The 70,279-nt window shown below is 57.1% G+C and overlaps 1 protein-coding gene across 1 annotated transcript; it reads left to right on the top strand.

The window, feature by feature from the left end:
- The first annotated feature begins 27,099 nt into the window (after positions 1-27,099).
- Positions 27,100-29,263, top strand: ADRA2C (adrenoceptor alpha 2C). The gene has a single exon (XM_004265160.4). It carries the CDS (start codon positions 27,351-27,353, stop codon positions 28,725-28,727), a length of 1,377 nt encoding a protein of 458 aa, XP_004265208.2. The 5' UTR covers positions 27,100-27,350; the 3' UTR covers positions 28,728-29,263.
- Positions 29,264-70,279: the final 41,016 nt, after the last annotated feature.

Here is a 70,279-nt window from a genome sequence, read left to right as displayed (position 1 = left end):
CGTCACCCCAGCTCAGCAGCACCGTGGCTCTGGAAAGATGCCCTGGGAAGATTCGGTTGACTACACTCAGGGCAATCACCTTGGGGGGCGGGGAGTAAAATCCAGGCCACATGACCACCCAGAGACCTTGGGGCCGTGGGGATCAGCCATCTCCCAAACTAGGAAAACAGAGGTGGATGACCAGAAAAGAGAGCAAAGCCCACAAACAAGGTGTCCACTCAAGGCTCCCCCAGTGGCAACGGGGGCCCCTCCTGGCGGCTCAACCATGTTGGGGGATTCAAAACTTCACCCCGTTCTAGACTAGAGGTGTGGGGATTTCACCCAGTTGTCTTCATAAAACTTGGCTCGAAAACTGGACCCCAATTCCCCTCAATTAAGGCAAAGTGTAGGGCTTGGAAAGACGATGTCACCAGGTTCTCGGGGGACAAACCCAACTTACTAGAAACTAACGGGTTGGCCGATGGCTTCTGAGTACTGCCCTGAGCTCTTAGAAGCCACGAGTCCGGTCTGGTGCCCTTGGGGAGCCCCCAGTCCCCCTAGAGGAGAAGGTCCAGTCATGGGCAGACGGCAAAGGTGAGGCAGTTGGGAGGGGGATCAGGGGAGGCTCACGAGGGGAGGTGTGAGGTGCACCTGAAGCAGGGGGCCCAGCGGTGGGCTTTGGCCTTGGGTTTGACTTGGCATCTGGCCTTGCGGTTGTGACTAGCTCCCCCCAGGTGACCCAGTGGCCGTTGTGCTTGTCCTGTCCTGTCACCCATGAATCGCAGCCTAGCACCCATCTGGCCCCAGACTCTGTATGAGGGCCCAGGCAAGAGGGAACCAGGGCTCCTCAATGGGGCTTGTGCTCCAGTGGAGAGACAGACAGAAGCCCAAAGACAAGAGGACACGATGAACAAAATCACTAAACTGGTGTCCCTGTTCCCTGTGCCCATCTGTCAGCAGCATTATTTATTTTTATGTTGTCAAAGCAGTTGACATTCACACCCAACCTGTGACCACACCTGACCCTAGGTTGGCTTGGAAATGTGAAAATCAGTGAAGAACTTTTAGATTGTTCTGATGGTGTCAACACTCTTTGGAGCTGGCCTGGGCCAGTGCTGAGATGACGTCCCCTTTCCACAGGTCCCTTGTCACAGGCCCTGAATTTCCAAGACTTCCCATGATCCCAGGCCAAATGCATTCTTTCTATTCATAATCCACAATTGCTCAAGGTCACGTCTCTTAATTGTTCCCCAGCCCTCTAGTACAGCTTTCTTGTTTTCCTGGAGTTTTCAATGGCATTTATTTTTAGATATGTGCTTTATTTTATTTTTTTATTTTTTGCGGTACGCGGGCCTCTCACTGCTGTGGCCTCTCCCGTTGTGGAGCACAGGCTCCGGACGCGCAGGCTCAGTGGCCATGGCTCACGGGCCCAGCCGCTCCGCGGCATGTGGGATCCTCCCGGACCAGGGCACGAACCCGTGTCCCCTGCATCGGCAGGCGGACTCTCAACCACTGTGCCACCAGGGAAGCCCTAGATATGTGCTTTATTATATCATCATTTCCTCCTTCAAAATGGTTGCTTCTGCATTATAACATCCATTCTGCAAGTCGCCTTTTCCAGAGACTTCCGTCTCTGCTCCAGTGTGGACCAATGGCTGGCCAAGCCCGTTCCCGGTGCTGCCCTGGGCCTTCCCTCACCTCCGCACAGAGCCGGGCTCGCTGATTCTCGGTTTCCCCATCTCCCTCCATCTTGGTCTTACTCCCTGCTTTCGCTGGAGTACGTCTCTGAGAAACGTCCTCACACCAGATGCATGAAAACTAGGCAGTGTGCTCTTGCAATTCTGAAAATGTTTTGGGCTCCTTCAATAGTCTGTTTCCCTGGGGTCAGTTTTTCCTCTGTAGGCAGCTGGTCCACCTGCCTGCGGATCCCGGCAACGCCTTCCTGTTTAGGAGTGAGCACCTGAGGGGTTGCTGTCAGGTTCCTCTGCCGGTGTCTCAGTAGCTGTTTCTCCTCTGGGTCAGAAAAGCCAAGTCCTCTGGAAGCTTGGCTTTAGCAGAATGACAAGAAACCACTTTCAGGACTGGTGGTCCCAAGAGCTGGAGTGTGAAAGGCTTTTGGGGGACCACTTGTGTCTACTGAAGGCTCATTTTTGTTGATAGATCATCTCCCCCAGGTAGCATTTTATCATCTGGGCGTGCAAGCAGCCTGATGCCCTCTCAGGGAGGAAATGGCTGGGGCTGGGGGCAGTGGTCCTCTCCCACCTCTCCCTGCTGGGGGCTCTGAGCCCAGGGCCGTCGCGCACTCCTGTCGGGCAGGTGGGCTTCCCCCTCCTCTGCGGCTCCTCCTGGAGATTTTAGGCTCTAGATCTCCCTTCTGTATCATCCATCAACCTACTCGCATCCTTTTCATGGTCCAGACGTTTATTGCAACTTCCCATGGTTGGCGACCTACGTCCCTCCTAAGCTCTTTCCTCCTGAGAGCTTGTTATTGTCCCTGTAGTTCTGTGGGGTCCCGGGGGAGATGGGCGGCAAGCACAGGCCCTGGTCAGCCATCTGGAGCAGGACGTCTCCTGGGGTTTGACAAGCAGGGGAGGGCGTGATGAAGTTCGCATTTTAGGGGGGAGCAAAGGCCCTTGGAGGGCCCTCAGACAATGGTCTGGATAAGGGGACACGCAGTGGGAGGAGGGCAGGGGGGCTACCCAAGTGTCCAGGGACACGAGGGTGAAGCTGACCATGGGCTTGAGAGGGGATCTCAACACGTCGGGTACTAAGGATGGATCATCCCCTCTTTCCCCGTGTCTGGGGCGAGGCTGGGCACAGGCAGGCAAAGACGTGAAGGAAGAGGGGGAAGGGGTCCCCAGGTGGGGGCTCCAGGTGGACCCTCTGCAGAAAGGAGGGTGAGAGCCGGGGGCAGGGTAGGGGGCCCACAGCAGCAGGTGAAGTCAAAGGAAACTAGCCGTGGACAGAGAAGGCCCTGGGGCTGGCAGTAGGGGAGCCAGGATCACCCAGGCCTGAAGAACCCAGGAAGGAGTGTGGCCAGACCCCAGAGGGAGCGCTGTGGCTGAGAGACAGGGCTGACCCGGAAAAGCTGCTGCCTTGGCTACGCGGCCTGGCGGGCAGAGAGCCAGGGAGTAAACCCCAGTCTCTCACATCCCATCCTGTTCTCTCCGTGGGCTTCCTACTGGCCAAACACAGAGAGAAGCTGGAGGCAAGGGGCCTCTTGAAGTGGCCACACCAGTCAGAGGGCAGGGGCGGGAGGGGAAGGGGGTCCAGGCGGGGAGCCAGCAGCTCGCAGCTGAAGCCCTGTTCCTTGACCCACAGCAGTCAGCTCAACAAGAAATGTGCACAGCCCACGTGAAAGAACCCATAAAACACTCTTGTGAGACACGAAGAAGACCCAGCATAGAAAGATTAGGACATCCCGACATCATCAAGATGTCAGTTCTCCCTAATTTAGGGCATAAATTTAATGGACTCCTAATAAAAATTCCAAGGAGCATTTTTTCACGAAGCTAAGGTTGCTATTAACATTCGTCTGGAAAAATAAACAGGCAAGAATAGCTGAGAGAGCGGCGAAGAGGAAGGAGTGAGGGGCGGCCGTTACGACACGCTGGGCAGACGTCTCCCGAAGGCAATGCGGTGATGACACAGGCGCAGACCCACAAGCCACGGAGGCCGACTGCGGCAGGGGAGTCTGGCACGTGATGAAGGATGTCTTTCAATTCCCCACAAGTAAAACGGTGCTAGGACGAGCAGATCCTTGTTTGGGAAAAGATAACCTTAGATCCTTTTCTCCCACCAGGCAGACACACTCACAAGATCAGAGCTCTAGAGGTACGAAGCTTCGATATACAAATACCAGAAGCAAACACGGGTGGATCCTTCTGCGAGCAAAGTGGAGAGAAAGGCTTTCTAGCTGTGCGTGAAAACCCAGCTCCAATAAAGAAACTAGTGATAAATTTATCTGCCCTAAAAACCACTTTTGCATGAAAAAATAAGCAAATTAAAAGACAAACTAGGAGAAAACATCTGCAACTTCATAGATAAAAGGTGAATGGCTCTAATATACAAAGAACTTTTAAAAGTTGAGAGACAGAAGCACAAAAATCATGCAGAAAAAAGAGCAAACGACAAGAAAAACAGTTCCCCCCAAAAGGGATTAAAAAAATGGCCCTTGGAGAAACAAAAAGGCATTCAACTTCTCCATATAAGAGGGGTACAGACTGAAGCCAGCCGAGGTGCAATTTCTCATCCATCCAGTTGGCAAGAACGCAGAAGTTTGACAACACGCCCTGCTGGTGAAGCTGCTGGGAAACAGGCAGGTTCAGACACTGTTGGTGACAAGCAAACTGGTGTCCCCTTTGTGGGTGGACAAGATCTCACAGATCTACGTGGGCTTTACTCTTTGACCCGGCAACCCCACTTCTAGGAGTTCACCCTGAAGATATGCCTCTGACAACACAAAATACAGAGGCATGAGGTATTCATTACAGCAGTATTCACCACTGCAAACCAGTGACAGCTACAGGCGCAAGGCGGGGACAGGGGACCGAGCGCCACACACTCATAGCGGGGCGGGGCTAGGACACCAGTGAAAGTGGTCTCCTCCAAGCGCTTTGGAGTGGTTTCTAGGATGTATTATTAAGTGATAAACATCTAAGTGCAAAACTGCACAGAAGTGTGCTACCTTGTGTGTCATAAAGAAAGGGAACAGGATAAATGTACGCAGACTGCCTGTCTTTACAGGAAGACACTCAGGGCAAACAAACAAGGCAACGATGAGATTTGTTCCCTGCCAGGGGAGGGGGTCGGGGGCCACTCTTCTGACGACAACTTCTGTGCAGTTTGCCTTTGGAAGCAGGTTCATGTTTGACACACTCAACTCAATTCAGTTAACGAGGAGGAGAAAGGGGAAGATAAAATTGAATGCAAACTGGTAAAAACCAAACTCCATTGTATTTCACATAAAGAACAGAGGCACCCTGAAACCCAAAAAGGAAATAAAAACAAATCCAGGTGACTTTTGAACACAGTGCTGGTCTAGACGCCCTGCTAAATCTAGGGGGAGGTTTTGATAAGAAGCAGATTACTTCCACGGTCTTAAAGTGTCTCCTTCCCAGACTGTGTATTAGTTGCAAGGAGATACAGAGTATTTATACAGCAGGTAAATCAGACAATTCCTTGACCAGCGCATCAAAACACCACCGGTGAGAGGCAGGAATCTGGGAAGACACATCATCTATGTGGTACTGCGGCGAGAATCTAATCATGAGGAAACATCAGACAAACCCCAAGGAGCACCGTTCTATTTAAAACAGAACTGGAGTCTTCAAAAGTGTCAGTGACATAAAAGACAAAGAAGGATTATGGAAATGTACCAGATGAAAGGGAACTAAAGAGACAGACAAATAAATGCAATTCCTGATCCTTGAGTGATCCCGGGCTAGGGACAGAGGGCGAGAAAGGACTTTATTGGGTCAATTGGCAAACTGGGGATCTGAGTGGCAGATTAGATAAAGGTATCAGAGCAGTGTTGATAATTTCACTGACGTTATACAAGAGAACATCTGCTCTCGAAGGGTGAAGGGCTGTGATGCCTGCAGCTAGGTCTCAAACAGTTAAAGAAAAATCACACATTCTCATGGGGAGCGAGAAGCGGGGGGAGAAAAAAGGAGGAGCGGGGAGGAGGAAACAACAGATGAAATCAATGGGTAACACATTAGCAATAATGGAACCCAGGTCAGTGGTAGGTGGGGCTCTGTGTTACTTTTATTCTCATAACTTTTCTGCAGTTTGAGATTATTTCCAAATGAAATAATAATTAAAAAAGCAACAAACTGCTCTCTACCAGTATCTAAGTGAGGTGTCGAGATACTGCTTACGTGTAAATCTCTGCTGTTTGCAGCCAACCATGCTCCCACCCAGCAGCCCCTTCTAGGAACTCTTCAGATAAACGATGCCAGAACGCCCCGCCATAATAATAGTACAACGTGTCTAGTAAAAACAGTAATAATCTACTCTAATAAGAAACCCGTCTGTGTGTACAGCACTTAACAGTTTATAAAGCACTTACCAGACCCTATATGATCTTCACAGCAGTTCTGAGATACACTTACAATAGCTAAGATTTGTGTTATATAAATTATGCTTCAAAAAAGTTGTTGTAGAACAATTTTTAAAAGGGAGGGTTCATAACATTTATTTTGCTGGGCTGTGGTAAAGGTGAAGTGGAATCACACAACTGGAAGCCTTGGGAATTCTAAAGCAGTTTCTCCAGCTGTGGACCCAGTCCACTTGCGATCAGCCAGGGAACTCGTGAAATGCAGATTCCCGGGTGCCATCCTTGGATCTCAGGACTGGGGACTGGGGTCTCCACGTTAGCAGGCTTCCCAGAGAAAGCTGGTTCAGAGCAGAGTTGTGGGAACGACAGCGAACGGGTGCCCCTCCTTCCCCAATTGGAGCCTGACCAGTCCCCTGGCTGCCTGGGCTGGAGCTCGGAGCACAGCCCAGGAGCAGGGCTACACGCCCTGCATTCCACTCCTGCCAGCTCAGCGGGGCCCAGCTGCAGGGGCTACCCCCAGAGCCTAGGACCCCTGGCAGCCCTGGTGGAGGCCGGCTGTCAGAGAGGGCGCTCATGCCACTTCTCACCTGAGACGCAGGGGGTCTTTCCCTTGTACTTTTTTTTTTTTTTGCGGTACGCGGGCCTCTCACTGTCGTGGCCTCTCCCGTTGCGGAGCTCAGGCTCCGGACACGCAGGCTCAGCGGCCATGGCTCACGGGCCCAACTGCTCCGCGGCATGTGGGATCCTCCCGGACCGGGGCACGAACCCGCGTCCCCTGCATTGGCAGGCGGACTCTCAACCACTGCGCCACCAGGGAAGCTCCCCTTTCCCTTGTATTTTATTTTAAATTTTTGATTGCGGTAAAACACGCATAACATAAAATGGACCATTTAAGCCCATTTTTAAGCGTAAGGGTCGCCTTGCTTTGCATCATCTCCAGAACTTTGCCCTCTTCCCAGTGTTTGGGGGTCTGTTTTGGCGGCCCCAGCAAGCTGCCATAGTCTTATAGGCAGCAGGGTCCCTCCGCACAGACGAGGAAGCGCGGGGTCGCCAAGCCAGCGGTGTGGCTGGGGAGTGAGAGAGGCAGGGGAGGAAGACGGGAGGCAGACGGGAGGGAGGGTGTGATCAGGCTGGGCTCGCGCACCATCGAGGAGGTGGAGACACACCAGCCACACGAGAGAAATGGCGCCTGTGAGATGTGGTGGCCGGGACAGAACAGGGAGAAGAGTACAGAGTCACTGGTGCCTCATTAGAGAGAGCGGACCCGACCTTTTGGAGAGAAAACTCTTCCTCGGTCCCGAATTCTTCTGCGTCCTCCTTACGCCAAAATCACGGACCCGGACCGGTGGGCGTGCGCGTCCAGGGCGTCCCCCGTCCCACCTCATCCTTCAGCTCTTCTGCTCGGCATTGATGGAGTTATTTTAAAATCGAAGTACAGCTGATTTACAACGTTGCGTTAGTTCTAAGCGTACAGCCGGGTGATTCAGTTACACGTGTACACATCACAACCCGTTCTCGTTCCATGGCCGCAGTGCCTCCTCCCAGCCTCCGGCAGCGTCTGTCTAACTCGGGAGGTCTATGCTGACTGTTCCGTAGCTCCGCTCTCGGCGCGGGGGGGGGGGGGGGGGGGGCGGGGTGTGTTAGCGCTACTTCATGGTCTTGCCTTCCTTCAAAAGCCTCCTGATCCTTGGCCCTGCTGCCCTCTGCCCTTGCCGTTCTAATTCCCACGGTGACGTCTAGCTCTGTCTTCACTGCCTGCTCCACGGAGGGCTGAGAGCCGGGGCCGTGGCTGCACATCTCAGAGTTTTGGTGAGACTGAGGAACAGACTGGGTACCCCAGTGCCCGGGGCTCCTGGGCAGAGGCTGGTCTTCTGAACGCGAGGGTTCCCTGTCTCTCCTCCGAGCCCCTCTTGGCCTCGGGCTCCGGACTCATGCCGCCCACCTGGAAGCGCGACCTGCCCTCACCGCTGCGTGGCCCCGGCGAGGAGGAGGGGAGACAGCCTGTCAGGGTGCCCGGCTGTTCCTGAAATGTCCCACGAGGCCAAGCACCTGGCTCCTGGCTTCCCACACCTGGCAGGACAAGGACTTCCTTTGTCCTTTGTGGCAAAACCCCCAGAAGTGCTGTGTGATGGGGCTCCCTCTCCAATCCAATCCCGTCGCCTTCCCCTCTCAGAGCATCTGGTCCTGGCTGCCAAGCGTGGAATGTGTTCACCTGGCTGATCCAGCTTTGCCATTGTCTGTGGGATTTGGAGCAGGAGGGAGCGGGGTGTATGCAGCCGGCATCTCGAAACAGAAGTCCCTGGATGCCAAAGGGACGGAGTCAGGGTAGAAGTACCTTTGTGTGGGTCATCCTGTTCCAGACCTGGCTTTCTTAGTTAAAAAAAACCCACAGGGCTTCCCTGGTGGCGCAGTGGTTGAGAGTCCGCCTGCCGATGCAGGGGACACGGGTTCGTGCCCCGGTCCGGGAAGATCCCGCATGCCGCGGAGCGGCTGGGCCCGTGAGCCATGGCCGCTGATCCTGCGCGTCCGGAGCCTGTGCTCCACAACGGGAGAGGCCACAGCAGTGAGAGGCCCACGTACCGCAAACAAAACAAAACAAAACAAAACAAAACCCCACAAAACAGATGTCCGCACAGCAGTCCTTAGAGGTCATTATTTTTATTCCTACTTGGCCCACCATGACACTGAGCGGGGAGAGCCTGTTACCACAGGGAAGAGCCAGGATTTGAACCTGGGTCTCACAGCACGACAGGGGTGTCATCTGAGCCCCAACACATGCTGCAGTCCGCGTGGCCTCGGGGGTCTGTTCTGGGGAGAGCCCTGGCCTGTCCCGTCCCTCCTCCCAGCCACCCCCATGGACGCAACTTCATTTCTTCACTGCCCGGTTCGATTCAGCCTTCTTCACCTTGACGAGCACGTCTCCTGGGCCCTCCTCGTGCCCCATCATTGAAGACAGGTGAACACCTCATCGGGAGTGGGGCATTCGCGGTTGGGTAGGAGGTTGGGCTCCGTGTCCTGGCGGCTCCTCCCAGGCCAGAGGGATGGGCCGAAGGCAAGTGGACGCGTGCCCGCCTCTGGGAAACATTGGAGCCTCCGTATTTCTCTGCTTCTCCTTTGGGGTCACCCCGATTCTACCCTTTTATGACCTGATTTGTCTTTCCTCAAACGGGTGGCTTTTGAACCAACCCTCGAAAGGGCAGCTCAGAACTGGGGTGCACAGGCGGTGCACAGACCCCAGAGGCAGGGAGAGAAGGCCCTGGCCGGACACACAGGAGTGTTCGCACGCGTCTCTCTAACTACATGCCTGTCCCCGTGATTCGCTTTTGTCCCAAACAACAACGCCGGTGGTGAAAGACCTGGAGGTGAGCAAATAATGAGACGCCAGAGATTTTGTTCCCAAGCTGAGCAGCCAGCCCTTCACAGAGGCTCAGAGCAGCTGCTGCCGGGGGGGGACCCGGCCAGGAAGAAGCTTGGGGTCTAGCTAGGAGCCACCCGCCTCTGGCGCTGCGGGCATAGCTCCCCGGGCACCCAGAGAGATGCAACCCATGCACACGTGCACGCACGCACACGGGAGGGACCCCTGCTCATGCGTTTGTATGAAATGAGGTGCGCCTGCACTGTGCTGGGGGTGTCCGGACACCCCCGTACAGTGAGGACATCGGGGCTTTGGGCGCTGAAGCAGCAGAGCCAGGACCCAGACTCTGCCCGGTGACCCCAAATTCTGCTCGGAGGGCCGCCAAGACCGCCTTCAAATAAATGAAGGGAACATGCCCAGGACTTAGCACCTTCTACCGCCAAAGATGGCTTCCCACAAGAGACCCCCAGTTCTGGAGGATTTTATGCACCAAACACCACTTGCCAGGTGGGAAGTAGCAACAGTTAAAACGAAAGTATTTTCCTTTTACAAAATGTAACCTCAGACCAAGGTCCAGTGCAGAGAGCCCCTGGTCGCCGGAAACGGGGCACAGCTGGAAAGGGGGCACCCCTCGCCTGTCACACAAGGTGTACCTGGGGGGAACCAGAAGCCAAACGACTGGTAGACTACCTGCTTCCTATGAAGGAGAACAGCTCCTGCACCAGGGCGGGCGACTGAGAGCCAGCCCTCGGGGGGCACAGGTACACACATACAGATATACACAGACACACACACGCACGCACACCCATGTACAGCACACCCACAGACATACATGCGCACACGCACGCACACACGTGCGTGCACGTGCACACGCCCACTCCAGCAGCATCTGAACAGCACCTGTGCAGCAGCGAGTTCCCCTGGGAGCACACCTGGCACTGGGCACAGCTCAGGCCTCCAGGGGGCCTCGCACTCTGGTAAAAGACGGAATTTTCAGAGAAGTTTCTGACAACCGGTCCCAGCCCCCTGACCCCCACCTGGGCCCCAGGCTGGGATCCCACAGGACATCCCGTTCAAAAATGCAGCCACAAATGCAGAATTGCCCGCAGACATAAAGTCCGGAAAGTGCGGACGGGGTGACACGTGCCCCTGGCCTTCACGTGCCGCTGGGAGGAGCATGTCCCGGGGCTGTAGCCGGGCTCCCCTGGGTCCTCATCTAGCACCAGCAGAACTCCTTCCACGTGCCAGGCTGTGCCAGGCCCTGGACATGCTCCGCCCCATTGCCCCCGCCACCAGCAGCTTGAGGAGGTCCGGCCATGGTCTTAATGCTTGTCCCCCAGAATTCACAGGTTGAAATCCTAGCCCCCAGTGTGATGGTATTTGTGGCGGGGCCTGGGAGGTGCTCTGATTCACTACTTGTGGATGGGATTAGTGTCCTTGTAGAAGAGGCCCACAGTGCCCCCCTCACTCCTTCCATCTCTCGAGGACTCAGTGAGAAGACGCCGGCTGTGACCCGGAAGAGGGTCCTCACCAGGACGTGACCTCATAGGCCGACACCTGGTCCCGGGCGTCCAGCCTAAGCCACCGGGTCTGTGGCATCTTGTTGCAGCTGCCTGGACAGACCAAGACAGGTGCTGTGAAGAGGCCCCATCAAGGATGACCCACAGGCCAGGCGCAGGTCACTCAGCTGCTCCAGGCCACTCGGCCACCGTGTCCAGGCTGTGCGAGTGGGTTTCCCTGCCCCCCATGGGATCCTCTGGGGTTCATGTTCAGCCCCTGGGCTTGTGGAGGAGGCCCCACTCCTCTGAACCTTCGTTTGTTCCATAAAACGGGGGTGACGGTGACTAGATCGTGTGGATGAAAGGCCCAGGCCTAGATGTGTCCTCCCCAGAGTGACTCAGTCCCCCAGGAGCCCCCGGGCTGGTCATGGCAGGAAGCCAAGGTCTCCCTAGCACCCTGCACCCCGCTAATTGAATAAATATTCATCTGTGTCGAGTACCCAAGTACAGTGGTTTCCATGGAGACCCGCTCCTAATGGCTTAATTAGACAAGGGCACTGGGTTTTCAAGGCCTGCACGAACACCAGCGCGGATGCGAGCGTCCCCATCCCACGGGGCGGTCCCTGCCGACTTCTGTCTAGAAACATCAGAGAGGGGAGGCGGGGGAGTCTGCGAGTCCTGGAGCGGAGATGAAACACAGAGAAATCGGTCCCCACCACATGTGGCCTTGGTAATGTTTCCGTTGAACCCGACCGCAGTGCCCTGAGTCACTGGGACCCAGCGCCTGTGCCTTCCTGGACGCTGTCTGTCCTGCCTCCCTTCCCCCTGCGGTTGGTTTCCACCATGAGCCCAGCATGTCACATGCTGGGAGCGGGGGGCCCAGAACCCAGGCCTCCTGCTGCCACTGCCCCAGCCGCCCCCAGAGCCATGGTGTTTGGGGGGGCTGGGTAGGACCTGCCCCCTCCAGGCCTCTGGGCGGTATCTGAGGGGTCAGCGCCCTGCACCGTCCAGTCCTGTTCTGACCTGCGTCCTTGGCCCACCCTGGCTTCTCATGCTGGCCAGTCTTGGATTCTCTCTGTCTGTCTCCCAGCTGACACCAGAACAAGTAGTGTGAATCTGATGATCAGTGTCAGGGGCTGCAGGAAAGCCCGGGTGCTGGCCGCCACTGGCATCACCAGGAAGGTGGAACCAAGGACGTGTCCGGTCCAAACAAACCTGAAAGCCTGCCCGCCTCTGCCCAGGGAGCACACCTGAGCCACGCCCCCTCCCTCCAGACCTCATCTGAGTACTTGCCCTCGGCAGGAGCCGATCAGAGACCAGCTGGGAAGGGTGTACGTCTGGGGAGTGGAGGGGAGAGAAGAAAGAATTTTGTGCTCAGGTGCCCACAGACCTTCTCACCCTTGACCCAGGATTGCCCTGGACCTCCGTTGGCCCCTCAGGAGATGAGGGGCGGGAGATGGAGGGTCCTGCCAGCGTGGACGGCCCCTGGGCCGAGTGGGTCTCTTTGTCTGTCGGGAGCAGGTGGGTTGCACTGGCCAGGAGCCTAGCTCAGCTGCCGGTGAGGCCTGCGTGCAGCTAGTGGGCCGGGCAGGTGTCACTGAGTCGGCGAGTGTAGACGCGGGGAGATAGCACCCCAATCCTTGACGTCTCCCCACGGGCCGGCCCCTGGCAGCGCTGGCTTCCTCATACACATTCAAGTGCATTTACTGTTTTCACTTAAACAGCGTGGGGCTCAAGCCAGGGTGGCCGGTGAGCAGGCCAGTCGTCCGGAAAGCGTCCTCCACCAGGGAAGCTTCCGCAGCAGAATTTACGTTAAACTAAAGCGACAATGGAGAGAGGTTGGTGCAGTCTCCGAATCCGAGCAGGACATTCGGGCGGCCGGGGGTTCACCTTGTGGACCTTGTCTGATCCTCACAGGAGCCTGCAAAACAGGCATCAGAGACTCAAGTTCACAGGTCAAGTGCAAGCCCCACGGGCGTGAGAGCCGGTGCCCTTGCGTCTCCAGGAAGCCTGGAAGGCCCTATCGGCCACATCATACGTGTTAGGGGTGGATTTAGCTAAATGGGCATTCCTAGCCCAGGCCAGCGTGGGTCAGCAAGCAGACAGCACACTCGGGGGCGGGGGGGGGGGGCGGTTCACAGGGACAGGGCGATTGTGCAGAGGGAGGGTCGGCGATGGTGGGGCGGCACCCAGCCTGGGCCGGGAGGGCTGGGTCTGGAGACACACACGTGGGTGGGCTTTTCCTGTGTTCCTCACCAGCTCGCTCACTCACGTATCCATGCAACGTCGTTCTGAAGGATTCCACCCTGTAGCGGACCCAGGATGCTGCAGGTGAAGCGCCCGGGTTCCTGCCCCCAGGAGCCCTGAGTGTACGAAGGGGCACCCAGGAGAGTGAGATAATGAGCTCTCATGATGGGACCTTGGCAGCCCTTGGGTGTCCTTAGGAGCCCCAGGAGGGCTTCCTGGAGGAGGTGGCTGAGCTAATTTTGATGGATGAGGAAGAGAGAGCTGTGAAGGCCATGTTGGGAAAGTTTCTCTGGGCGGGGGTGGGGGGGGTCCCACTCATGAAGGTGTGGAGGTGGGGAAGCATGGGGGCCTTCAGGGAAGAGCAGAGCAGTCGGCCTTCCTGGAGCAAAGTGTGTGAGGCCAGGATGGACGATGGGGGCTCCAGGGCCCAACCACACTGCCAGGTGAGTTCTGGGTCCCAACTCAGTCTTCCTCCTGCCCTCGAGGCAGCAGGGAGGCTGTGCTCAGAGCTCCATCTGGAAGGCTCCCTCTGGGGCAGCGGGGAGGCTGGAGGCCAGGCTGCAAATCTGGTCTGGGCTCAGGGCAGCTCCCATGGACGGTTGATGGAGGGTAGGGTGAGAATCGATGGCCAGGCCATCCCTGGGGGCTGAGGATGACATCCCAGTCTAAGGCTTGAGACCCACTAATTCTCCTTCTGTCCTCCCAAAGCTTCAAGCACTGGGGCAGGTCCGGAGGAGCGGGGCCTTGAATGTCGCCCCCTCCTGGACACCAGCCTGCCTTGCAACCACACCAAGTGATGATGCTTTAAATGTCCAAAATGCACCTGATTTTCTTCTCTCCTCCAAAGCAAAGGGCCGGAGCCGCCAAACCCCCAGGGCCACACGCCGGGTTCCTTTACTGTGTGGCTGTTCTACCTCAGGAAGGGTGCCTTCTCAGGAATGAAAAGCAGGTGTTTGTTTCCTCCCGGGATTCGTATATTTTTTTCTGCTGTAATTGAAACAATATCTGGAATGAGGCATCTAATTACTCCTCTTTCCTCGAAATTGAACGATAACGTGTCCTGTCGATACAAACCTTTGGTGAAAGTCACACACGGTTTCCCGGGGCAATTCCTGTGAACACTGCAGTAAAAAGTATTTGGGTTTTAAATAATTTCTGTAGGTATAATACCAGAGCCTGACGCTATCTACTTCATCTTTTGTTCTGCTCCATTTTTAAAAGTATCTTTGTACTCATGTGTTCCTGCATAGCAATAGCTCACAATTCGAGCCTGGAGAGGATCCTGCCTAATTAGAATTTTTAGAGCTGGGAGGGCCTTGAGGAAATCAGAGCTTAGCCACTCGTTCAGAAGGGTAAACTGAGCCGCAGGGTGTGGTGAGACACCAAAGGTTACAGAGCATTCGATCAAGGTAAGACCCGGGTGCTCAGTGGTCGGACCAAGGGAGCTGTGGAGAGACACAGGCTGGTCTCTGTGAGCCAGGGAAGCCACAGCGATGGGCCTGGGTTCAAATCCCAGCTACGGCCGCCTTAACCCCACCTCAGCCCACGCCATCCCTGACCCCCACCCGAACCGCATCCTACTCTTGATCTAAACCGCATCTTAAATACGGGATCTAACCTCAAAATTAACCCTAACCCACCCCAACACAAATTCTATTTGTAAACTTAACCCCAACCAAATCCCAGCTAAACTCCAATCTAAATGCTTAACTTTATACTCACTTTAAACCCTAACTGAATCTTAGCTCCAGCCGTCCTTCCAACCCTAGCCCTGACCCCAGCCCAACCACCTTCAAAGCAGAGGAAAACTCACCATCTCTGCAGAGCTCTGCACTTTTCCGAGTGTTCTCAGGTCCTTCGTAGTTTTCTGTGTCCCCTGGTCCCAGATGGGGCCAGACACACCGTGATCCCTGCACTGGTATTTGCCGGTCACCCGAGTGAACCAGCATGGCATCGACGGCCACGTGACGTGCACACCCACTCAGCGGCACCCGTGCGGGCAGGCCTTGTCCGATCCCCAGGAAAACTGATTCTCCCCCTTTGCTAGACGAGGAAACTGAGGGTCTGAGAGGACCCAGCAGCACTGCACAGAGGCTGCAGCAAAGCAGGTGGGACCTCCGACTATATGTTCTGAACACCAATCCTGCCCCCGGCCAGGTTCTGGGGGGTGACAGGCTTGGACTGCGGTGCTTTGTGACTGGACGTCTGTCTGGCCTGTCTCGCTGTCTCAGTGACCCCAGGTGCAAGGGTCTGACAGCTTTGCATCCACTTTGTGCAGCTGGGATCAAATGACACGCTGACGTCAGACCCACAGACCAGCCCATCAGGCTGGGGGCGTGGGCAGGGGGCTCCAGGAAGCCCTCCAGCCCAGAGACGCAGACAGGCGTTGGCCCCCTGTATTAGGTCCCTGCAGCTGCAGCCCGAAGTACCACAAGCTGGGCGGTTCAAAGCAAGAGAAATTTAATCTCGCAGTTCTGGAGGCTGGAGGTCAGATCAAGGTGCTGGCAGGGCTGCCTCCCTCTGGAGGCTTTAGGGGAAGGTCCTTCCAGCCTCTTCCAGCTTCTGGGGCCTCCAGGCATTCCTTGGCTTGTGGCCGCATCACCCCAATCTCTGCCTCTGTCTTAGGTGGCCTCTTCATGTGTCTCTTCTTGTAAGGACACCAGCCCTGTCGAATCAGGGCCCATCCTGGTCCAGTACGACGTCATTGAACTTGATTGCCTCTGCAAAGACCCTATTTCCAAATAAGGTCGCCTTCACAGGTTCCAGGGGTTAGGACTTGAACGTGTCTGTTTGGGGGGGCGGGGACACAATTCAATTCGGGATGGCCATGCAGCTTCTTTCATTTCTTAGTTAGGTGTCATCAGTAAGCAATTAGGATATCTCACATGAAAAACTGGCCTTTTCCAGCACCACACTGGCAGAGTGGAACCGAGACGTAGCCGTCCCCTCCTGAGGGGGCTCTCCCCAGCCCAACCCAGCCCTCCTCCTGCCTGCGTGCTGTGAACACTGGAGACTGGAGCCCTTGATCTGGCCCGGTGGCTCTCAACGAGGAGTGATTTTACCCCTGGGGACATCTGACAACGTCTGAGGACATTTTTGGTTGTTGCAACGGGGGGACGCTACTGTCATTGGTGGGTAGAGGCCAGGGATGCCGCTAAACACCCTGCAATTCACAGGGCGGCCCCCGTGACGAGGAAGTAACCAGCCCCAAACGTCAGTGATGCCCAGGTTGGAAAACCCTCAATACGTTCATCTTGGCTCATGGCTGCCCTGTTAAAGACTACATTTCCCAGCCTCCCTTGCTGTAGGTAAGGCCATGTGACCACGTCCTAAACAATGGGATGTCAGCGTAAGGGCTACGTGCAAAATCCAGTTGAGGGTGCCTTGTGATTGGCAGACCATGTGCCCTCCCACTCCACTGAGCGAACCATGGATGTGATGGCAATGGCCGGAGCTAGAGCAGCCAACTGAGACCTCGAGGTGGGAGCTGCCTCCTTGGGATGGCCAAGGAAAGGTGTCAGGCACCAGGATCCTGGACCTCATCAGGCTGCCTGCTGGCCCTGACCAGACCTCTGTGTGGAGAGAAACCAGCCCCTCTCTTGTTCAAGGCACTGTGTTTGGGGGTCACCTTGTTACAGCAGCATCACCTGTACCCTGACTTACTCACAGTCCTAAATCCCAGGCCAGTTCCGTTCCCTCCCGTGACAAATTTCTGGTTTCAATCAGAGCCTTTCTGGGAAGGAAAAACTTGAGAGGAAAACATAGCTGATCTTGCTGAGTTTGAGCCCGCAGTCCAGGCTCCAGCACAAACATTCCAGAACTCCGGGTGGTGGTAAGGATTGCTGGGCCTGCCCCCTCCTTCTAGAAATACTTGGGAATCAGGGTCAACACAGGAGGCTGAAGCAGCTTCACAGGGTCGGGGTGGATGTCAGCATTTCTTAGTTTACTTTCCCAAACATGCCAAGGGCTCTCCTACAGCCCCTATCTGAGAAAAATCAGAGGCAAACAAAACGAAAAGCTCTCTGAACCCTCCAGCCCTGGGACACGCATCCACGGCCAGATTCACAAATCGTGGGCATGAGATTGCCTTCATTTGTCTAATCTTTCCCACCAGGCGTGTTCCCCAGGTTCTAAGAGGGGGCACTGCGGTGGGAGGTGTCAGGCCTCAGGATGGCGAGGGCAGCCCCTTAGTGAACACAGGGATGCTGCACACGGTACCCAGATGCTCCTGGGCAGCCCGGCCTGCACTTTCCCCTCACGCAGGAGAGCGGGCAGCATCCCAGGCTCCCGTCACCTCTCGCTACCGTGAAGGACAGGATTTGTGTCATTCTCTCGCACCCTCTGAATCCTGCATGTATTTGGTGCTCGGCAAACGGGAAGCAGCAAAGCAGAGGGGAAAGGACGTGGCTTTAATTGAGGAGTGAGGCTCGCAGTCTCTGGGCCTGGAGCGTCTCAACCATGAAGCAGGAACAAAAGAGCCTTCCTTGCACAGGGGTCTACGGAAGTCCCATTCATTCATTCATTCATTCATCACCGTTCCAGGTGCCGGGATTAAGGGTTGATTAGCAGCGGGGTGCCGGTCCTAAACAGGCGACAGGGAGACAGCAGCCTCCAGCAGTGGGACAGAAGGGGTTAACTGGGAGTCCCCAGAAATACTACTTTGGGGAGAGAAGCCCCCCAATGGAGCCAGGCCCCCCGGGAGTCTCTATTGGAGTGGGTGGTCACCACGGAGGCGTCCACAGTGGGCAGTGAGGCCGGATGGGGTAGGGGCGTGAGGCCGAGCCCGTCCTCCAGGACGCTCCTTGGGGACCTGGGCTGCCACGTCTGCCCCCAGAAGCCTCCGTTTTCTCATCTATCTGCAAAGTGGGGGTGTTGATGGTGCCCAACTCTGAGAGGTCCCGTGGAGAGTAAGATAAAATGTGAGGCTTTAAATCGTCTGAATATCCCGACATCCCCTTGGAGGCCTCCAGAGATGAGCGCCCTGGACGGGGGGACCTGGCGGTGGCCTGGCCGCTGCAGGAGACCCAGTGCCATCTCCGGGGTCATGCTGGGAGCTGGGAGCATCCTGGCTGAGGTGGGGCAGTGGGGAGAGCTGCCCGGAAGCAATTTGCTTGTTGGAGGAAGTCTCCCCTCTCCTGTCAAGGGCAGGTGCAGATGCCCCCTCTCAGGGAGCCCCCCTCACTGCTCAGCCCCTCCAGTGACCAACCACCTCCCTCGACAGCAGGCACGAGGCTGATTTCCCTACATCCCCAAGGCCAGCATGGAGGGGCACTGGGACCACGTGCTCAACGTTGAAAAGAATCAGAGCTACCCTAGGATGAACTGGATGTTCAGTAGTGAGTTCCCCGTTGTCGGGGTGTGCAAGCAGAGGCTGGGGGCGGGCCTGAAGGGACATCGCAAAGTGGACTCATTCAGCTGAGATACAAGTTAAGAGTAATCATCATGATGATGATATCAGTTATAATGTGCTGAGAGCCTGCTAAGCGCCAGCAACGGGAAGATCTTCGTTCTCTTTTGTTAGATTTTTTTTATTTGCCAAAGTAACTCAAGCTCTCAGAACAAGTTAAACAATACAGAGATATATAAAGAAAAATTAACATCAGCCCTCCTCCGAGGCCTCCTTCCCTCCCACAAGCCAGGTACCCCAGGCTGACAGGCGAAGGTGTTATCTTTCTAGGCACCCGACATAGAGAATCCCACTTAATTCTTCAGATGCTATTAGGAGGCTCAGAGAGGGGAAGCCGTTTGCCCAAAGCCCCCCAGCTGCTTAGAGGTTGCAGGCCAAGCAGGTTTAAGTTGCATCTCCAAGCTCTCCTAGGAGCCCTGAGGTCCCCAGCTCAGCCTGGCTCTCCTCTCCTCTCCTGGTGGCACCTGCCGGCCTGCAGGGGACACAGACCCACCCCCCAAGATGCCCTGAGACTCCTGGACCAGCCCAGGTGCCCACAGACCAGCCCCCACCTTCCAACTTGGCTTTGGCAGGGCTGGCATTTTGATCTCCTTCTATCGGACTCCCTGGCTCCAGAAGGGCCCTCCGAGATTCAGGGTGCCTGTGAGGGCCCCGTGAGACCACTGAGTCCTGCCCCTCAACTCACAGGCGGGGCAACTGAGGCTCAGGAAGGGCGGGGGACTCGTACCATCACACGAGGACTGGATGGTTGAGACAGGGCTGTGGTGACGGCAATCCCTTGTGTTTAACTCGATAATTTACGCAGTTCCATTTTCTCTACTGCATTCATTCACTCACTCACTCATTCATTCATTCATTCATCCCCAAACACCCATGGGGTCTGGATTCATTTCCCGTTGTTGCTCTAACGAATGATCAGAAACTTAAGAGCTTATAACAGCAAATTTATTATCTTCCGGTTCTGGAGTCCACAAGGGTGAAATGGCCTGGCAGGGCTGGCTCCCTTTGGAGTCTCTGGGGAGAATCTGTTTCCTTGTCTTTTCCAGCTTCCAGAGGCGCCCGTCTTCCTGAGCTTGTGGCCCCTTCTCACATCACTCTGCTCTCTGCTTCTGCTATCACCTATCCTCTAACTTTGACCCCCTTGCCTCCCTCTTTCGCTTAGAAGGACCCTCGTGATTACGTGATTACATGTAGGGTTCACTCAGGTAATCTAGGATAATCCCCCATCTCAAAGTCCTTAGCTTAATCCCTTCTGCCATGTAAGGTCACTTAGCCACAGGTCCTGGAGATTAGGGCGTGGATGTCTTTGGGTGTCTTACTTTACCTACTGCAGACTTACACGCTGATTCTCAAAGGAGGCAGGATAGGGCTGTGGACAGCAAATCAGCTAGGATGCGTTCAGTTGCAAGTTACAGAATCCTCCTCCCAAAGGGCCTTGAACAGTGAGGCCACTTGGTGTCTCCCTTGGCAGGAAATCTGTCCAAAGGCTGGCTCCATGGTGGGTTCATTTAGAGGCTCAAGAACAACAGCATCAGGGACACAGACTCTTTCCTACTGTGACTGTCATCTTCATCCTCAGCTCCTCCTGGTCCCAAGAGAGCTGCTGCAGCTCCGGGCATCACATCCTCACACTTGCATGACCGAACAGGCAGGCAGGCAGTGAGTCTTCTTGTACATTTCTCACTTGACATCAGGGAGGTCTTATTGGCTGAGACTGGGTCATGTGACCTCTCTCCTCCAGCCACAGGGGAAACGGAAATGGGTCTGTCAAGACAGCCTTAGTGGCATCACCATTTTCCCCCAGAAATGGGAAGGGGGGTCCCCCTTTCCTGGGCACATCACCGTTCCTCCACCAGAACAAACTAGGTATGCAGGTGTATTAGTTATCTAGGCTGCGAAACAAAAGTACCACAGATTTACCAGCTTAAAACAACACATTTATTACCTCAGTTTCCATGGGCCAGGAGTCCTGGTGCAGGCTAGCTGACTCTCCTGCTCACGGTCTGGAAGCTGAAATTAAGGTGTCAGCTAAGGCCGTGTTCTCAGCTGAGGCCCAGGGACCCCTCCAGGCTCACACGGCTGTTGGGAGAATTCCGTTCCCTGAGGTCGAGTGGCTGAGGTGCGTTTTCTTGCCACTTGCCAGGGACCACTTGGCCCCTGAAGGCCATATTCGTGTCCTCGCCCCGGGGCTGCCTCTCACATCATTGCTCCATCTTTGTGGCCAGCAGGAGAGCACCCCTGATGCTTCATCACCTTGTAAAGGCTTCACCTGACCAGGTCAGGCCCAGCCAGGAGAATCTGCTTTGATTAACTCAAAGTCAACCGCTTAGGGGCTGAGTCAGGGCAGCGATGCCCCTCCCCATTCGTAGGCCTGGGTCCCTGGGGGCCACCTGAGACGGCTGCGCACCTCAGGGGCAAGGAGGGAGTGACTGCCTACTCACCCTGCCGTCTGAGCTGAGCCCCTGCTCCTTCCAGAAAGTCCTCCCTGAACCCCCCGGCAGCCCCCCTCGGGCCCCACCAGGTGTTTCTTGGTCTCCCGGCCCCTCCCTGGAGGTCGGGGCCTGGGCCTGAGGGGTGCCGTACTCTGTCCACACCTGACACAGAGCAGATGCCCGCCGGATGAACGTGGAGTCTTCGTGTTACTGGGAGAACCCTGAAGCTTGGAAAAGCGATGGGGGGCAGGCTTAGAATTCTGGGTCCAGGAGGGCAGGGAAGGTCCTCCAGAGGGGTGGACGGGGCCATCAGGCCCTCCAACGCTCCCCCTTTGGGCCTCTGCTTAACGGTCACTCCCAAGAGCCCTTCCAAGACCCCCCACTGACTGAAGCCAGAGGCTGGGGAGACGGGAGGCAAGGGCGAGAGGATGGCAGGCAGCGTGGCGACAGCGGGATGGGGACCGCACTGCCCCAGGCTCACTCCCACACATGATCTCGAGAACCTGGGCCTCCACCCTCATCTGCAGAACGGGATGGCCACACAGCACACACCCTGAAGGGACGCCAGGAGGGTGAGGTGGGCCCACCTCCCACGGACTGCCCAGGACAGGACACGGCCTGAGGGTGGCTCCCATGAGCACTGCTGATGGGCAGGGGCCAAGGGACAGGAGGGTGGCCGGAATGGAAGCTGCATCGTGACGCTTCCTGGGGAAGTGTCTTCGGGAGACGCTGAGGGCTCTCGCAGCTGCTGCAGACCATGGAACCCTGCGGGGCGTTCCTAGGAGGAGCCCGGTGCCGAGGGGTGGGTGACAGGCAGAGGCAGGAGCAGGTGTCCTAGGCCCAGAGGTGGGAGAATGCCTGGGCACACAGGGCTGAAAGCTCTGCGCACATCATTCCGGAGAACCTGCCCATCTGCCGTACGGGAGGCGCTCCGTCATCCCCATTCACGGGCTCGGATAGGGAAGGTCATGTAGGGACACCTGATTGGTCTGAGCCCAGAGTCCAGGGTCAAGGCCAGGCTTAGGAGGGCCTCGAATGCCAGGCTCAGGCATCTGGGAACCAGCAAGGCCCCAGAGGGAGGACGGGTCCGGCTTGGAGCGGCCGGCAGAGGGGAGCCCTGAGGAGGCCACGTGGCAGCCAGGACGGGTGATGGGTGGGTGCAAGCTTGAACCCCAACAGGCCCCGGGCTGAGCGAGGTACACAGCTGGTGCTCAGAAAGACAGGCTGACCCGCTGCTTCCATCCATTACGCCCATTGCAAGTCAAAGACGGTCCCCGAAGCAATTCTTTCCCCAGAGTTCCTCCAGCTCGGGAAGAACTCAGCAGTGCCAAGTGCCATCAGTGTGATCAATATTGCAGTGGAGTTAGTACGCGGAGAGCCAGGCTCCAGCGGCGGATCCCAGCCATTTTCTGACAAGACCGAGCGGTTCTGGAATCCTTCAGGGAAGGACAGGGAGAGGAGCGAGCTTCAGTTTTTCCTGCCTCAGCTTTAAAAACGAAATTTCAAAGAAAGTGGGGCAAAAACTACCCTCGGGCCAGTTAAGGAGAAAACAAGTCCCTGGGTCCGAGACTGGGCGCCAGTTCTCTGCTCCGCACCAGCCAGCTGAGTGGAAGGGCTCTTCCCCTTCCCCGCAGGTACCCACCGAGGGCAAAGACAGCAGGCAGACACATCGCCAGCCCCAGGAGCTCGAAGCCAAGTGGGGGCGGAGCCGGCACCGACCTTAGCACCATCCAGTCAATCTCCCCACATTATGGATGCGAAAACTGAGGCCCCTGGAGGCAGGAGGTTCTCAGGCTGCCTGGCAGAAGGTAAGGGGCTAAGTGGGAGCTTAAGTCCAGAACCTCCACGGAACGGATGCAGAAAGGGCCTGGTGGGGGAATGCCGGGTCTGGCTCTGGGCGAGGTACCACTGTGCTCTGCCGGGCCCCACCTGTACCGGCTACACCGCAGGCATCCAGTGTGGCTAGGGAGGATGGAGGATACCAGGCCCTTCGTACCACCCACCCTCCCCCACGCTTTGATTGAGCTCCTACTGTGAGCCGTGAACTGGTCCCCACACCAGACTGTGGGACGGAGATGTGGCCTGTCCGCAAGAGCCCACAGCAGAGACGTGGTCTGATGATGGCTTGCCCTCGAGGGGCATACAGGAGGCCAGTGAAGGGGGCTCTACCTCAGGCTGGGAGAGCAGCGAGGCCTCCCAGGGAGGAATCTCATGCCACACGGTTTCAAGGAAGAGGAGAGCCCTAGGGATGGACAGGGCAGAGTTGCCAGCCTGGAGAACGTCATGTGCCCGGCCCGGAGTCCATGGCAGGCAGTGACAAATGGGCTCCCAGCCAGGAGAGAGCAGGCCGAGGCGAAGCAGAACCCAGCCTGAAATCTGGGAAGAGCTGCTTGCATTGGGGTAGCAGAAATACACCCTCCCTGCAGCCTGAGAGGGTGAGCGAGGCCACAGGCACACGTGCATGTGTGGGTGTGCGCACGTGTGCTGGCACATGGGCGGGTGTGTGCAGCAACGTGTGTGCACATGTGGACATGCACGCCTGTGTGCTGGATGCTTGTATATGCACAAATGAGGTGTGCACACAAACTCACGCATGCACGCACACAGCACGTGTATGTGATTTTGTGTGTGTGGATATGCGTGTGCCTGGACACATGCACGAGCACAGCGTGTGTGACGTGTGTGCACACGTGGGTGGGTGTGCATGCATGCTGCTCACAGGTGCACGTACACGTGGATACTCGTGTTAACGCACTGTCACGCATATGGCTCTGCGTCTCGTGGTACGTATTCCTGGCTGCGTGTGTGAGGATGCGAGCATAGGTGTGCGTGGGTATGTGTGCATGCATGTGTGGCTACGTGTGCGTGTGTGTATGTGTGTGTGCGCACGCATAACTGTGCACACAGGGAGGTGGTTCAAGGAGACCAGCCCCTCTACCTGAGCTGAGGCCACTCGTGGAGCACCGGGCACCGCACCCAGCAGGAGTGCTTCCAAACTCCTCCTCTCAGCGGTGGGCCCATGTCCCAGTGCCCCCAGGCTGTGGGTCACGGTGGGATGAAGGCGAGTACACCCTGGCAGCCCAAGGATGCTCCGCTTCCTACGATTTCCTGCCGAGATGGCCCATACCCCCTCTGCAACGACCCCACCCCCTACCAGTGCAGCCTGACTCCCCAGTAGCGTCCTCCCATCATCCTCCTGGTCCTGCCAAGCCCAGGCCTGGCCGGCAGCGACTCCTCAGCACGGGCAGTCTTCCCGGGCACGTGCTGTTTTGTCTGTTCCAGGGCAGTTGGGAGAAGTCTGTCAAGCCTAACCTCCAGCGTCGGGGTAAGAGGCCTCTCCGGCTCCTCTGTGAACAGCTTGGTCCCTGGGGCCTCTGGCGCACGCGAGTAGGCCTGCATTTAGCGCTTCCCTGAAGGCCAGGCAAGGGCTCTCTACCCAAGGACTCCTCAGGGGCCCAGCCCTCTGCCGCCCCTCAGCTCCGGGCCCTGGACCCACAGGAGAGGTGCTTCTTTCTGCTTCCTCCTGGGCAGGCGTCCCCAGGGGCCTGGGTCACTTGGCTGGCCAGGCACTCCAAATGTCCCCGGCCTGGCCTGGCCAGAGAGTCACTGCCTGGGCAGTGGGAGGTCCTGTCTGCTTTGGGCCCCCTGGAGCTCTGGGTCCTTTTCCTTCGAATCCCTCAGGCTAGACTGGCCTGGCTCATGAACTTGTGAGGCATCAGGACCCTTGAATGCAACCCCCAAAGTGCTTTTCGAAAGTTAAGAGCTCCCCAAGGTCAGGAGGAGGCCCACATGGCTGTCCAGCTGCTGGGAGAAGGACAGATCTCTCCAAAACCTACATCTGACCATGGCCACGTCCCTTGTTTGGACATGCCCACCAGGACAAAGCCCGCTCCCGCCCCAGGGAGCACAACCAACAGGGCCCTCTCCCTTCCTAATAACTCCTCTCACTCTCCAAACACAGCCCAGAGGCCACCTCCTCCAGGAAGCCTTCCTTGATAACCCCACTCTCAGGCTGGAAGAGGAGCCCCAGGGCATTGATGGCATTTACTGCACCCATCTCAGTGTGTGGCACCATCCACCCCAGACGGTGAGCACTCAAGGCAGAAGGCCTGATACAGACAGGGCCGGTGCGTGCCAGCGATGGAGGATCAGGTGTGTAGGGGTCTCCCCTGCAAAATGCACCCCTAAGTACCCTGACTGGCGGCACATTTTACGCCTCCAGGACCAGAGGACCTTTCGTAAGCATGGTGCCTCTACCTTTCCTGGGTTACACGCGGTCGTGGCTTTGCGCCCAAAATGGCATAAATGTCAAGGACTGGCCCTTGTTGGCCATCTGGAGTCTTTGATTTCCAACCTGGTCCTGGCCTGCTCCTTGGTATAACGTTGTTAACAAGGATGTCAGAGCTCTACGTGGGCATCTCTGCTAGGAGAGCATGCTCTCCTGGTAAGGCCTCTGAGCCCTTCCAGAGCTCAGAGAAGAGAGAAGCGGCCCCCAAGCCACGCACGTTTCTAGGCATCACTGGGGGTGTGTGGCTCCAATCCCTCCCTGAGTCACCCTCTTAGTACCCAGAGGCATCCCACAACCACAGCTCCCCCCCCCCTGCCCCCCGCCACCTGAGGATGCAGGGAGAGCTGAGGGCCAGCCTGGGTGTGGTTCTGCTTTGCTGGGAGGAAAGGTCCTCCGGCTGGTCTTAGTGAGAAATGCCAGGCCTGGGAACTCCAACCTCCTCTCCAGGGTCTGTCTCCCACAGACCTCAGGGTGTCTGGAGGAGGGGACCAGCACCTGACACGGCTGGGAGCAACAGTGCACGTCTGCGGAACGATGCACTGGGACGTGGGACAGGGGTAAGCGGGGGTTACCCCAATACCTTGCCCCTAAGCAGGAATGAGGCTCCCACGCCAAACCGCCCCTCATCCGGCAATTCAGTTCGGGGCGTTTGTCAGAGGCGGTGATGCTGAACGTCCCCCAGCCTTTAAAAGCAGGGCCACAGGGCATAAGAATTGAACTTCAATAATCGTCAACATGGGTGCAGAGCCTGGGAGCCTGCCCAGGGCTTCCACAGGCACTGCCGTCATGATTCACGCTCCAGCAGCGCTTGGAACTGAGGCCGGGGGTGGGGTGGTGGTTCTGCACCGGAGCATCCACCAGAGATGGGAGCTGGAGCCGGACCCGCCCTCGGCAGCTCCGCTGCGCACCCAAGCAGCGACGCGTTCTCCGCCAGGCTGCGAGTGGCTGGCTCTCCAATCAAGCCGCGGACCCCGAGCCGCCCGTCCGGCACGCGAGTGTGCGCTCCCGCGTGTTCGTGTGTCCGGGGGAGGTGAGGAGGCTCGCGTCTTAGAAAGAGCAGGCTTCTGGAACTCACCGCCCAGGCCAGCTGGCACTCGGTCCAGTCCCACAGGCTGCGGACGGCCCTGGAGGGGGCGCCCTCGTCGAGCGCGCGCGCCCCACGCCACCGCCCCGGGCTCCTCCCCGGCGCCGCGCGGGCAGGTTCGCCGAGGCGGCCGCGGGCTCCGGCTCCCGGGCCCGCTCCCCACGGGCCGGCGGCGCTGGCCTGCCCGCCAGGCCGCCCCCGCCCGTCCGCGCCCCGCCCCGCTGCGCAACTCTACCCAAGTTGGAAGCCGAGCCTGAACGGCGACACTCGCGCCGAGCGCACGGCGGCGGCGGCCGCGCAGCTCCGGCGAGCCCAGGCAGGCGAGGCGGCGCCAGCACGGCCGAGCGCGGACCGCGGGGGGCGCCCGCGCCGGGAGCAGCGGGAGGAGGAGCCGGAGGAGGACGCACGGCGGCGCCGGCGCCCTGCCCGGGAAAGTAAAGTTGGAGCCGGAGGCGGCGCGCGGGCGCGGGGGCCCCAAGGAGCGGCGGCCTGCGCCCCGGCGCGCCGAGCCCTAGCCGGCCGGATGGGAGGCGGAGCGCCCGCGCCGCCGCTGCCGCTGTCCGCAGCCTGCGCCCCGGCCGCGCGCTGGGGCCGCCGGGCCGCCCGGGCACGCCCGCTCGGGCGCCGAGTCGCCGTGGGCTCGCGGCCGGGGCGCTCCCCGTGAGCGGGGCCAAGGGCGGGGCCGCGCGAGTACCCCGGGACCTGTCCCCTCCCCCCCCGCCGCCGCCGCCGCCGCCGCGTCGCCGCTCTCTCCGGGCGCCTCCTGCTCTGCACTTACGCGTGCGGCAGCGGCGGGGAGCCCGGCAGCCACGCTCTCGGGCGCGCCGCTCGCCCGCTGAGCCGCCACGGCCGAGGGCCGGTAGCGGGGTGCCGCGGTCCCCGGCGGGCGCGCCCGAGGAGCAGGCGGCGATGCGGGCGCCGACCCGGGCTGGGGGGCGCCCGAGCTGCCGCGGCTGCGCCCCGGCTCCAGGCGGGACCGCGTAGCTTGCGGGAGGACCATGGCGTCCCCGGCGCTGGCGGCGGCGCTGGCGGCGGCGGCGGGCCCCAACGTGAGCGGCGCCGGCGAGGGGGGCAGCGGCGGGGCCGCCAACGCCTCGGGGGCTGCCTGGGGGCCGCCCCCGGGCCAGTACTCGGCGGGCGCCGTGGCGGGGCTAGCGGCCGTGGTGGGCTTCCTCATCGTCTTCACTGTGGTGGGCAACGTGCTGGTGGTGATCGCTGTGCTGACCAGCCGCGCGCTGCGTGCGCCGCAGAACCTCTTCCTGGTGTCACTGGCCTCGGCCGACATCCTGGTGGCCACGCTGGTCATGCCCTTCTCGCTGGCCAACGAGCTCATGGCCTACTGGTACTTCGGGCAGGTGTGGTGCGGCGTGTATCTGGCGCTCGACGTGCTCTTCTGCACCTCGTCCATTGTGCACCTGTGCGCCATCAGCCTGGACCGCTACTGGTCCGTGACGCAGGCTGTCGAGTACAACCTGAAGCGCACGCCGCGCCGCGTCAAGGCCACCATCGTGGCCGTGTGGCTCATCTCGGCCGTCATCTCCTTCCCGCCGCTTGTCTCACTCTACCGCCAGCCCGACGGCGCCGCCTACCCGCAGTGTGGCCTCAATGACGAGACCTGGTACATCTTGTCCTCCTGCATCGGGTCCTTCTTCGCGCCCTGCCTCATCATGGGCCTGGTCTACGCGCGCATCTACCGGGTGGCCAAGCTGCGCACGCGCACGCTTAGCGAGAAGCGCGAGCCCGTGGGCCCCGACGGCGCGTCCCCGACCACGGAGAACGGGCTTGGCGCGGGCGAGAACGGGCACTGCGCGACCCCGCGCCGCCCGCGCGCCGATGTGAAGCCGGAGGACATCAGCGTGGCGGCCGAGAGGAGGCGGCGCCGATGCGCGCTGCGGCGGGGCGGGCGGCGGCGCGCGAGCGGCGAGGGGGCCGCGGACGGCGAGGGGTCGGGGCCCGGGACGGGGACGGCCGAGCCGGGCGCGATGGCCGCCGCGAGGTCCCCGGTCCCCAGCTGGCGCCTGTCGCGCGCCAGCTCGCGTTCCGTCGAGTTCTTCCTGTCGCGCCGGCGCCGGGCGCGCAGCAGCGTGTGCCGCCGCAAGGTGGCCCAGGCGCGCGAGAAGCGCTTCACCTTCGTGCTGGCGGTGGTCATGGGCGTGTTTGTGCTCTGCTGGTTCCCCTTCTTCTTCAGCTACAGCCTGTACGGCATCTGCCGCGAGGCCTGCCGGGTGCCCGGCCCGCTCTTCAAGTTCTTCTTCTGGATCGGCTACTGCAACAGCTCGCTCAACCCGGTCATCTACACCGTTTTCAATCAGGACTTCCGGCGCTCTTTCAAGCACATCCTCTTCCGACGGAGGAGAAAGGGCTTCAGGCAGTGATCCGCTCACTCTACCCGGCTCAGAGACCCTGGACAGCTCCCAGCGGAGGGGGCGGGCAGGCGTGGCCTCCCAGGAGAAAGTGGGAGCAACTTTCCCAGGGACCCAGGGATGGATAGGCCTTCAGGGCGCAGGGGAGGGTGCTGCACGGCCGGAGGGAGGGCTGAGAGACTGCAAGGCCCCCGGGGAGGGGGAAGGAGAGAGGGGAGACCCCTCTGCCTTCCTGTCTCAGCAAGGGGCTGCTTCTGGGGCTGCAGGCCCGCGTCCAACTCTGGGGGCCGTGCCAAGGTGTGTCTGTGAGGTAGCACACGCATCCTCCCAAGTTGGTGAAGAAGGAGCCTGCCCTGCCCCCACCACAGGCCACCACCCCATCCCCCTTTGAGCAAGGGCTGACTTCCCAAGACCTCGCGGGGTGGCTTTTCTGGGGGAGGAAGGAGGGCACCGACCATCTTTGGTTACGAAAGTATTTAAATGTTTGCCAACAATGACTGACAGCGAAAACAACCAAACTCTTTTCTAAATAAACCTTTGTAATCTAAGTGGTGGGTGCAATAGTCAGTCCTTCGGACCCTCACCCTGCCCGACCTCCCACCGAAGGTGGCAGGAGGGCGCTCCAGGTCGCCAGATTCCATCCTCCCCTATTGCACGAGAAGGAGGGGGTCTTTGCTTAAGGGGGACTGTTTCGCAGACTTACAAAATATATACTCAGAATTCTTGTGCTGTAACCGGCCGAGAGACCAAGGAAATCAAAGGGCTCTAAATTAACTCCAAATGTAGATGCTGGAGGGCTGTCCTCCCTTCATAACCCTCCCCCCTGCCCAGATCTGAGTCTAGGCTTCCCCCAGTTCAGCCCAGCCTGGCCCCCTTGCTCAGCCCTCACCACCCCCAGGGAGTCCGTGCTCACCCCGCACTAAGGCTTGAGGAGAGAAGGAGGGAGAGTCAGGTATCAGAGAGGGTCCCTTCCTGGCTCTTCCAGCCCTTATCACAGAGCCCAGAAGCTCCTGGGATAGCTGGGGGGAGGGGTAGGAACAGGACCCCTGAGCCACACACATACATACACAGGCTTAGTGGGCTGGAGGGGCCCAGGTCAGGGATCCCTGCTGTGACCGTCCAACCCTCCTGTCCCTCTCTGTGCCCGTCTTGGCCTTCCTGTATGTAACCCCTGCCTGACAGCCCAGCTGTCTCCTGGATCACCACCCACCTGTCTTTGGCCTGGGGCGGCCATGGGTCTCTCTCTCGAGGAGAGGTCGGCCCTGGGTCCTGCATTTCAAGGCCCCGTGCCCTGAATCAGCAGGCCCCTCTCCTGGTCTGACTTCTCAGCGCTGTCCCTTGGAGAAGTCCTCCCCTGCAGCTGCCTGGCCTTCTCACCCCAAGTTATGGGTCCTCAGGACACCCCAACTGGGAAGAGCTCTCTCATACTCGAGCAATGGTGGGGAAAGCAGTGGAGGAAACAGCCGGCCAGGGCCGATGGGAACACCCCTGACCTCCCACCAATGGGCAGGGGCCTGGACACGGTGTCCGGGTCGTAGGCCCGGCTCTGTTGCAGGATTACTGAGCTAGCTCAGATAAACCCCTGCCCTCTCTGGGCCTCAGCACCCTTCCGGTGAAGTGGGGCAGGGGCTGAAACCTCAGGCCCTGCCTGGCCTGTAGTCTGTGGTCCAACTGGCCAGCTGAATGGGGGGGAGCAAAGAGGGGGAACTTTCCTTCAGCGAGAGCCTGGCTAGCACTGGTATTGCCTCCCTGGTGCAATGGGGTAATGCCGTACCCTCCCCCCGGCTCTTGGGGGGATGAACCCCGGGACTCCAGCAGGATCACGTAGCCTGGAACACGGCCCACGGAAGAATGTCAGCAAACCACCTTTCCCTTTCCTAATCCCGAGAGTTGCACCTTCCAGGGCTGTGGCTGGGACTGCAGACGCCCGGTGCGTAATACCCCATTCAGCCAACAGATATTCACCACTTCATCGTAATTGCCGCCTGGAGAGACTCTCTTTTCAGCTGGATAAACAGAGACAGAACCTGGCTTCTCACCCCGCCTGCCACAGGGTAACGGGCCAGTCACCTTGCTCTGAGTCTCTGGCTCCATCGACGAAGCGGGAGCGCTGACACCCCCGGGGGTGCCCGTGGGCGCTGACTGCTCCCAGCGCGGTCCGGGAGCCGTTGTGCAGGGGGATTTCTCTGGGGTACAGAGGAGGGGCCCGGACCTCTGCCCATCCACGTCCAGCGGGTCCGTCCACTGTGCACCATCACCCGCGCAGTGTTCTCCTCTCTCAGGCGCGTCTTCGTGTCTACGCCATGGTGCTATCACTGTCAACCCCCGTCTGTGGCTGAGGACACGGAGGCCCAGAGCTGACCACCTGGGCCAGGACCCACAGGCTTGAAGGGGCAGAGCCAGCCACGAGCCCAGAAACGCCCAGGTCAGGAGAACTGTGCCCCGAGCACCCCGGCTCCAGTCCTATGAGCACCGGTGATCTCTGGACCTCGCTGATGGAGAAGCGTTGTCCACAGCCGCCTTCCTGCCTCAGGCTTCCCCTCGGCTCTCTCAGGAGATGTCCAGCAAAATAAAAAAACACCCACGACGAGATTAAGGAGGGCAGGGCCCCAAGCAGGGGATCAGCGCTGCCCCCGGCTGGCCGGAGCCCACCGCTGATGTGGTTTCCACAGACATGTGTAGATACACATTCTTATAAATTAATTCCTGTAGTTTTTAAATTCAGTTGCTGAGTTTGTAGAAAAGGGGGAAAAGAATAATCCAAGTGTTCTGTTACAGCTCGATATGGAATTCAGAAAAAAAAAAAAAGAAAGACACTGGGAGCAGGCACTTTAGAAGAGCAGCTCCAGTCTTTGAATCCTACCCCCGGCTCTGGGGGTGGGGGCTGAGGGATGGGAGAAAACTCGTTGCCGAAGCACTTGCTGGCGAGGAAGCGGCCCTTCGCGGCTGTGCTGGCAGCGGCTATATTTTTATATCGCATCCGTTGGCAGGGCTCAGATATTCCAGCGCGGCCTCGGATCAAAACACTCGGCGCCTGCAGGCCCATCTTGAGTCTGGCTGGGCAGCTGCGGTGCGTCGCTGAGCCGGACCCCGGCCCCCAGTCCCCTGCAGCCCCCCGCAGCCCTCGCCACGCAAGGGGGAGGTGGAAGGCATCCCGGCTGGAGATGCCCTGCACCCTGCCAGGCTAGGAGGGTACGCGTTCTGCGTTAGTAGAAGCCCAGCTCGTTGGAGCTGGGGAGTAGAGGAGAATGGCGAGACCCTCACCGGGGACCCCGAGTCCCTGCTCTGGGTCTGCCATGAGCACGGCCAGGGGACCTAAGCATGCACCCCGCCCCGCATGCCAAACAGAAGGTCAGCCTCCCATTTGACCAGCTGGACTGTTGAGATCATCAAATGCAGCTGGGTTGGGGGTGAGGGTGAGGGGTTTGGATGGTAGAAGCATCCAGTTTGCCTGAGAGGGACCCGGCAGGCACCCTAGGTCTGCCCCCTGCGTGACCCCCACCCCATCTCCCGCCACCTGTAAACAGGGTGTACATCCTCTCCTGGCTGGGCGGAGGTGCGCCTGTGAGAGGGTCCGGGACCTCCAGGCGGGGCACAGTGCCTCTGAAACCTGCCCAGGGAGCAGAGTCGACTGCCAACCGCGAGCCAGAGGAAAGCCCTGGGGACCAAATGCACTTCTTCCTGCCAGAAGGATTTATGGCTGCTCCCAGTAAAAGCCTCGGGCACAATGGGGTCCTTGTGTCAAGATAAGGGATTGCCATGTAGGGTGGAGAGGGAGAAAGCCCCGTTTAAGGGCATCTGCGCTCCTGGCTGAGCACAAAATGTGCCCTGAGCTGCCTGGCGGTGACAGAGAGGAAGGAAACCGGATGCACACCTGCTGTCTGCTGCCAGGTTGATAGGAGAAGCGGGGACCAGTGGGCCGGCCTCCGGAAGACCACCTGTAAGACTGCCTGTGCCGGGTGCTATCCTGCAGGCCACTGCGCTTGGGGGGGGGTGTGCCTGTAAGGGTGGGGACTTTGGGGACCACGCAGAACCCTAGGGGGGCAGTCACACCATCGTCCCTGTTGGGGTGGGGGAATGGCCAGTTCCCAGCCCCCTGGATCCAGCCTCCATCACCAGACGCACCAGACAAGGCCACTTCCTATTCATCCCACCAACCCCCAGCCTGCACCTCCCTGGGCCGGGCCCTGGCCCGGAGCTGCGAGGGCTGAGGGGGAGGGGCCTGCCTGGGGTCCGGGACCATGGCCTTCTCACCCCAGTGGCAGAGTGAGCCTTCGGGGCCGCAAAGCCGACCTGGTACCCGTCAAGCCCACGCTCTACCGGCTTTCAGGCTGGCGCTCACCCGTCCCGGCCCCCGCTTTGTTTATTCTCTTCTTCTGCCAGGAGTGCCTTTCCCATCTTTTCCCGAGCTCCTCTCATAGGCTCTGCGAGACTCAGAGCGGGCTTCATCCCCAGGAAACCTTTGGGAGCTTCCTCCAACCCCCCACCCTCCCCAGCTGCAGGTCCTCAAGCCTGGCTGGGCACGGCCCCTCCCCTTAGCGCAGGGAGCCCAGCATGGGTTGGGGGTGGGATGGGGGCAGAGAGACTCTGAACGCGGGGACAGTGTGTCATTCTGGCCAGGGGAACGGCCAAGCAGGCCTCCCTCGGGGATGCAGGGCTGTCCTTCCTCTCCCACGACGAAACCCCCAAGGATCATCCCTGGACACCAAACCAGAGAGCCGCCCAGGGCATGTCCACCCGGCCAGGACACTGCCTCACAGGCCGTGCAGGGGGCGCTGAAGTGGACACCCTACGTCCGCTCTCAGGCCGTTGGGGAGAAATTTCGAGGAGCAAAGGCAGGAGAACTGGCGACAGCTCGGGCCTCGGCTCACGGCCCGGCTGCCGCAGCCGTCTGTTCAAATATTGGTGGGCGGGTTTTTCCCCCCATTCAATTAGCTCTTAACTGACTGTGCAGCAGCTCTGAAAACAGAAGAATCTTCATGCGGCCTTTGGGGGTGGGGGTGGGGCTGGGCTCCTCAGAGAGCTCTGGGTAGAAGTTACCCCACGGGTGTTCCGGTTCAGTAGCCCCCTCCCCATTTTACAGAGGGGCCCAGAGAGGGGAGTCGTTACAGAGAATGGCTGTGAGCCTGGCAGCCGGTTTGCTACGCGCCTTCTGCTTGCCAACTGTGGCCGGGGCGCTGAGTGTTTGCTTCTCAGGATTCTGCCAGGTGGGCGTGGATGGTCCCATTTTACAGACAAGAAAACTGAGCTCCGGAGAGCGTATGCCGTGATGAGACGCTGCCTCGAAGCCAGACGCTGGGCTGTTCGCGTTACTCCCCCCACCTTGTTGAAGCCCCCCCAAGCCCTCCAAGTAGATGTTAATTAGCCTCATTTCACAGAAGAGAAAACCAAGTCTTGGGCGTTCTGTGCACAGAATCGGCCTTTGAGTTATTTTTCCATCCTTTTCCACTGGGAACAACCCTTAGGTTAAATGTTACACCAGTAAGATCTGACAGGGCCCAGGAATTACACACCTCTGGTGTCGCTTCCTTATTTTTGATGTAATCCACCCTCTGAAACCTCAGCGGCTGCATAAACCCACCACATCCCTATCCCTTCATGATGTGAATAAGGGGCTGGCTTGGTTTTATTCTGCCGGCTTAGAAATGATTCTGAATAATGAACCCGCTTTTCAAGATCACCCCACCCAGGATATAAAATGCCAAAATGTTTGTGGTGAAGAAGAATTCAGTTACCCGTTTCCTAGGGTGTGCTGCCACCGCAGATCGAACTGAAAGCAAAATCAGTCCTCTTTTAATTGGTTCCAATGAAATTGTTATTCAAGATTGGATTGCTGTTGTTCCTTTCTGCAAGGACTCAAGTAGAAGCAAAACAATGGAGTGATTCTCTCACTTTGGGCATTGCTCTGTAATCGACAGGCCCAGCGGCCCCGGGCCCTCGCAGCCGGGGTGGGATTTGCCCATCACGGCCCTGGGTCACTGCAAACGTGCCTGGAGTCTGGTCCCGTGCCTGGTGAGGGGTAGGTGTCCCCGGGGGGCTAAGGCTGGGCGTGCAGTGTGATGCCAGGCTTCCTGAGGCCCCAGTTGGGCTTGGGACCCAACTGAGCTGTGTGATCCCTGAGCCTCAGTTTCCTCCTCTGGAAAGTGGGCACAAGCCACAGTGTCCCCCCCTTCTGTGGAGAGCCAGTGGGAACCTGGAGACCCCGGTGACAACTGAACCGCTCAGGTGGTGAGAGCCTGCTCGGCTGGGCATTTCCCTTGGGCAGACCTAGCCCGGCTTTAGCCCCACAAGCCTTTCCTGCTGGGTTCTGGGGGTGGCCGTCGGAGGAGGCGAGTGGCTTCCGAAGCCCTGGGCACGGGGCGGGGGGTGGCAGGTTCACGGGCCCTCCTCTCCAGTGGTGGGACTAGCCCCTGAGCGGCGGGGAGGGGTCCTTGGATGGCAAGGGCTCTGGCCCTTTCGCAGGACAGAAGCGGGTGCTCAGGCCGGGCCACTGGCCTCCTCCAGGGCTTGGGGGCAATTGGAGCTCAAAGCACTCAGAGACCACCTAGACTCATTTTACTGATGGGGAAACTGAGGCTCGGAGAGGATCAAGCACTGGTCTGAGGCCACTCATCCACTCGGGGCAGAGTCCAGGCCATGGGGTCGTCCTCCTCCCAGCTCCCCCTGCTGGCTCCCTAAATAACCACCAAGCCACAGAGGGGAGGACAGCGGGGGCTTGGAGGGACGACCTGCCGGACTTCACCCTGCCCCTCTGTGTTTGGGGCCGTGAGGCCACAGCAGGAAGACGTGGGTGGAGCAGCACAGGCTTCGGGATGGAGGACACCCATAGGTCCCGCCTCCCTGCCCCCAGACGGTCTCCTCACCCTGGGGTTGCTCATCGCCTCCCTCCTACATACCTCCACGGATGGAGAGCTCACTACTTCCCCGAGACAATCCAGTCCTTATAAGCACTGCCCTGACTTTTTTGAGTTCTCCATTTCATGAAGGGGGAAACTACCACCCTGAACTTTCAACCCTAGACCTTAGGATAAAATGCCAAGGAAATCTGGGCGTCAGAAGAACTCCAGCCAACCTTGCATATATGTCTTTCCCCCTCTCCCCTGTTTTCTTTAAACCTGTTTTTGTGCCCATGCTGCGGCCAGAGCAGGCCTGGGAGGTAGGAAGACAGCTCACTGGGCTATCCCCCACTAAGCCACCAGGGAGCACAGCCTGCGGGACACCAGGGGACGGGACCCTGGGGACGAGCTGGCTTGCCCGTCACTGGGCTCAACGCCAGGCAGCTGAGCAGCCGGGGTGGACAGGCGGCTGGGAGGCCTGAGGAAGCCCTGAGCTGGGGGTCGTCTGGGTGTCACAGGTGGGTTCCCCTGGGCATCAGAGATGGGGTCTCCTGAACATCAGAGGTGGGGTCCCCTGGGTGTCAGAGATGGATTTCCCGGAGGCAGGGCCGATTACATAATTTGTGGGCTCGGCGTAAGGAGCCAATGTGGGGTCCCAACTGGGGGATGGGGAGGCCACCCCTTAAGGAATTGTGACCTCAGAGCTTGGTATGCTCAGTACCCTTATGGGGGCGGGCAGGGGCCCTCACCAAGGCACCTTTGCCAGCCGGGACAGGGTGACCTCTCCCTGCCTGCCCTGAGATGCTGCAGGACACCCACCGCCCTCCTAGTGCCCTCACCCAGAGCCCCTCCTGGGGTGGAGGGTGACAGGGTGGGAGAGGGGAGTGGGCAGCAGGAACCCATCCTGGGGAGATGGAGGGAGGGGGTCACACACAGGCACGGAGCCGCCGTCATCCCAGAGGACCTCAGACAAATGCAACGTCAAAGACAGTTGTGGAGAAGGTTGAGAAGTTCAAGACGGAGGCCACAGAGCATTGACCCCCCAGCTGGGCCCTTTGGGGCCCTCCAAGCTCAGGCCCAGTGGGACATGCTGGTCACACAGCAGGAGCATAACAGGGGTTTTCTCTGAAGGCGGCGGAGAATCCAGATCTGACGCTAATTCCAGCAGGACTTTGTCTCAAATGACCCGGATCTGTGAGGCGCCCGCAGCCACTCCGCCTCTGGCGCTCTGGCTCAGGTCACGGGGGTGGAGGGGCATTCATTCATTCATTCATTCATTCGTTTGTTGGTCCATCCAGTCGCCCACTTCACTCATTCAAGAAGCATTTATGCGACCCCAGCTGCACGTGGGCATGTGGGGGAAACGCCAGTGCGATCCTATAAGAACTCAATGCCCTCCTGTAACGATGATTGGTCAGTATGGCAAAAACAACGCACACTGATCATCATTCCTTTAAAAAAACATCTGCTGAGGAGCCCACGGCCCACCTGGAACCAGGTTAGCAAAATAAAGATACGCCCCTGCCGCCGTGGAGCGTGCAGTCTCTGGGAGGACAGGGGCCACAGAACCACTGAAGCAAATACAACATGACGAAGTGCGTGGTGCGGTGTGCCGGTGACGGACGCTGGGGCGAGCGGCGGGGCCGGGGCGCCAGCTGACGGTGAGCAGCCCCCTCCTGGCATGTGTGTGTGGGACACAGTCTCACCTGTAGATGGAATCGCTGGAGAACGTGCTCTGGGGTTGGGCCTGGATCAGTGTCCTGGGGCCGCCGCAACTCGGCACCCCAGACGGGGGCTTCAACAGCAGAAATGTATTTCCTCACAGTCCTGGAGGCTGGGAGGCTGGGATCAAGGTGTCCGCATGATGGACTCTCTCCTCGGCATGTATACGGCCGTCTTCCCCCTGTGTCCTCACGTGCTCATCCCTTTGTGTCCTAATCTTCTCTTCTTATAAGGACACCAGTCAAATGGCATCAGGGCTCACCCTGAAGCCCTCATTTTACCTTCGTTAGCTCTGTAAAGGCCTTCTCTCCAAATACAGTCACATTCCGAGGTTCTGGGGGCTCGGGCTTCAAGAAATGAATCAGAAGGGACACAGCTCCTGAGTCCATTTCCGGACTGCACACGTGGCATGTGACGTGGGCAAGTTCCCGTGCTCTCCTGCCTTAGTTTCCCCTCCTGTAGCCCAAGGACTGTTTATCCCCGTGCCATGGGGGTCCCAGAAAGCACTGGAAGAGTGCCCGGGGCTTGGCCTGCCCTCAGGGGAGGTCAGGCTCCCAGGGCGGTTGCTCTCAGTCTGCACACCAACCCTGAATGGGTGGGGTCCTTTGGAGCACTTCAGGCGGCCCCCCAAGGACTCGCAGCTGGATGGAGTCAGGGCCGGGAAATCCCGTGTTCACATTCCTGGGCTGGTAGGAAACCGGCGGGCCTCGGAAACGGCCACCAAGCCAAAGAGGCTCGTTGTGTGTGGAGCTGTGCCCTGCAGCCCACCGCCTCTGCGACCCCCAGGCGGTTAAAAACAATGTTTAGAGCAGCTTTATTCATAAGAGCCCCAAACCGGAAACTCTTCCAAAATCCATCCGCTGGTAAGTGGCTAAATAAACTGTGATGCGTCCAGGCAGTGGAAAACTATTCATCAGTACAAAGGGACAAGCTCCGGACGTGTGCAAAACGAGGTGGCTCTCTAACGCCTTATGTAAGGGAAGGAAGGCAGACTGAAGAGGTGAGACTCGAGGGTTCCATTCACACGGTTTTTTTAAATAGACTTTATATTCTAGAGCAGTTTTAGGTTCATAACATGATTGAGCAGAACGCACAGTGAGTTCCCAGACGCCCCTTGAGCACCGGCGAACTTCTCCGGGGTGGGTTCTCCATCTGCAAAAGGAGACACAGACGTGGATCCCGCAGGGAGCGTGGGAATCCCACCAGGTAGGCTTTGGAAACTTACAAGTGCCGCGCCCAGGGCCAGGGTAGTTCTCAGAGGCTCAATAAACACTTCGTGGAGGCGGCTGGCTGGCCGGCCCCCAGGGCTTATAGATGGTGGAAGAGGCAGGCTCCTGAGGGTTCTGGAAAGGTGCCCCAAGCCAGGCTGCTCAGCGCCGAGGAGGAGGGATCCTTCAGCCCTACTTGGCCTCCTGTGAAGTTTATCGTTTGTTATAATGATGGAAAACTACCAGCTTGTCCTCAAGGCTCCAGCAGGAGCCAGGCTCTTATCTCCCATCAGCAACGGTGAGGCCAGGAGAGCTGGCTAGAAGATGGGCCCTTTCTGCTCCTGGAGAGCCAGGGCGGCGTCGCTGCACACGACCCCTGGCGGCTGCCACCATGCGTAAGGGCTAGACTCTTGCCGGGTCCCCACCCAGCTGGGCTGCAGGCAGATGCCAGGAGCCTGGAGCATGGGATGGCCTGTCCTCGGGGATGGGGCTCAAGTCCTGGCCGTCACCTCCCCGCTGTGTGACGTTGGTACCTTCCTTCACCTCTCCGAATGGAGCTCTCCAACTAGGGTGTTTCTTCAGCACCTACCACCTGCCAGTGGCACAGAGACCAACAGCTCCCCCAGGTGCCAGGGAGGCTGAGACTTGAGCAAACGAGGGGCCCACCCAGGGCTGCTCGACTCTGAAGCTGGGGTTTGAACCCCCATCCCAGGGCCCGTGCTCCTGTGTCAGGTGCACCAGGATCCCTGCCGCTCGGGGCGATCTGCTCGAGAAGCAGGAGAAGCCCCTTCCCCTGGCTCCCTCTGTCTCCCAGCGGAGCTACCGGCTTTGGGGGGCCCCAGGCAGATGCCGCAGGGATTTCTGTCCCACAGATCCGCTTCCCTGAGTCGCACGCCACCTGCGGCTCAGAGTTGGGGCCTCTTCAGAGCACAGGGATGAAGAGCTGGGGACACAGTTCCTTCCGGGGGCACATACTTCCAGTGCTCTGGGCCTGCACTGGGGCCCGGTGAACACGTGGCCGACCGCCAGCTGGGAAACACATTTCAGTGTGAGCCACGGCTCAGCAAACGTTTCCTCAGGCCTCTGCTGGGCATCAGGCTGGGGGAGGGGAGAGCATTGGAGGGTGAGTGGTGGGGGGATCTGAGGACACTACCAGACGGAACAGCCCCCGCCCCCGCCAGCAGCCAGGATGAAACCCATTCACATCAGCTTGAGAGGAGAAAGCTCGAGCGGAGGGGTGTGCCCGCATCAGGTGTGGCTGTCACCAGGTCTGTCCCTTCCCATCCCCCTTTCTGCTTGCCTGCCTCCTCCTGAGAGCCCCCCTGGGTGATGGGATCTCCTCCCCGCTCAGCAGCCCCGGGACGGTGGGCTCTGGATCAGGTCCCATGCCTAGCCCAGAAGCCCAGAAGGGGATCAGCTCCACTTGACCACCTGGACCCAAGGTGGGAATGGAGATGATTCTGCCCCAGAAAGTCAGGTGTTCTGGCCGGGAGGGCAACGGGCAGTGTGTGGATGTAAGGCAGCCCCACGAGGGCCCCTGCTTTGCCACTTTCTCCCTGAAGCCCCTCTGGCCTCTGGGCAGCAGCAGGCTGGTCACTGGCTGGGCCTTAGATGTCCTTGTCCTGCAGAGAGCCCCCTTCCTACTCCCCCAGCTGGTGCACCCCTCAAGGGCAGGCATCTGTGCCCCTGGGAGTATTGAGCTGTTTCTGGTGTGATGAAAGGTAAGCCAGCCTCTGGTCCACTTTGCGTCTTTACCTGGAGAAAGTCCTTCCTTAGAGCACACTGGTGTGTCCTTGGTGGCAGGGCTGTCCTCCGCCCAAGACCTCCCCTGAGGCCCCTCCTGGAGTGACCCCTCCCCAGCGCTGGGCCCGCGCCTCAGCCCCACTCTGATGTCTCTCCGCACGGGGGCCAAGGCTTTGCTTGGCCCTGGGACGGGACTGAAGCTGCTGGAGGCTGGGCTCCCAGCCCCAAAGCCTGTCGGAGGCCCACGCTGTCCCCAGTCCCCAGTCTGGGAAAATCCAGGCCACCCTGAATGAGCCCAGGTCCCCGGACGATGCACGGCTCTGAGCGGCGGCTTCCTGGTGGGGCCACAGCCACTGGCCAACGGTTCGCGTTCCTCCCAAATGAACAGCTTTCACTTAAACTCTGAGCAGGCGCCACAGTCCGTGCCCTGCTGCCCCCCGTGCCGAGCTCCGTGTTCCCTGGAGCCCTGTGCGCCCAGCAGAGCACTTTTTCAACTATTTTTGTTAATTGTGGTAAAATACACATGACATAAAGTTTACTGTCTTCAGCATTTTTTTAAAGATTTTTTTTGACATGGACCATTTTTAAAGTCTTTATTGAAGGTGTTACAATATTGCTTCTGGGTTTTTGTTGTTGTTGTTTGTTTGCTTTTTATGTGTTGGTGTTTTGGCCGCGAGGAGTGTGGGATCTTAGCTCCCCAACCAGGGATCGAACCCACACCCCCTGCATTGGAAGGCGAAGTCTTAACCACTGGACCACTAGGGAAGTCCTGTCGTCATCATTTTTAAGTGATAGTTCAGTAGCATTAAGTGCATTCACATCGCTGTGTGGCCATCGCCACCATCCGTCCCCAGAACTCTTTTCACCTTGTAAAACTAAAACTCTGCCCCTCTCCAACTCTGACTCCCCCGCCCGCCATCCCTGGCAACCACCTGATAACTTCTGTCTTTATGATTTTGACTACTCTAAGCAAGGCTAAGATTTTGTTGTTGTTGTTTCGAGCCAAGGAGGAGAGTTCCAAGAAGTCAAAATGTGTGCTGATCCATATATCACAGCTGTTCTTGCAACGTCCCCACCAGAAGGCTTCCAGGTGCTCTTGCATACCTCTAATGACAGGGTGCTCACTCCGTCCTGGCGCGGCCCATCGCTGAGACTAAAGGAGAGGAAACAGCGGGGGTCAAGACGACGGGCTCCCCTCCGTCTCTTCACGGATCCAGCAAGCATTTGCTGAGCTCCTATGACGCGCCAGGCCCTGCGCCAGGGCTGGGACACATGAGCTCAAGGCGGCTGCTTTCGGGGAGGGGTCTGGCCCGCGGCAGCGAGCAGGCAGCACCCACTCAGGGGCCCGGGCTGCTGGGCTCTGACTTGCCCACTGTGGGCACCAGTCCACGGCCCACTTGTCAAGTGACCAGGAGTGCTGGGTCACTTCTGGTCCTCCGAGAAGCACATGGGAGGGGGGCATTCCACGTGTGGGATCGAGGGAATCGCTGATGGAGGGGAGGGAGTAGCTGACGGGTGGCTTGAGCGAAGACTGCAGACGGGGACACGCACTGGGCAGGCTGGCTCTGGAACCACCAGCACGACACCCAGGTCAGGATCAGTGCTTCAGATGCGGTGGGTCAAAGGAATCAGGATCTCAGGGACCCGGGGGAACCCTGCACGAGAGCGGGACCAAAGTCCCACTTTGCAGAAGAGTGGGAATCAGGAGGCAGGTCCTGCTCCAGCTGGGACACAGGCACGGGGCTGGGAACCTCCCTCAACAGCACGCACGTCCACGGCGGCACAGAGCGCCGGGCCCACTGAGCGCGCGCCTCCTGCGCCCTGCCAGGACCACCCAGCTCCGGGTTTAATGAGAAAAGGCCCCATTAAACAAACACGAGGAGCACGTATGGCTCTGGTGCAGCAACTCGGCACCTCCCTGCCCGGCTCCCGGAAGGACGGGGCCCGAGGAACCAACCTGATGGACCAGAGGCTTGAAGAGGGCTGCCCTGGTCAGATGGTTCTCAGGGTGCACAGGGCCAGCCCAGGGCTGGAGGCGGATGGGAGTTCCGTGCGGCCGGGGAAAGACCAAGGAATAAAAGGTAAACATGTGAAAGAATGAGTGAGTGAGCGAATGAATGAGTGACTGAGGGACACTTCAGGGCCTGTGGTTAGAGATGTGCTGGCCTCCGGCTGAACTCTCTGCTTGCCCTCCCTCTGCCCCCTTCCCTCATTTCTACCTCTTCCCAGGGGCCCGGGGTGTCCTAAGCCCCCCTTACTGCAGGGAGATGCGGCCCAAGGGAGCGTGGAGAGGCAAGCCGGGTTCTGTCCGGCTTGCTGTGCACTCGCCCAGGCAGGAGCGGGGCAGAGAGCGTGCACAGCCCCGCTGGGAAAAGCCTGGGGGGGGGCCTGTCTTCGGCTCACGGACACAGAGGGGAGCAGATACGTGGGGACACAGGCCTCACGGGACAGCGTGTTGGGAGGAGGAGGGACAGTCTGGGGCAGGCGGCCCCTCAGGGCAGCGCTGGCCCCATGTTGGTCCACAGCCCCTGGGATGCGCCTGGGGGGGCGGGGGGCAGCACCGCACTCCCAGCTCCCCTGAGGCAGCTCAGAATTGAACAATAAAAGCATTTTTGTTGCCTTTCCAGCCCAGACAGAATCAATAAATTCTGGAAACATGAGAACAGCTGACCTCTGAGATTTCTAGCACAACTTCAAAGTTTGGTCTGGGCTCCGGTTCAGGGCTGGGGGCAAGTCTGGAAGTGCTGGGAACCCCCCGTGCACAGGGCCCCACTCCGGGCTTCGGCAGAGGCAAGGGGTCAAGAGGAGACCCACTTGGGCCAGGCCCGCTGAGGGCAGATCCCAGCAGGCTGTGTAGACGAGCTGCTCCCTGGGGGCTGCGCTATGGCCTCGAGGCTTTGGCGAATCCTCAGCTCCCTCCCTGCCCCAAAGGTCGGTGGGCGGGGCTGGCCCCCCACCCCACCCCGAGGCCCAGGCGCTGGGAGGGGCCTCTGCTTCTTGTCAGGCTCCCCTGCTGGCACTCGGTCCCCATGGTCCCCACCGTGCCAGGGAGCTCTCGGAGGCCGCGGGAAGCAGACACCAACAGGTGTCAGAGCCGGTGGTGGGCAGCCCCGCTGGGGCCGAAACCACCATCTCTAGGCCTGCGGGGCCTACCCCTGGACTGCACAGCCACCGTGGAGGCCCGGGGGCCCAGAGATTGGTCAGGGGGGTCTGCTGAGCCTTCCTAGAAACGGTGGCGTTTGGCCTGAGCTTTGCAGAATGTGTGAACGTCTCTGGAAAGCACTAGTGTGCGGGCTGCTGGGTCTCCCGGGAAGGACGCCCGGGGAGTCCCAGAGGGCAGGCCGCTCAGCACCCTGCAGCCCCCGTGGCGGACACGCCTGTGGTGGACGTGCTGCGCCGGACAGGCTGGGTCCGTCCTGGGAGCAGGGGGGAGGCAGAGACAGCGCAGCAGTGACCCCGCGCCCCGCGCCCCTCGCAGGCTGGGCTCCTGCCCTCCCCAGTGGTGTCTGACACAGCCTTCTGCCTGCAGTGCTGGCTCTCCCGTGGTGGGTCCTGCCCCTCCGAGAGCCTCCCTGCAGCGGGGGCCCCGCCCCCTCCCCGCCCCCGCCTTCTGGGCACCCCTCCTGGGTGTCAAGCCAGCCCCCCGACGGGTTAGGCCCTAGACGGAGCTCTTGGTGTCCCCCACCCCCAGCAGCTGCAGCCCCAGCACGTGGCGTGTCCCCTTCCTCTCACGGCCCTCGTGTCCAGTCCCCAGTTCTAACAGCGATGTGGGGGGACAGCACAGGGCTTTGCCGACGGGTCGGAGATGGGTCTGAGGGCAGTGTGGAGGGGTCTCGCGGAGGGCAGGCTGGCCAGTGGGACGCGGGCAGACTCGTGTGGCATGCCAGGGAGGAGGTGGCTGCCAGGCGTGCAAGGTTAATGCGAGGAAGGGGTGGGCTGCACGCGCACCTGTGGGAGCCGCAGGCACGGTGGGCGTGGCGGGCAGCGGGGGTCCCGGCAGCCGGGTCCCCGCGGCAGACAGGGCAGCACAGGCGCCGCATCTCGGGGCTCAGCCAGACGGTGACCTGGAGGGTCCGTACGTCCGTGACCACACGAGCCTGTGAGGCCAGCACTGTTGACCAGTGTGGACACGGGGGCCAGGAGATGGGACAGGCTTGCTCACGGTCACCGAGGGAGGGCTCCCAGACCCCGGGACTTCCCATCGCCCTTTACAGGAGCTGCCTGTGCATGGAGGGGACCCCAAACATGTGGACCAATGAACTAGGATGAAAGGAGAAGTCCCCCAAAATAGGTGTGAGGGGGCAGCAGGGCAGCTGGGCTGTCCACCGCAGCCGAGCCGCCGGCCCCTCTTGACCTCGAGGTCGCAGAACAAGCCTTTCTGAAGAGCATCCGGCCCGGGTCAGGCCTCGATGGTGGTTTGGGGGGGCGGCTCTTTCTCGGACATCCCGCTTCTCCAACTTCAACAGGAAATGAGACTGTTACAGGACATACAGGATGGTAGCTGTGGGTTTCAGCTCAGATGAGGCTGGAGAACCTGTGCAGGCACGCGGGCCTCTCACGTGCGTGTGCATGGTGTCCTGGTGGGCGCGCGTGTGGGTGCAGACATGCCTTTCGATACGTTCATATAAATGAAGGTTTCCTTAGGTTATGTTTCCAGAGGTAAGATGCAGGCAGCATTTCAAGTTTCTCTTTTCTCAAAACAACCAAAACAAACACTTCGTCCTCTGCCAACCAACTGCAGGGTGCTTGCATCGCCAAAACGGAGCCCGACCGCGAGGGGGCCTCACTAACTTCCCAGCGCAGTACAGCCAACTCTGCCCTCTGCCGGCGAAGGTGCGCTCTCCCGATTTTTCCCGCGTGTCTGGCGTCTGTGTGCACAGGCACCCCGTGGTGCTCTCCCACCTTCCTCATCCCTCTCCTTTCCCTGTATATGGATGAATTCTTTGTTTCTTTGGTTTACAGAGAAGCAGTGTCAGATCAACCCCCTTCCTGAGACCAGCTGGGCCAGCGCCACCTCTGCGGGCTGAGAAGATCCAAAGAAAACCGTTCCCTTTGTCCCTGACTTCTCATGGCCGTACAATCAGTTTAAAAATAATGTCACGGGGACTTCCCTGGAGGTCCAGTGGTTGAGTCCACGCTTCCAACGCAGGGGGTGCACGTTTGATCCCTGGTCGGGGAACTAAGATCCCACATGCCGTGCGGCGAGGCCAAAAGATTAAAAATAATAACAGTAATGTCACGGGCCGCTGTGATGGAAGAGGAGTTAGGCCGGGTTGTTCAGTAGGTTTCCAATTCCACGCCAAGGAATCTGAGGCTGCATCTGGGGTCTGTGCGGGAACGTGATCGTAATCGACTAGTGATGTCTGCCGAGGGCAGGGGTAGGAAGTGGGGGCAGAGGTGCTACGTGCTGAGCAAGACTGAGTTGGGCATTATGGGTGTGGCTATGAGGAGTGAGGGCAGCCCTGGTTCCTGGTGACACCCCAGGTCTCTAGAGTATTACTAGAGCACTGCCAGCATCCTGTGCCTCAGTGCCTTTGCACTTGCTGCTCCCTCCACCTGGAGTGCTGTCCCTCACCGTGACCTCACTCATCCTTCGCTGTGCAGCTCACGTGGGTCCTTCCACCTGCCACTGCTTCAACCATCCCGTCCCCGGAAGACACCAGGCCCCTGGACCCTTACTGCTCTGTCTCCACTGTGTCTGCCCCACACCTCTGCTGCACACCAACCAGGGGTGCCCGGGGCTGGGGGTGTGGGCGAGCCCTCGGGGGTGGGAGGGAGCCTCAAATTCTGACCCAAGGGAGGAAAGAGGGAGGAGAAGACAGAGGTGGGGGGAGGAGGGAGGAAGGGGGTGCTTGAGGGAGTGACAGGGAGTATCCGAGCAGAGAAGGCTCCAGGGCTGGGATACCTGAGCCTTTGTCTTTAAAGAAGGAGGGGACGATTGAGGGCAACCAGGAGTGCCAAGGTACGGCTCGGGGGGCACCTTGGGCACCGGGTGGGCGTGTGTCTGGAAGACAGGATGGCATGGGGGCTTGGGGTTTGGACCTGCCGGATGCTCGCCAGGCCGGGCGGCTGCAGGGAGCCGTGCTGCGCTGGTTCCCGCCTCTGGGTGGTGGCCCAGCTTCTGCTTCCCAGAGCCTGAGGCCGTGGACACGCAAAGTCTGGCTTCTTCCCTTGCTCTTGGCAAGTGGCTCAGGCGGTAGATAATTGGATCTGTGAATCTGGTGCGGCTGTTTACAGAAAGCTTTTAGTCCCCAGAACAGGGTGGAAATTGGATTTCAGGCTCCCGGCTTAAAGATGCTCTCTGATTCCGGACTCCCATCCTGCCTGCGTGCGGGGGGGTTTGGGCAGCGGCCTCCGTCCGGGGCAGATGATAAATTATGCATCCATTTAATACCCAGTTCAGGCCAGGTCGATGCCAGGGGCTCGGGCTGTCCAGCATCTCTCATCTCTAAACAAATCCATTTTGTTGACATGAGCCACTGGGCTCCAGGCTGGTCCAAATCTGGCGGTCATCAGACAATTATCCCCCATGTGAATTTTCCCCAATATGAACTCTAGACTTGGGTTGTACGTATGGGTCTGGGAGACCCCATGGGGCAGACCTCTGTGGACTGAGCTGCCAGATGGGACCCTTGGAGGAAGGATGGTTTCTTCACAGAAACACATAGAGGTCCCTGGGCAGTTAGTCTTGGCAAAGACGCTTGAAATGTGCCAGCTGAAGTTTTGGAGACCATTTGAACGCCATGTGAGACTCTTGGACTATGATCGTGTGCCTGTCCTGTTCTTTCCATTGCAAGCTGAGAGGCCGCCTCCTTCAGGAAGCCCTCCATGAGTTTTCTCTCTTCTCTGACCTGTCCCCATTGGGACCACTCACTGACTCAGACGCAGGCTGCCCCGGGGATGCCTTTCTCATCTCAAGTATGAGAGTCTCCCGAGGGTCATTGGGACCATCTTCCCGGGTGGAGACCCCTCTATCTCTCTGGAAACCCTCCTTGAGCCAAGAGAGGCAGAGAGGGGTTCTCCAGGGAGAATACGTGCTTGAATGGATGGGGAAAAGAAAGAGAAGGGGAAGAGCAGGACTCCACTGCCTGCCTGGAGGAGCAGGCCTGGCCACATTCTCCCAGCTTCTGTGAGAAAGTTCCAGCAAGGTATGTTCTATGACTCCGTTTGGAAAGAGAGGAAACTGAGGCCCAGGAAGGAGGAGGTTTGGCCAAGGCCATGGACCAGCGGCAGCAGGACGAGCTCCCTGCCCCAGGGGCCTCCCAGATACCCTGCCCCCAGACGGCTATGCTCCCACTGGGCCTGCCCCTGCTCCGTCCACAAGGCACCTTTCTGCAGAGGGCCCTGCAGCCCCAGCTCCCAGGTGCAAACAGTGAGTGGACAGTGACGTGGCTCAGGGGACAGGGTCATGGTGGGGACCAGACCCCAAGGCCTGCCCGGGCTCATCCCCGGGACACGCTCAGATGCAGCCGTTTACACACACGTGCACAGTGCAAGGGCATTGAGTGGCAGCCGGAATTATGCAAATGTGCAATGACTCTATGAATATGATTAGCTCTACTTTGTAGGCAGAGCCTCAAATAATCGAATCTGGGGACAAGTCGCTTTACCTCCCTGACTTCTCCGCAGACCAAGCTTCAGAGCATTCCCCACAGGGCTGGCGACAGCAACAAACATCTGAGAAGAGACGTCGGAAACCAGGCAGGCCAGGAACGTGAAGGGCGGGCCTTTGCGTGTCCCCATCAAGGTTGCCATCTGCTGAGCTCCTACTGTTTGCCGAGGGCTCGGCCAGAAGCCAGGAGCAGAGGGCGTCCCTGGCAGCCCTCAAGGGTCTCCTGTTGTTACAGGGGATGAAGTTTGGGGCACCGGAGAATGTGCCTGCTTAACTGCCAGGCTCAGGTTCAGCTGCGAGGAGAGAGGAATGCAGCTGACGGGCAGGATCCGTGGGAACCGCCACTTTTCAACGTGCCCGCAGTTTCTCCCCTACCGGTTGTGTCGGCAAGATGGGCTCTGGAGAGAATGGCTTGATTTTCATTTATTTATTTATTTTTAACATATTTTTTGGAGTATAAATGCTTTACAGTGGTGTGTTGGTTTCTGCTGTATAACAAAGTGAATCAGCTATATGTATACATATATCCCCATATCCCCTGCCTCTTGCGTCTCCCTCCCACCCTCCCTATCCCACCCCTCTAGGTGGTCACAGAGCACCGAGCTGATCTCCCTGTGCTATGCGGCTGCTTCCCACTAGCTATCTATTTTACATTTGGTAGTGTACATATGTCCATGCCACTCTCTCACTTCGTCCCAGCTTACCTTTCCCCCTCCCCGTGTCCTCAAGTCCATTCTCTACATCTGCGTCTTTATTCCTGTCCTGCCCCTAGGTTCTTCAGAACCATTTTTTTTTTTTTGATTCCATATATATGTCTTAGCATACGGTATTTGTTTTTCTCTTTCTGACTTACTTCACTCTTTATGACAGACTCTAGGTCCATCCACCTCACTACAAATAACTCAATTTCGTTTCTTTTTATGGCTGAATAACATTCCATTGTATATATGTGCCACATCTTCTTTATCCATTGATCTGTTGATGGACACTTAGGTTGCTCTCATGTCCTGGCTATTGTAAATAGAGCTGCAATGAACATTGTGTTACATGACTCTCTTTGAATTATGGTTTTCTCAGGGTATATGCCCAGTAGTGGGATTGCCGCGTCATATGGTAGTTCTGTTTTTAGTTTTTTAAGGAACCTCCATACTGTTCTCCATAGTGGCTGTATCAATTTACATTCCCACCAACAGTGCAAGAGGGTTCACTTTTCTCCACACCCTCTCCAGGATTTATTGTTTGTAGATTTTTTGATGATGGCCATTCTGGCTGGTGTGAGGTGATACCTCATTGTAGGTTTGATTTGCATTTCTCTAATGATTAGTGATGTTGAGCATCCTTTCATGTGTTTGTTGGCAGTCTGTATATCTTCTTTGGAGAAATGTCTATTTAGGTCTTCTGACCATTTTTGGTTGGGTTGTTTTTTTTTTTGATATTGAGCTGCATGAGCTGCTTGTACATTTTGGAGATTAATCCTTTGTCATTTGCTTCATTTGCAAATATTTTCTCCCATTCTGAGGGTTGTCTTTTCATCTTGTTTATGGTTTCCTTTGCTGTGCAAAAGCTTTGAAGTTTCATTAGGTCCCATTTGTTTATTTATTTATTTATTGCTATTTTTATTTTTTTTTGCGGTACGTGGGCCTTCCACTGTTGTGGCCTCTCCCGTTGCAGAGCACAGGCTCTGGATGCACAGGCTCAGCAGCCATGGCTCACGGGCCCAGCCACTCCGCGGCATGTGGGATCTTCCCAGACCCGGGGCACTAACCCATGTCCCCCGCATTGGCAGGAAGTCTCTCAACCACTGCGCCACCAGGGAAGCCCTCCATTTGTTTATTTTTGTTTTTATTTCCATTTCTCTAGGAGGTGGGTCAAAAAGGATCTTGCTGTGATTTATGTCATAGAGTGTTCTGCCTATGTTTTCCTCTAAGAGTTTTATAGTGTCTGGCCTTACATTTAGGTCTTTAATCCATTTGGAGTTTATTTTTGCATATGGTGTTAGGGAGTGTTCTAATTTCATTCTTTTACATATAGCTTTCCAGTTTTCCCAGCACCACTTATTGAAGAGGCTGTCTTTTCTCCATTGTATATTCTTGCCTCCTTTATCAAAGATAAGGTGACCATATGTGCATGGGTTTATCTCTGGGCTTTCTATCCTGTTCCATTGATCTATATTTCTGTTTTTTGTGCCAGTACCATACTGTCTTGATTACTGTAGCTTTGTGGTATAGTCTGAAGTCCAGGAGCCTGATTCCTCCAGCTCCGTTTTTCTTTCTCAAGATTGCTTTGGCTATTCAGGGTGTTTTCTGTTTCCATACAAATTGTGAAATTTTTTGTTCTAGTCCTGTGAAAAATGCCATTGGTAGTTTGATAGGGATTGCATTGAATCTGTAGATTGCTTTGGGTAGTATAGTCATTTTCACAATGTTGATTCTTCCAATTCAAGAACATGGTATATCTCTCCATCTGTTTGTATCATCTTTAATTTCTTTCATCAGTGTCTTATAGCTTACTGCATACAGTTCTTCTGTCTCCTTAGGTAGGTTTATTCCTAGGTATTTTATTATTTTTGTTGCCATGGTAAGTGGGAGAGTTTTCTTAATTTCCCTTTCAGATTTTTCATCATTAGTGTATAGGAATGCAAGATATTTCTGTGCATTAATTTTGTATCCTGCTACTTTACCAAATTCATTGATAAGCTCTAGTAGTTTTCTGGTAGCATCTTTAGGATTCTCTATGTATAATATCATGTCATCTGCAAACAGTGACAGCTTTACTTCTTTTCCAATTTGGATTCCTTTAATTTCCTTTTCTTCTCTGATTGCTGTGGCTAAAACTTCCAAAACTCTGTTGAATAATAGTGGTGAGAGTGGACATCCTTGTCTTGTTCCTGATCTTAGTGGAAATGCTTTCAGCTTTTCACCATTGAGAACGATGTCGACTGTGGGTTTGTCATATATGGCCTTTATTATGTTGAGGTAAGTTCCCTCTATGCCTACTTTCTGGAGGGTTTTTTTTTTAATCATAAATGGCTGTTGGATTTTGTTGAAAGCTTTTTCTGCATCTATTGAGATGATTACATGGTTTTTCTCCTTCAATTTGTTAGTATGGTTTTTCACATTGATTGATTTGCGTATATTGAAGAATCCTTTCACCAATGGACAGATCATCCAAAATGAAAATAAATAAGGAAACACAAGCTTTAAATGATACATTAAAAAAGATGGACTTAATTGATATTTATAGGACATTCCATCCAAAAACAACAGAATACACTTTCTTCTCAAGTGCTCATGGAACATTCTCCAGGATAGATCATATCTTGGGTCACAAATCAAGCCTTGGCAAATTTAAGAAAACTGAAATCATATCAAGTATCTTTTCCAACCACAACGCTATGAGACTAGCTATCAATTACAGGAAAAAATCTGTAAAAAATACAAAAACGTGGAGCCTAAACAATACACTACTTAATAACCAAGAGATCATTGAAGAAATCAAAGAGGAAATCAAAAAATACCTAGAAACAAATGAAAATGAAAACACGATGACCCAAAACCTATGGGATGCAGCAAAAGCAGTTCTAAGAGGGAAGTTTATAGCAATACAATCCTACCTCAAGAAACAGGAAACATCTCAAATAAACAACCTAACCTTACACTTAAAGCAATTAGAGAAAGAAGAACAAAAAACCCTCAAAGTTAGCAGAGGAAAGAAATCATAAAGGTCAGGTCAGAAATAAATGAAAAAGAAATGAAAGAAACAAGAGTAAAGATCAATAAAGCTAAAAGCTGGTTCTTTGAGAAGATAAACAAAATTGATAAACCATTCGCCAGACTCATCAAGAAAAAAAGAGAGAAGACTCAGATCAATAGAATTAGAAATGAAAAAGGAGAAGTAACAACAGACACTGCAGAAATACAAAGGATCATGAGAGATTACTACAAGCAACTATATGCCAATAAAATGGACAACCTGGAAGAAATGGACAAATTCTTAGAAAAGCACAACCTTCCGAGACTGAACCAGGGAGAAATAGAAAATATAAACAGACCAAACACAAGCACTGAAATTGAGACTGTGATTAAAAATCTTCCAACAAACAAAAGCCCAGGACCAGATGGCTTCACGGGAGAATTCTATCAAACATTTAGAGAAGAGCTAACATCCATCCTTCTCAAACTCTTCCAAAATATAGCAGAGGGGGCTTCCCTGGTGGCGCAGTGGTTGAGAGTCTGCCTGCCGATGCAGGGGACACGGGTTCGTGCCCTGGTCTGGGAAGATCCCACATGCCGTGGAGCGGCTGGGCCCGTGAGCCATGGCCGCTGAGCCTGCGCGTCCGGAGCCTGTGCTCCACAGCGGGAGAGGCCACAACAGTGAGAGGCCCGCGTACCGCAAAAAATATATATATATATATATATACACACACATATATATATATATGTATATATGTATATATATATGTATGTGTATATATATGTATGTATATATATACATATATGTATGTATATATATACATATGTGTGTGTGTGTGTGTATATATATATACATACATATATATAACACTCCCAAACTCATTCTACGAGGCCACCATCACCCTGATACCAAAACCAGGCAAGATGTCACAAAGAAAGAAAACTACAAGCCAATATGACTGATGAACATAGACGTGAAAATCCTCCACAAAATACTAGCGAACAGAATCCAGCAGCACATTCAAAGGATCGCACACCAGGACCAAGTGGGGCTTATCCAGGAATGAGAGAATGGCTTTAGATCACTCGCTCATTCATTCCTTCGTTCCGGCCACGCTGCCTGTGCTGCCTGGTCCCTCAACCACAGGAGCTCCTGGTCCCCTCGGCTCCAGCAGGGCAGTTTAGGAAGTGACAGGGCTGCCACGCAGAGGAATCTGGGGTGTCAGGAACCACAGCCACGGAGAAGCACCCAAGACGACCAATCAGAAAAATGGAATTTGAGTCGATAGGAGGAGAAACTCATAGAAATGCCTATGGCACACAGAAAAAACTAGAAAGTGATGTTTCTAAAAGCCGAGCTGGGGTGGTAAGACCACAGGCACCTTCTCTCTCACCTCCTCCCCAGCCCCAGCATCTTCTCCCGCCAACGAGGGACACGGCAGCGGGGTGGGGGGTGTGTGTGTGTGTTTCCACAGAAGGGACGGAAAGCATCATTGCAGAGCTGTCTGAGCTGAGCTGCAGGCTCAGGAGCTGAGGGGGTTCCTCCTCGGGGAGAACCGCCCCTGGGCTGAGAAGACCCAGCCCATCGGGGGCTGCGAGGGTGCAGGTGGGGACGGCAGAGACAAGAGAGGCAGGGAGTTACTCTCACAGGGAAAAACCAGGAACGCGTCACCAGAAGAGGAACCAATTAAAAAATAAAAGACCAGGAGGGGAAGATGCTTGCCGCCTGGAACCGGGCGTGAATGATGCGTAATAAATGTCATTCTTTTTCTGGAGGTGACAATTCAAAACTGTGACTTCGTAATTACCCACATGTCTTTATTTCATCCTTAGAAGGGCCCCACAGAGAGCTCACACCATCATGCCGGATTTTCAGAGGGACAAGGAAAAGTCGAGACCAGGGCGGGAAGGGCCACCTGAGGGGCCCTCAGATGCGCCAAGTGCTGGGTCCCACCAACAATCCTTGCATCACTGCTCATGCCAACAGTGCTCCTTTTTAGACATGAGGAAACTGGGGGCCAGAGAGGTTGAGTCACCTGCCCAAAGACCCACAGCAAAAACGGCCAACCCAGGATGCAACCCTAAGACTTTGACACCCCCTAACCTACGCTCGGCCTTTGAATTTAGTCCAAACAAGAGAAGGCGGTCCAGGACAACACAACCTCCCTGCTGCCCACCAGATGGAGACCCTGCTCAGCACTGGCGCCCTGGGAACCAGAGATTGAGCCTGCCGATACCCTGAGTTTCCAGCCGGACGATGGAATAAGCCAGGTTTACCAGATGAAGATATAGGACACCCGGTCAAATTCCAATTTCAAATGAATGATGACTAGATCTTAAGTGTATTCCATGCAATATTAGGAAATACACTAAAAATGTCTTCCTTGTTTATCTGAAATTAAAATTTAACTGGGAGTCCCTTTTTATCTGGCGGCCCTGTTAGGAGAGAGGCCGGCGTGAGCACCTATGCAGGGGCTGCTCTCAGGGTGGCACGAAATCCTCCGGGCAGCTGGAGGGCTGCATGTTAAGACACGCTTTGCCCCTGCGGTGCTGTATCCGGCTCCGCGCTGCTGGTCCCACCCCGCCTACAGGATGGGGAGGGGATGAAGAGCCCCTCCCTCCGCGGATCTGCCGGAATGTCCCTGTTTCCACGTCACCTCTTTTAGCCCAGGCTGACCCAGGGAGGACAGTTTTTATTGTCAGTGTTATTCGCATCCTCCTTTTTTACAGACAGGACGCCGGAGCTCAGCGGGGGAGGATGTGGCTCACGCGACACCCCACAGCAGGGAGGGGGCGCCCAGCTGTGCCCCCCGCCCCAGGCCAGGCCTTGGGGATGGGCACCTTGGCCGGGGAGGGTTGGGTCTGACGGGGGAAGGCTGCAGACTCCACAGCCAGAGAGAGAGGCGGGCGACCAGAGCAGCAAGGGAGGCTTTCCAGCACTCAATTCTACAAAACAGACGCCCGCGGGCAGTAATGGAAGAACAGCGGCTCCCCTGGGCCGCAGCCCTCCTCGTGCACGGACTGGGCAGGAAGGCAGGAGGGCAGGGGCGCTCCCCGAGCTGCAGCCTGGCCCTTCCGCCAGCTCTACTGCACCTCCCCCTCGACTGACACGCCTCAGCTCCACCCGCACCCCGTCATCCTGAGCCGCTGGGCGCACTCGGACAGCACCCGCTGTCCCTCTCGAGAGCCAGCTCCCCTGTGTCCTGGTTGGAGGGTGGCCCTCAGGCTGCTGAGGCCTTCTTGGTCTGTGCAGTGCCCAGGAGGGCCCGCAAGCACCCCCGCCCACCCACCAGGCGGCCGACATCCAGGACTGGTGGGTGCAGAATAAGTCCTCCCGCTTCTCGGCTTTGGACGCCCCAGGGGGAAGCTCCGGGCGGCGGTGCAGTCCCCGAGCTCGTGGGGTCCGCGCTCTGCGGTCCTAACAGTTTTATCTTTTTTCTAATATATAATTTTTTCGGGGGTATAGCTGACTTACAATGTTGTGTACAGCAAAGTGAATCTATTGTACGTATACATATATCCGCTCTTTTTTAGATTCTTTTCCCATATATGCCATTACAGAGTGCTGTGGTTTTGTGAATGATGTCCCCTGGCACCTGCAGCACGCATGGGGCCAGTTCACGGGGGTCCTGGCTCCCATCACCCCTGGATTGGGCCTCACAGGGATGGGTTCTGGAGGCCCGCCCTCTGCCCCGCCCAGTGACCCCTCCCCATCCCCCATCCCCCCTGGGCAGGGCCTGGTTGTCCCCAGTATTGGGGTGGGGCTCTGGGGTCCGCACGCACCCCTCAGAGGCCCCTGCGCCAGTGCATAGGAAACCTCTAGACAGGTCAAGAGACAGTCAGGGAAAGCAGACAGGTTTTCTCCTGCCTGTTTCTTTTTTAATTGAAGTAACACTGATTTATAACGTTATATGTTCACGTGTACATCGTCATATTTCTACTTCTGTATACACAAGAGTGCTCACCACCAAAGATAGTTTCCATCCATCGCCATGTGTATAGCTGGCCCCCGTACCCATTTCTCCCTCCCCTGAGCCCTCCCCTCTGGCAACCACTGCTCTGTTCTCGATCTATGTGTTTGTGTCTGTTTGGTTTGGTTGTTCATTTATTTTGTTTTCGTTGATTTGACTGTTTATAATTTTAGCTTCCACAGGTGAGTGAAATCCTACAGCGTTTGTCTTTCTCCATCTGACTTACTACATTCCACTTAGCGTGATGCCCTCGAGGCCCCCCATCTTCCTGCCTTTGGAGAGAAGGACCTGTACTTTCACTTACGCCGGGCCCAACAGTTTTTGCTGTTGAAGCTGCTGGTCCGGAGTTCTGTTGTGTGGCCCACAGGCTAGCACAGTTGGCAGCTGGGCCTGGGGCCTGGGGGAGGACTCCTCCAGGGCTCCCCTTGGGGAACGTCATTGCGAAAGCTGGCGTTGGCACGTGCGCGCCACTGTCCCATCGCAGCGTCCACCTCCCTTCCATCCAAGCCCGCCCGGTGGTACGAGGTGGTAGTGACTTCCTGGGACCCCCAAGCCGGGTCATGAGAAGCCGGGCACCTCCCGCCCGATGTCTTGGAGCACGTGCTCTCAGAACCCAGGCGCCATCCGAGGGAAGCCCCAGCCACGCCTAGAGGCCACGTGGAGGCTCTGTGGTCAGCAGCCCCGGCACCAGCTGCCAGCCACGGAGGGGACTAACCAGGGCGTCCAGGACAGCCGAGGCTTCAGACACCGCCGCCCGGCCAACCTCCCACAGTGCCACGAGGGAGAGCCTCGTAGCCGACCCCACTCAGCCTACAGAACACTGGGAGATAGGGATAAATTAGTGTTCTGCGTTTTTTAAAAATAAATTTATTTATTTATTTTGGCTGCGTTGGGTCTCCATTGCTGCACGCGGGCTTTCTCTAGTTGTGGCGCGCGGGGGGCTACTCTTCGTTGCAGCGTGCAGGCTTCTCACTTTGGTGGCTTCTCGTTGCGGAGCACGGGCTCTAGGTGCACGGGCTTCAGTAGTTGTGGCTCAAGGGCTTAGTTGCTCCGTAGCACGTGGGATCTTCCCGGACCAGAGCTCGAACCCCCGTCCCCAGCATTGGCAGGCAGATTCTTCACCACTGCGCCACCAGGGAAGTCCCTAAGTTGGCGTTTTAAGCCAATGATTTTTGGGGTGGTTGGTGTGCAGCAGTAGATGACCAAAGTACCCCCAAGTGGTCCTGGCTCCGCCTTTCGGGCCACACAAAACCAATCCCTGTGGCCCCAACAGCCCTTCAGAAATCACAGACAGTGGCCAGGTCCCCAGAGCCCTGGCGAAGCAGCCCTGATTCCTGGATGCCTTCCTCCAAGGACCCAGCCTCAGGTCCCCTTTCCAACCTGCTCAACATGCCAAGGCCCAGATTACCCAAAGGGACCCACAATCAACTACAACACTGCCAAGACTGTACGAGCCACCCAGGATGCAACAGAACGATCACCTCCTTTATTGCAGACGCTCTGGTCCTATTATTATCATCGAAGATTAAAATTCCTTTCTAATCAACCCCACCTGCTTAAATGAACCTTCTGTCATTTACACCCTCTGGATCCTTTTTAACCAAGCAGACTCCAAGGCAGTTTCCACAGTATTCCCAGGAGCACCAGGAAGACAGCTGACCCCTCACATAGAGTCACAAACAAAGAGTTCCAGGAGCCCAAGGTAAGCGGGTCCCTGGAAGATCCAGGGCAGAAGAGTTCCCTCTGCCAGCAGAGAGGCACTAAAGAGTGAATAGGAAGACTCGGGATTTATGCTTCCAAAAATCCCCCCCCCAAATAAAACCTGACGCAACCAGAGACAAAGCAGTTTGTCACACAGAGTGATGTACATTTTTTAAAAATTAATTAATTTATTTATTTTTGACTGCGTTGGGTCTTCATTGCTGCGCGCGGGCTTTCTCTAGTTGCGGCGAGCGGGGTCTACTCTTTGTTGCTGTGTGCGGGCTTCTCACTGCGGTGGCTTCTCTTGTTGTGGAGCGTGGGCTCTAGGCATGCGGGCTTCAGTGGCTGTGGCACGTGGGCTCAGTAGTTGTGGCTTGCGGGCTCTAGAGCTCAGCCTCAGTAGTTGTGGTGCACAGGCTTAGTTGCTCCGTGGCATGAGGGATCTTCCCATCACAGGGCTCGAACCCATGTCCCCTGCATTGGCAGGCGGATTCTTAACCACCACGCCACCAGGGAAGCCCCCGAGTGCTGTACATTTTTAAAACAATTTCAGTTTTTTAAAAAATTCACTGATTTTTTTTTTTTTTTTTTGCGGTACGCGGGCCTCTCACTGCTGTTGCCCCTCCCGTCGCGGAGCACAGGCTCCGGACGCGCAGGCCCAGCTGCCACGGCCCACGGGTCCACGGGCCCAGCCGCTCCACGGCATGCAGGATGCCCCCAGACCGGGGCGCGAACCCGCGTCCCCTGCATCGGCAGGCGGACTCTCAACCACTGCGCCACCAGGAAAGCCCTGTCACCCATCTTAAAAATACCAGAGAAAAAGAAAGAATATACAGATTTCATCATTTAAAAATCAAACTACTTTCTCTTCCAGGGTTTGAATCACCACTCCCCAACTCAAATGTGCGTTTTCTGAGAATGTCTCATTCATTTAACTATTTTTCATCCTGGAGGAAGAAATTGTCAGTCACATGCTATTTCGAGAACAGAAGCTCCTATGGAAGATGCTGAGAAGCTCTGAGCGCTGTCGCCAGGGACAGAACCTCGCCCTGTGGAAGCAGCACAGCCGCGGGCTTGTGGGAGTCCCCCTGCGCACGCCTCCTGGCACAGGGACTACCCGAGTAATTGGACTGACCTCTGGGGACCCCGTGTCCCCAGCCCCGTGGAGCCAGAGTCTTCATAAGTTAGAGAGAAATGAAAGAAGGATGTTTATCTAAAGATCTAGGCTCACCACCTCCTGTGATGGCTTCATTTTGGAATTGCAAAACCTCCAGCCACTTAGTAAGACAGAGAAAGGACATGTTTTTAAGGGCAAAGCCATGTCGGTTTAATCTCAGAGCTTTAAGAGAGGAGGTGCAGAGCGGATTTAAGTGGTTTTAGCATATGCCGCTATCTGTGTGAGAAATGTGAATGTGACCACACAGGCGGCTTTTCTGCACGTTTTAATGCATTATATAAGCGCGTTTATATAAATGTTTTCCTGGGTTGGATAAATAGTGCTTTTCTATTTAAATTTAATCTGGGTCCTTGAGAATGAATTTTACTGATCTTTGTGTAACCCTGAAGATTTATCCTCGATGCAAATTTCAAACGTGAAATGAATTGTCACTAAGTTCATGAGTCTCTAGCAAGAGAAGGATGGACAGGAGGATTCGTGCCACAGATGTGTTTTGAGCAGGTACTATGTCTGTATGTCCTGTACAGCAGGAAACAAAGGGCCATATACCTGCATCCTGGAGCTTCCATTCCAGCTGGAGAGAGGAATGGAAGAGAGGCTGACCATAAGCTGGCAATGCGTGTGCCGGGAGGAGCTGTGTGCTAAGGGAGTAACCAGTGCCGGGCAAAGTGGGGTCAGGGGCAATCCCTTCCCTGTGGAGGGTCACTTGAGCAGAGAATTAAAGGAAGTGACGGTGAGCTATGGTGACATCACAGGAGAGGTCCAGACAGAGGGAAGAGCAGGTGCAAAGGCCCTGGGGCAGAAGCTGTGCGGTCAAGAAATAGCAGGCGTGAACAGGGGAGGAGAGAAAGGAGCAGGGTCATGTCCTGTGGGACCTCGGGGCCGTGGTAGGGACTTTGGACCTGGCTCTGAGTGGGAGGGGAGCTCAGCGGGAGGTTCTGAGCAGAGGAGTGACACGTTTCTGCTTTCTGTCTCCCGGTGGTGCAGCATGGAGAAGAGCTTATCAGGACACAGGTGAGGAGACCACGGGGACATGATGGAGGTGGCTTGGACCTGGCTGGGGGAAGCAGAGACGGTCGACCCTAGATGTGTATTGAAGGCAGAGCCAGTTGGATTTACCAGCAGCTTGAAAGTGGGGTGAGAGAGAGGAATCAAGGATGGCTTCAGGACGTAGAAGAACAGAGGTGACACAGGCTCAGATGAGGTAGACTGGGTCAGGGTTGAGCTGGGAATCAAAAGGTTTGACTATTTTAAGTGATGCTTCTTAGACCACCAAGGGGAGATAGCCAGATATGCAGACCTGGTGTTTCTGGGTGAGGCCCAGGCTGGAGGGGCAATTCAGGGCGGATGGAATGCATACACCCAGGAGCCTGGCCAAGGGCAGCTGGGTGCATGGGACACGAGCCCATGTAGACAAGCCAGGATGGAGTGAAGGGGTTAAGAGCTCAGAGGCTGGAATCAGTGAGCCTGGGTTTGCCTGAGTTTTGCTACCTCCTACCTGGGAAGTGCAAAGGCCCTGGGGCAGAAGCTGGTACAGCTAAGGAATGATAGAGGCCTGCGACTCAGCTTCTCTCAGCCTCTGCTTCCCCAGCTTGAGATGGGGTACAATGGGGTAGCACGTGCCTCACTGTGCGTGAGGGCGAGGGGGCGTAGCGACCTGCACGCAGGGAGCACTGTTTGTCATCCCTGGCTGACGCATTCCAGTTCTCCCTGCTGGGAGGGTCTGGAAACTTCGTGGAAGTGGGCAGGGGTCTTACAAGCAGCTTGGAAGGAAGGGAAGGCACAAGGCACCCTGGAGTCAGAGCACGTCCGGGGCCGGCGAGGCAAGTCAGAGGGTCTGAGGGCAGAGGCCCGGGGTGTGATGGGGGCCAGCAGGACTGGGCAGAGGCCAAGCTGACCGCCAGACCGTGTGCCTCTGGGGCTTAGGTGTCCAGTGCGGGAGCGACAAGTCCAGCTGGATCTCGCTCTTCAAACCTGGCATGCGCTGAGTGCCCAGTGCCTGCTGCCAACTTGATGGCCAAGTCAGAGTAATGGGTTCATCGCTCTGATGGCCCTGGAGCCTGGGTCCTGTCCACCCCCACCCAGTCTCAGCCATCGTCTCTCACGTGGCTCTCTTGTGACCATTCACGAGGGATTTGGGGGTATTATCACCTCATGTGACCCTCACACTGAGGGTTGCAAAGCAGAGATGAGATATTGAACAGATCTTGGAATAGAGGCTCAGAGAGGTTAAGTAACTTTCCCAAGGTCACACAGTGAACAAATATAGCAACAGTATAGGAACGCAGGTCAGCATCTCCCAGGATGGAACCCAGGGCCTGTGAGGAGCCCACCCTGGAATGTCCCGGGCCATTAAGCACCTACCGTGTGCCCAGCCTGGTGGGAGTCACAGACAGATGACTTCACACGTCATTCTGCCTGTGGGCACGCTGACTCCCAATCATGGGCAAGGAAACAGAGTCTGGGGGTGGGTCCTGTCCAGGTGCCCTGGAACCCAGGGCCCCTGGGACCTACCAGGCTCCTGCTGCATCTGGGAAGCCCACCCAATCCGTCCCAGACTGCAGGACCCCTGGGAGCAGCGTGAGTCCTGGTGGGAACGCCTGCCCGAGAGCCGACGGCTCATGCCAGCGAGGTGGTCCTGGGCAGGTCTGCTCTCCTCGCCGGTATGCGGGGTTGGGGGCAGTGCGGATCCTTCCAGGTACCTGTGGAGGGTGGCCAATCCTACCATAGCGCCTGGGCCGGGCCGGCAGGGTTCTCCTGCCCTGTGCTGACCCGCCCACCTGTGCGCCCCGGTTCTGTAGCGACGACAAGGGTCCCGGGCCTCGGGTGTGCATCCCAAGCCTCTGCTCACTGCTTGCTCCACTGCTCCTGCCCTGCGCTGCCCCCTACTCCTTCCCACCCTCCTCCAGCACCTCCTCCAGCAGGCCTCCCTGATTGCCCCAATCGGCCCCAGCCTGTCTCGCTTTCTCCGGGCCCTACTGGAAGGGATGCTCGCCTGCCCCCTCTGTGTCCCCCATACCCCAAAGGGGGCCAGAAGCCCAGGAGTTGCTCACTCCAGGGACGACGGATGAGCGAACAGGGCTGGCGCAGGGATGCCACCAAGTCAAGGGACCCCAGCCCGTGTGGTCCTCCCTGCCTCCCTGTGGATGGGGCAGCCTCCGAGCTTGCTCCCTGCTCTGCCCGCATCTACAGACTGTGCTCGGCACCACCGGTACCTGGCGAGGCCCATCGACCCGACACACGGCTGGCACAGGGCACGGCCCAATTCCCGAGACACAGGCCACACCCTGGCTTGCGGTTTCCTGGCCGTGGCCCAGGCAAGGCTCCCCTGAGCCTCTGCTTCCCCGTCTGTGGAACGGGGGGATGTTAGTACCCTAAGGGGCCGTTGAGAGGATGGAGCAAGCGGTGCCCCTAACACGCGGAGCCCAGGGCTGGGAGCACGGGGTCTCGATCCTGCAGTGCGGGTGGTGTTTAAGGAGCATTCCAGGGACGCTGGCCACGTGCCAGCACGGAGTGGACGTTGCAGGGGCTCATGGCGTGTTCGGGAAGATGGACAGGTGGGTGACCTCAAGCTCTCACAGCCCAGCCTCCCTTGAGGTGCACCCAGGGCTGGGGGAGCCCAGCAGGGGTCTTCTCACGGGGTTTCTCACGTCAGACATGGCCTCCGGAGGATGTATGAGGAGCGGCCAGGGGGCCAGAGCTGGTCAGTCCAGGCCAAAGGGAGAGCATCTCCGGAAGCTGGTACCAGGCCCAGCAGTGATGGTCACCCGGACATGCGCTCAGGGCACGGGTGGGACATGCGGTAGGGGAACACTGGGTTCCCGTCAAGGGGTCTGGGAATTTTTTCTGAGAGTGACAAGGAGCATTTGGAAGTTAAAGGGGAGATGTGCCCCCCACCCCCCGATTTGTTCTGGAATAAACGTCTGACTAATTTGCTTTGAGTTTGAGCCCAATCCGTCTCTGGTGAAAACACGGGGTTGGCCGGACTGGCCACGCGGATATGCTCCGAGGTCACCTCGTCCATGGCTGAGCCTGGATCCCATGAGGAACTGGCCTCCCCTGGATGGCTTCCCCGTCGGGGCAGGAGCCCTGGGACGAGCAGAGGGTCAGGCTGGAAGGGCCGCTCAGCGTTCTCAGGTGCCCAGCTGATTTGATGCTACGATGGGCTTTCTGATCAAGGGGCTGACAGTTAGGGGCCTCCTTAGAGCCAGAATTTCAGAGAAAGGGTCTCTCACGGCACGCAGCATCAGACGAGCCACACCCCCGCTCCCCGCAAGGCACGCACCTTCCTGAGGCTCTGCTGGGGCTCAGCGGTCACCCTCTGCCCATGCCTGAGCCCCATACCCCAGGGACACCTGCACAGACCTGGTGTCATCACCCTCTGCAGCTGGCGTCTGTGGGTGAGACCTGTATTCCCCATTTTCAAGTATCCCCCGCCTCTGATCCCCGTGGTAACCCCAAGACACACTGCTTCGGTCAGTCCCATTGGAAGGCTGGGAAAGCTGAGGCCTGGCGGCCAGCTCTCGTGTTTTCACGGATCCAGAACTTGCATGTGGGCAGCTGGCAGGACAGCGGCCCTTCAGACGCGTGGGTCCTGGCCGAGGAGTGAGGTGGGCTGAATAACGGCCCCACAGACGCCCAGGTCCTAGTGCCTAAAACCTGTGAACATGTCACCTTACAGGGCAAGACTCTGCCGGTGTGATTAAGGACCTTGAGATGGGGACCACCCAGGTGGGTGAGGAGTGGACACGTGCCAGAGGCGGGGGAGTGACCACGGAAGCAAGAGGCTGGGGAGCCGCTGGCCGGCAGCCCGGGAAAGCAGGCGGCCTCTAGAAGCTGGAAGAGGCCAGGCAATGGATGCCTGCCCAGAGCCCCAGACACCTGGCTTTCAGACTTCTGACGCCCAGAACTGTTAGAGATTAAATCTGTGTTGTTTCAACACACCACCCAGGGGGTGATTTGTAGGAAGCTCACACACAGAGGAAGCGGGAAGTCAGGCTGGGTAGCGCGGGGCGGGGTAACGATGCGTCCTGGGCACCGGCGTTTTTAATGGAAATGAGAAACTTTTCTCAAAGCCCCCAGAGGTATTCGAAATAGAAACCCAGCGCCCTGCTCCGTCTAGCTCTGCCTCTGGACCACGTAATCCACCGTAATGGTTCTGCCTGCCCTGGGCTCGGTCTCTGCGGGGTGTAAGGAGTGTGGGACCTGCCCTGAACGCCAGAGATCCCCGTGGCGGGGTGTGGGGTGCGGTCTCACACTGGCAGGTCCCCTGGGCTTCACCACTCCCTTGGCCGCTTAACACACGGCACGCGGCCAGGCCGGAGCCCAAAGCCCCACGTGGGGCTCCTGGCCACTGCCGCGTGCTCACAGCAGCTCGGGGAGATCCTCCACGCTCGTCAGAAAGATATTCAAGCCGCGGAGATGTCGGAGCCCCGCGGAGGGCGACTAGCGAGTGTTCATTAACGTTCTGATAATAATCATTATTAGAATGTGACCTGATGCCGAGGCCGAAAGGACACGCTTGTTGGGAAAACGCCCAGTTCAGCACGCCGAGAGGTGCAGGGCCGGGCCGCCCGTGTGTCCTCCTGTCTCCTCACTCCTACACCGCTCTGGGCGAGGAGCCGGGTCAGCTCTCCGTCCACTGAGCACCTGACTTTCCAGCATGCAAGGATGCAGCTCGTCACCCCCGAAGCCCTTTTCTCTTTGTGCCCAGGACCCCCAGCTGTGGTTCCTCCCCCAGCTCCCTGGCTCTTCCCTCCCCCTCCAGCTGCTTCCTCCTCGGTCTTCACCTCGGATCACACCCCTCCTTCGAGCTATCTGCACTCCCGGCCTCAGAGTTTTAATACCTGTGGTCAAGGACTCCCCAGTGTGCATGTCCATGTGGGCTGCTGCCCCAGCTCCAGACCCGTGCCCACGGATGCCCCGGAGGCATCTCAGACCCCCAGCCCGTGTGCCCTGCTTGTCCCACCCAGTTGATGGCCGTCCTTGGACTTGCTTAGGCCACGTGAGGTCTGTTTTACGAGATTGGAAGGTTCTTGGGTGGTGGGGCAGGACACCCTGACTCGCTGAGAGACGAAGGGCAGACCTCGGCTACGTGCAGCTCCGGAGGAGAGAAGGCATATAAACAACAAGTATTTATCTCCCACAGTCCTAGATGCTGGAAGTTCAATATCAAGGTGTTCCCAATCCAGCCCGGTCCCATCACAGGCAGGGAAGCGGAGGCCCAGAGAGGCCAGAATGGTTGGGTTCTGGCCTCTTCCTGGCGTGTAGGCAGCAGCCGTCTCGCCGTGTGTCCGTGTGACATGCATTGTGCGCCCTCAGGAAGGGAGAGAGTGAGTGAGGGGGTAGACTCTGCCATCTCTTCTTACAAAGGCACTGATCCCATCACCAGGGCAGGCGGGCACGGCCGAGGTCTGCGGGCCTGATCCCAGCAGGGCCGGCTGGCAGGCTCGGTGGGGACCCGGTGGAATCCCGCCTGGTGGCCCAGGCTCTCTGGGGAGGGTGAAGGTGGGACACAGCCAACGGGCTGGGCTTTGGGGTGCTGGAGTATAAGGAGCCTTTTGCCCCATCTCATCATCGCTCCCCCAAATCCACGCCACAAAGCCACTCTTCTTTCTCTGACTCCTGCAAGCCTGGATCTGTGGCGGGCAAGGGAGACTTAGCAAGTCAGGCCCCTGGCCGCTGTGCAGAGCCCCCTGGTCTTTCAGGGGCTACAGGACTAAGCAGAGTGAAGCAATTAAGTAAAAAGGCAAATCTGATTTGCCCTGAAGCCTGCTGCCCTCAGCCTGGACGTGACCTCTCGGGGCCTGGCTATCCCGTGTCCCCTTGGTCTTTGGTCCCTCGGGAAGCTGCTGCAGCCTCTCCCATGCTGCCCACGCCCCCTTCTCCAACGTGTACTCTCATCCCCCCAGGCTCCGTGCCTGGCACGGGCTGCCCTCAGATGTCTCTGCCAGCACCCTGCCCACCAGACATCAGGGCCGTGCTCAGGCCCTCCCTCCCCCCGGTCCCTCTTGGAGTAACGCCCGGCTGATACCAAACGAACAACCAGAAAGGATGTCACCGTGTGCCCTGGACTGCACCCCTGCTTTTCCGCTTCCAGTGACCACGCCCTGGACCCGCCAGTGTGGCCCATACCCCCCACACGTGGGCATCGTCTGAGCTTCCCGTGGCCGTTGTAATAAATCGCTGCACACCTAGAGGCTTAGAGCCACACAAGCGTGATCTCTTACAGCCTGGAGTTCAGGAGTCCTGAAATCAAGGGTAAGCAGGGCTGGTGTCTTCCGGTTCCTTCTCTCTCTCTCTCTCTAGGGGAGAATCCGTTTCCTGCCTCTTCCTGCTTCTAGAGGGCACCCGCCTTCCCTGGCTTGTGGCCCCTCCTCTGTCTACAAAGCCAGCAATACCACATTGTCAAATTGTATCTTCCGTCTCTCAGCCTCCTCCCTCCCTCTTACGAGGACCCTGGGTCCTAGCGATGACACTGGGCACACCTGGATAATCCTGAACTATCTCCCCATCTCCAGGACATCACCTCCATCACATCTGCGAAGTCCTTCTTAACCGTGTAAAGTAACACGTACACAGGATCTGAGGACTGGGGCGTGGGCACTTATGGGGGCCGTATTCATCCCACCACAAGTGCTGCAGGTCGTTTAGCTAACCTGTGTTGTTGGACAGTCAGGGGGGTTCCAAGCTCTCACTCTCTCCAAGAAGGCTTTAGTGAGAAAACGAGCTGGTGGCTAGTTGGACGTCCGCCCAGGATGGCTTCCTCAGTGAAACCCTACATGTGGAAGTTCTGGGTTAAAAGGAATAGAAAATTCTAAGGTTTGAAAATACATTTTGCCAATTTCTTTCCTCAAAGGCTGCGAAGCTGGTACTTCCTTTGCTATCACTGCACTTGGGATGAACCTGTGTCTAAGTCCATCCAGGCTGCTGTAACAAAACACCACCGACTGGGCGCTTAGCAGCAACAGATGTTTATTGCTTATGGTTCTGTAGGCTGGACATCCAAGATGAGGGTGCTAGCGTGTTCCGGTTCTGGTGAGGGCCACCTTCTGGGGGCAGACTGCTGGCGGCTATGGCTCCCTGGGTCCTGGTGGAAGGGGCCTGGGAGCTCCCTAGGGCCTCTTCTATTTTATTTTATTTTAATTGAGGCATAGTTGATTTACAATGTTGTGTTAGTTTCAGGTGTACAGCAGAGTGATTCAGATATATATATATATATATATATATATACACATAGTCTTTCAGATTCTTTTCCATTATAGGTTATTACAAGATATTGAGTACAGTTCCCTGTGCTATACAGTAGGTCCTTGTTGTTTATCTATTTTACATACAGTAGTGTGTATATGTTAATCCCAAACTCCCAATCTATCCCTCCCCACCACCCTTCCCCCCTGGTCACCATTAATTTGGTCTCTAAGTCTGTGAGTCTATTTCTGTTTTGTAAATAAGTTCATTTGTATCATTTTTTTTTTAGATTCTGTACATAAGTGATATTATATAATGTCTTTGTCTGACTTACTTCATTTAGTATGATCATCTCTAGGTCCATCCATGATGCTGCAAATGGCATATTTCATTCTTTTTCATGACCGAGTAATATTCCACTGTGTATATATACCACATCTTTATCCATTCCTCTGTTGCTGGACACTTAGGTTGCTTCCATGTCTTGGCTATTGTAAATAATGCTGCAGTGAACATTGGGGTGCATGTGTCTTTTCAAATTAGAGTTTTTATCTTTTCCAGATTTATAACCAGGAGTGGGATTGCTGGATCATATGATAACACTATTTTTAGTTTTTAAGGAACCTCCATACTGTTTTCCACAGTGGCTGCACCGCTTTATAATGCCACCAACAGCGTAGGAGGGTTCCCTTTTCTCTACACCCTCTCCAGCATTTATTATTTGTAGACTTTTTTAAAAAAGATTTTTTTGATGTGGACCATTTTTAAAGTCTTTATTGAATTTGTTACAATATTGCTTCTGTTTTATGTTTTGGTGTTTTGGCCACAAGGCATGTGGGACCTTAACTCCCCAACCAGGGATCGAACCTGCACCTGCTGCCTTGGAAGGTGAAGTTCTAACCACTGGATCACCAAGGAAGTCCCTGTAGACTTTTTTTTTTTTTTTTTTTTTTTTTGCGGTACGCGGGCCTCTCACTGCTGTGGCCTCTCCCATTGCGGAGCACAGGCTTCGGACGCGCAGGCTCAGCGGCCATGGCTCACGGGCCCAGCCGCTCCGCGGCATGTGGGATCTTCCCGGACCGGGGCACGAACCCGTGTCTCCTGCATCAGCTGGTGGACTCTCAACCACTGCGCCACCAGGGAAGCCCCCCTGTAGGCTTTTTAAATGATGGCCATTCTGATCTGTGTGAGGTGATACCTCATCGTAGTTTTGATTTGTATTTCTCTAATAATTAGCAATGTTGAGCATCTTTTCATGTGTCTGTTGGCTGTCTGTATGTCTTCTTTGAAGAAATGTCTATTTAGGTCTTCTGTCCATTTTTTGATCAGGTTGTTTGTTTTTTGATATTGAGCTGTATGAGCTGTTTATATATATCGGAAATTAAGCCCTTGTTGGTTACATCATCTGCAAATCTTTTCTCCCAGTCCACAGGTGGTCTTTTCGTTTTGTTTATGGTTTCCTTTGCTGTGCAGAACCTTATAAGCTTGCTTAGGTCCCATTTGTTTATAGTTTGCTTTTATTTCTTTTGCCTTGCGGGAGACTGACCTAAGAAAACATCGGTAGAACTTTTGTCAGAGAATGCTTTGGCTAGGTTCTCTTCCAGGAGTATTACAGTGTCATGTCTTATATTTAAGTCTTTAAGCCATTTTGAGTTTATTTTTGTGTATGGTGAGAGGTAGTGTTCTAACTTCATTGATTTACATGCCTGGGGCCTCTTTTATAAGGGCATGAATCCCATTCACAGGGACACCACCCTCATGACCCAAAGGCCCCCTCCTAACACCATCACTGGGGGGTAGGATTTCAACAAATGAATTCTGGGGAGACACAGTCAGACCCTAGCATGGAGTGCTGTGTTGTGTCACTTTGAAGTCATGTGGGTGGAAAGGGTACTTCGTGTCCGTCATGTGGATTACTCTGCCCAGCTGACCCCACTGACTTTGTCACCAAGTGTCCTGCTCTGGAATCAGACTTGAATCCCCCGCCTCTGGCTCTGAATCACAAGTTAACCTCGTCTGCAAAACGGAGACAGTGATCCCCCCCGGCTGCAGGATGGAACCCGGGGAGGCTGCCAGTCCGCTGACTGTGGGAGGTGTCCTATGTGGGCAGCAGGGGCCACTCGCATCCCCCTCCAGTCCTGGGAGAAGGGCAGGGTGTGGACAGAAGCAGGGTCCTGGCGCTGGCTCCGGAGCGCCTGCATCGGGCCGTGGTGCCCTCCGTTCGTGGAGACCCCACCAGCCTCGGGGTGCAGGGACACCATCAGACCAGCCTGCTTCTCGGCGAGGCAGATCAGGTGACTCATTCTGTACAAGTTATTTTTAAGTGACTTGACGGCTGGTGAGGAAGCCGCCTGACAGCAATCGTAATTACCGCCCTCACACGGAGCAGGCCCGCGGGGTTCCGGCAGGTGCCGAGCCCCGTCACCCCCGGCAGCTCTGCAGGCAAAGGGGCAGACCCTCGTGCCTGGGGGGCAGCAATGCCCTCTGAAGCCTGAGAGCCAGGGAAGGGAGCCCATGCCCTTCTCGCCCCCCATCACCCCTCGAGTTCCCTCCGCGAGTTCCCGCCTCCCGGCCAGCACCCAGGATCTGACTCCACCCACCTCGTCAGCCTCATGGGCCGAGGCGAAGAGTGCTGCCCGGCCCTCTACCCCCAGCCCGCGCCCTGTGCCCTGACCCCCGCGGGCTGCCGGCTTGCCCTCCCCATCTCTGCAAATCCCAGCTGTTGTCCGAGGCTCACCTCTAGCGCCCATTTGCCAGGAAGCTCCCTCCCCGCTGAGCCCCGCCATCCCACTCCTTTGGTCAGTATCACACTGCCTCCTCAGGCTGTCACGGCTTATGGAAAAGCTGAACAGGTCAGAGGCAGGTGAGAAACACCTTTATTCTCCCATCACCCCCGACACCGTACACACGCACACACGCATACACATACGCACACACGTATACACATACATACGCGAGCACACACCTGCACACGCGCACACGCTCAGCCCTGGAACCCGTCCTTCCCAAGCTGATGAACTCTCTGGCGCATCTCAGATGCTGCTGGCTCCTCCCACGATGCTCAGGTAAGGGAGTCCAGGCGGGTCTAAGATGGTAACTGCAGACCTTGGCCCTGTGTGAAACACCTCCCTGCCCCCAGCCTGGGCCTGAAGTGTCCTCCAGACGCACCGGGGAGGGGTAAGTCAGCAGCTCTCTCCTTTGTTCTCCCCATGTGCATCTGAGACGACTTCTTAGGCCCACACCTGCCTGGGGAGCTCAGTGCAGGCGGTGGGAGGGTGAGGGCCCGGGCCCGGCCTGGGCAGTGAGGTCCTGGGGGTGACACCCAGAGCTGGCCCCTCACCAGCACGTGTGGGGTCCCTCACTCCCTTCAGCACCCGTTTCTGGCCGTCCACCCTCAGTGCGGGTTGCCTTGCCCTTCCAGCTGCTTCCTCAGAGGGGACCCTTTGAAGAGGACCCCCGTCTGGCCCCTTCTGCGGGGTCCACTTGTGGCCCAGGAGCATGCATTGCGGCATGTGGGATCTCTGCTGCGGCACACGGGCTTCTCTCAAGTTGTGGCGCGGGCTCCAGAGCGTGTGGGCTCTGTAGCTGCGGCGTGTGAGCTCAGTAGTTGTGGCACGTGGGCTCAGTTGCCCCGTGGCCTGTGGGATCTTAGCTCCCTGACCAGGGATCGAACGCACATCCCCTGCATGGGCAGGTGGATTCTCTACCCCCG

Source organism: Orcinus orca, chromosome 4, assembly GCF_937001465.1.
Source record: "Orcinus orca chromosome 4, mOrcOrc1.1, whole genome shotgun sequence".
Lineage (NCBI taxonomy): Eukaryota > Metazoa > Chordata > Mammalia > Artiodactyla > Delphinidae > Orcinus > Orcinus orca.
The sequence above is the reverse complement of the archived record's forward strand: the minus strand, read 5'-3'. Positions and strand labels throughout refer to the sequence as shown.

What these genes read in the sequence shown, in the direction of transcription:
- ADRA2C (XM_004265160.4), top strand. Translation starts at nt 27,351, where the DNA reads ATGGCGTCCCCGGCGCTGGCGGCGGCGCTGGCGGCGGCGGCGGGCCCC.